Source organism: Apium graveolens, chromosome 10 (genome assembly GCF_009905375.1).
Source record: "Apium graveolens cultivar Ventura chromosome 10, ASM990537v1, whole genome shotgun sequence".
In the NCBI taxonomy this organism is placed as follows: Eukaryota; Viridiplantae; Streptophyta; class Magnoliopsida; order Apiales; family Apiaceae; genus Apium; species Apium graveolens.
The window spans coordinates 180,071,987-180,144,075 of NC_133656.1; the positions used below are offsets into that span (position 1 = coordinate 180,071,987).

General features: G+C 34.6%; 4 protein-coding genes across 6 annotated transcripts; 1 reads left to right on the forward strand and 3 right to left on the reverse strand.

The window, feature by feature from the left end:
- Positions 1-9,395: 9,395 nt before the first annotated feature.
- Positions 9,396-10,484, reverse strand: LOC141691382 (uncharacterized). Its single transcript, XM_074496125.1, has 2 exons — positions 9,924-10,484; positions 9,396-9,791 (listed from the first exon to the last, which is right to left on the reverse strand). The coding sequence occupies exons 1-2, from the start codon at positions 10,482-10,484 to the stop codon at positions 9,396-9,398; spliced, it is 957 nt and encodes a 318-aa protein (XP_074352226.1).
- A 4,878-nt stretch (positions 10,485-15,362) lies between these two features.
- LOC141689083 (E3 ubiquitin-protein ligase RSL1-like) lies at positions 15,363-16,936 on the reverse strand. The gene is made up of 2 exons (XM_074493259.1): positions 15,914-16,936; positions 15,363-15,550 (listed from the first exon to the last, which is right to left on the reverse strand). Exons 1-2 carry the CDS (start codon positions 16,840-16,842, stop codon positions 15,481-15,483), a joined length of 999 nt encoding a protein of 332 aa, XP_074349360.1. The 5' UTR covers positions 16,843-16,936; the 3' UTR covers positions 15,363-15,480.
- A 4,722-nt stretch (positions 16,937-21,658) lies between these two features.
- On the forward strand, positions 21,659-22,576 carry LOC141691383 (protein FAR1-RELATED SEQUENCE 5-like). Its single transcript, XM_074496126.1, has one exon. It carries the CDS (start codon positions 21,659-21,661, stop codon positions 22,574-22,576), a length of 918 nt encoding a protein of 305 aa, XP_074352227.1.
- Positions 22,577-30,308: 7,732 nt separating this feature from the next.
- On the reverse strand, positions 30,309-35,211 carry LOC141693097 (uncharacterized). Of its 3 annotated transcripts, none has more exons than XM_074498102.1 (5): positions 35,103-35,211; positions 33,137-34,038; positions 32,567-32,767; positions 31,695-31,890; positions 30,309-30,796 (listed from the first exon to the last, which is right to left on the reverse strand). In XM_074498102.1, exons 2-5 carry the CDS (start codon positions 33,992-33,994, stop codon positions 30,615-30,617), a joined length of 1,437 nt encoding a protein of 478 aa, XP_074354203.1. In that variant the 5' UTR covers positions 33,995-34,038; positions 35,103-35,211; the 3' UTR covers positions 30,309-30,614. The 3 variants fall into 3 exon arrangements, with proteins under 3 accessions (XP_074354203.1, XP_074354205.1, XP_074354204.1); XM_074498104.1 differs by lacking the exon at positions 35,103-35,211 and adding an exon at positions 34,743-35,062; XM_074498103.1 differs by lacking the exon at positions 35,103-35,211 and having other exon boundaries at positions 33,137-34,710.
- Positions 35,212-72,089: the final 36,878 nt, after the last annotated feature.

Below are 72,089 nucleotides of genomic sequence, written 5' to 3' on the forward strand. Positions count from 1 at the left end.
GGGTTTCTCAAAAACTACAACATGCAACACTCGAAATGATTCTTTTTGAATTAATAGAGCTCAGTCAAGCATCATAGCTCACCACCGGTTCACTGGAGTTCATCACCGGTGGAGGTGTCTTCTCGGTGGTGCCCTCATTCGAGGGTATCCAATCAAAAAACCCCCGATTTCAACGATTACCCAAAATAACTAGCATGCATATCACGATTATCATTTACTTGCAAAGAATCGAACTCAAAAATGAAATCAAAGCCAAGAACCGAGTGGTTCTCGATGAAACCCGAGCAACACACCGAAACACACACACAACACACACATGCAAGCATCTTTATGCATAAATAGAGTATAAGGAACTCAAATCTTGGGTGAAGATTGAGTTTAATGGAGGATTTTTGAATGAAACAAGAGAGGGAGAATGTTTGTATCGAGAGAGAAAAAAGCCGAAAGAGAGAGAAGAGAGAATCGGTGGGGAAGGAGGAAAAAGAAGGGAGTGGAGTGATTTTATAATTTTCAAGAAGGGCAATTGAGTAATTTGCAAATAAAAATCTGAATTTTCTTTTTTCATTTCTAATTCTCTAATGCATTAACCAATTATAATAAAATATAATTATCTTACAAAATTTGAAAATGAAACAATTCTTGTTTATGAAATAAAGAATATAAAATTAGCTTTTCACTAGTATTTTTAAATACATTTTTGAGCGAATAGATAATTTGTTATGGATTTTGCAAATAAATCCAAATAATAGAATTTAACTCCATAAAAATTATTTTAAAAATATCTAGACTACCACATAATTCCCATTTATATTTTTTAAGAAGTCCCTTGGACTATTTTAAAAGAAATAACGCAAATTTCACACCTTAATTACATTTTTATAATTTTATAAAAATATTTTAAGATCAATAAAATCCTAAAATCCCTTTTAAAAACATTTAAAAATAAAACCGATCTCGAATTTAAACATGCACACATCAAATAGTATGTAAACGCATATGATCATCACATATATTTCACATCTACAATTTTAAATATTTGCATCCCTTTTAACACGGGTTTCGTTCAACTTGACGGCCCGACGACACAGCTTAATCCCTTAGCTGACTCATCAAATTGGAACGAGTTACTTTACGCTCCCAGTTACTATTATACAACAACGACATAATCCTTTTTAAAAACATTTAAAAATAAAATCGATCTTGAATTTAAACATGCACACATCAAATAGTATGTAAACACATAGGATCATCACATATATTTCTCATTCATACTTTTAAATATTTTCATCCCTTTTAATACGGGTTTCGTTCAACTTGACGGCCCGACCCCGACGACACAGCTAATCCCTTAGCTGACTCATCAAATTGGAACGAGTTAATTTACACTCCCAGTTACTATTATACAACAACGACAATTAACCACAAAATTAATTAACCTTTTATTTATTCATATAAATTCATAATTACAACACAAAAGTACACTTTATTCACTTAATAACGTCGCGAAATTCTCAGTCACTACAATTACTCTTGTGTTAATTTATGTCGATGACTTGCTCTTTTATAGAAACTGCGATAGCTCTATAAACTCTCTCAAAGCTATGCTATCTCAAGTATTTTATATAATAGATTTAGGATATGTGACTTACTTCCTGGGATTAGAGATAAGCAGATCTGAGTTTGGTTTTTTTTGTCTCACAATGAAAGTATACTACAGACCTTCTCATTGATTACAATATACTCAATGCTGCACCTCTGAAACTGCCTCTAGATTTGCACTTGAAACTGACACCTGAGAAAAGCACTCCTCTTGAGAATTCTCAATAATATCCAAGATTGTTGGAAAGGCTCATCAACTTAACCACTACAAGATCATATATCACCTTTTCAGTTCATGTTATTGCTCAATACATGTAGTCATCCACATCAGTCCATATGCAGGCTGCTAGACGTTTTTTGAGATACCTTGCATGCAATCCTAATCATGGAATTTTATTAGCATCTTCCTCTACTGCTCAGGTCACTGCCTATTGTGACAGTGATTGGGCAAGCTGTGCAGCCTCCAGAAAATCCACATCTGGGTTTTGTATTCTTTTGGGAGCCTCTCCAATTTCCTGGAAATATAAAAATCAGTCAATTGTGGCTCGTTCAATCGCCGAAAAAAATATTGTTACATGGCTCTCACAGCGTGTGAAATAACACGGGTCTCCACTCTTCTCAAGGATCTTGATCTGTATCAGCTACCACGTATTGTTTTAAAGTGAGACAATCTAATTGCTCTATCCATTACTGCTAATCTAGTGCTTCACGAGCGCACTAAGCACCTAGAAGTAGATTATCACTTCATTCATGACAAGATCAAGTTAGGCTCCAGTATAACTCCGCATGTTCTTTCCTATGCGCGGCTGGTATACATCTTGACCAAGCCTTTGACAGTTAAACAACACAACTACCTTCTGAGCAAGCTTTGCACTTTTGTTCCCACTGACGTGCAAGGGGAGTAATGATGCACCAAATAAAAGAGCAACTGTCATTCCATTTCGTCTTATTATTTTGCACAAATAAAGTGAGGTATCACATACATTTCAAGGCATTCTAGCACATGTGTATGATCCTGTGGTCCCTGCCTTTTTCCAACATTCCTCCCTTGCTATTCTGGATCACATGGAGTGTTTATCAATATAGGGATAAATTAGTAATTTTAGGATAGTAGTTTGTTAGAAATTGGCACAGTCTTTGTACTGATATAAAGGTCTGGGACATTATCTTCTAATTTAGCAGTTTTTAATTATTATTTCCAAATCTATAAAACTTTCTTGAGCTGCTCTTGCTCTTTTTGTCATGCTTATTTAATCCTTAAAATGTATCATATTGTAATCACCTTTGTGTATTTATACCTATGAGATAATATAAAGTATAGGACAAACCCCAGCCACCACAATCATTCCTCTACCTTCTACTTTCTGTCTTATACAACTACAACTCCATCCTCTACTTTCTCCTTTCTGTTTTTCTTCTTTCCTTTCATCTCAATGGACAACACTCAGGAGCAGACTATATCCAATGTGTTTCATCCTACTTTGAATATTACAAACATTCGTAACCTTATTCGTCTAACTCTTGATGTGAATAAGGTGCAATACTTTCCCTGAGATACGCTCTTTCATAATACTGCAAAGGCATATAATGTTTTCAATCATATTGATTCTGAAGTTAAGAAGCCAAAGGACATTGATGATGATTTATGGGATCACCTCGATGCAATTTTTCTTCAATGGCTTTACGGAACCATATCTACTGAGCTTCTGTACAAAATCCTTGATAAAAAGGTTATATCTAAGGTGGCTTTGAAACACTTACGTAACCTTTTTCAAGACAATAAGGGCACTCGTGTTGTGCACCTTGAAAATCAGTTTGGTGCAACTTATTTTGAAGATTTCTCCTCTCTTGATGAATACTGCCAAGCCCTGAAAATAATATCAATCAAACTCGCAGCTATTGATCATCCTGTTTCATAAGAACGCTTAGTTTTACAACTAGTGGCTCACCTCACCGAAGAGTATGCAATGATTGCAACCATCATTCAGCAATCAGTCATCTTGCCATCCTTTGACAAGGCATGCTCCATGCTTGAGTTGGATCATACAATTCTTAGAAAAATAAGAAGGGAAATTCGGGCTCTTCACCCACAGTCCTTGTTACACTTGGGGAAGGCTATAATGTCAAACAATCAGCAAGAACGTCAGTATCAAAGAGGTGGACATTGGGGACGTGGTGGTGGCCGTTTTAACCGAGAAAAAGGGGAAACTGCGGCGGTGGTGCACGTGGGAATGGAGCTGGTCGGGCAAACCAACATCAGCAATGACTTTATGGTAATTGGACAGGCCCATAGATGCCACAGTGGGCATACCCACCTTTTCCAAATCCCACACAGCCTGCACAATGACGTGGGGTACCTTCAACTCAAAACCAGGGTCTTCCTGGACCTACTCTATGTTCAAATCAGCAGAAACATACAAAAGCATTTCTCACTATGGATACCAACCAATTGATCTTCCGACATTTTTTGAACACAATATCACTTCAACAGCCGGATGACAATTGGTATATGGACACTGGAGCATCTTTTCATGTTATGAATAATCCAGGTAGTCTTCCCTATATTGTAATTTGGCATAATTTCAATTCAAGTATATTGGTCGGCGATGGGTACTAAAATTCTTGTTATAGGATCAGGCACATCCAATTTTCCTAACATACACCATTCTCTTACTCTTAAAAATATTCTTCATGCACCCAATATCGTTAAAAATTTGATTTATGTTCGTCAATTTACTAAAGATAATCAAGTTTCTATTGAATTTGACCCTTTTGGTTTCTCTGTGAAGGATCTTCTAATGGGGGAAATATTGACGAGGTGCACTAATGTTGGTGATCTTTATCCGCTAGCCTCAAATTCTCCATCTTCCAGTCTACCATCATCCTCTCTTGTCATTACTCCTTCTACATGGCATAATCATTTGGGATATCCCGGAGAATCTATTTTAAGATTTCCTAGGACAAATAATTGTATTGAGTGTAATAAGGAGAATAACTCCACCATTTGTCATGCTTGTCAATTGGGAAAATATTGCAAATTGCCTTTCTCTGTATCTCTTTCTCGAACTATGCAGCCATTTGAAATAATTCTAATTTTCTTGTTTTTAGTCATTTCGAATCCTGTTATTATGAGTTATTTCTAGATGATTATTCTCATTATTTATGGGCTTTCCCTTTAAAAGATAAGTCAAATGCATTTCCTACTTTCTCCATTTTTCACTCTTACGTGAAAACTCAATTTGGAGTTGGTATAAAGGCTTTGCAATGTGACAATGATAGAGAGTATGATAATAAAAGTATTACCAATTTCTCAAATTAAAATGACATAATCTATCGTCACTCTTGTCCACAGACTTTTACTCAAAACAGAAAGGTTGAGCATATTACACATACAATAAATAATGGGATTTTCTATGGTGTGCTCAAGGGCACACAATAGTCACTAACTCCCATAGAAATGGGCTCTTCTTATTGGTGGTTGAATAATAAATGTTAATGGCCCCCTACATTTACATCAATTCCACCAATAAAAAGAGCCCATTTTTATTAGAGTTAGTGACTAATGTATGCCCTTGGGCACACATTAGAAAGACCGATAAATAATATTATACGTTCCCTTTTCTTTCGAGCATCACTCCCACCAACTTTCTGGGTAAAAGCTTTATATGGTTGTTTATCTCCTTAACATTCGTCCCATTGTCCTATTAAACAATATCACTCATATGTAGGGGTGAGCAAAACCGAACCGAAACCGAAAAACCGAACCGAACCGTATAATTTTGGTTTTATTTAGTTTAAATTTTTACAAAAATTTCAATTAATTCGGTTTTTCGATTTTAACCGAAATAATATTGGTTCGGTTCGGTTTATCTAAAACTAATTTGGTTTAACCGAAATCATATACATTTTTGAATTATTTTTTTTACATATATAATATAATATAAAAAATATAAACAAAAAAAACACTGTTGACTAGAATGACTATGACCTAATTACCTAATTTTAGCCATTCACGACTTATAAAAGCTTAGTTCAATGGATTCCAAATCCCCCCATTTGATTCGTTCCACTGAAGTCTAATTTACTGCTACTTAACTTTTATTTTAGTGTTGGATTTGTCTAACTGAACTGGTGAAGTCTAAACACATAAGTCATTGTCAAAATTACAGATTGCAGAGTTATAGAATGAAGAAGATGAACAAGAGAAAGAAAAGAAAGAAAGTGTATTGAGAACATTATTCTCCTGAATCCCATACAAACTATGCTTAAGGCCTATATATTGATATTTTGATCTAACTAACTCTCTAACAGAATGTGACAGCCATATGACAGGTAAGCTATACACCTGGACCTTATTTCTTCTTTGCTACTTGATTCTGTACTCCTCTGTACGACTTGATGATTAATACTAAATTGACAGGTGGCAATATCACATTGATGAACCAGACTTGCACATATATTGCTAACATCCCCCCTCAAGTAAGGAGTGGAAAACATATTTGTAACTCCTAACTTGCCCAAAAGAAACTGTAACTGAGTAGCTCCCAAAGCTTTTGTAAAAAGATCAGGAGGTTGTTCATTAGTAGACACATAGGCAGTGGAAATAACACCCTTTTGAAGCTTCTCACGCACCAAATGACAGTCAATTTCGATATGTTTGGTACGTTCATAATAGACAGGATTGGCAGCAATATATATGGCAGAAACATTATCACTAAAGAGCTTGGTAGAGGACTGTTGAGGAACAAACAAATCAGCTAATAGAGATCTTAACCAAACAATTTCACAGGTGATATCAGCCATAGAACGGTACTCAGCCTCAGAGGAGGAATGTGAAACAGTCGGCTGTTTCTTACTCTTCCAGGAAATCAACGAGTCACCAAGAGTAATACAGAAGCCAGTAACAGAACGACGAGTAATCTTGCAAATCCCCCAATCAGCATCACAATAGGCAGTGAAACACAAATTAGAGGTGGAAGACAGGAGTAAACCTTGACCACAAGTGCCTTTGATGTACTTTAAGAGTTTGAAAGCAGCATGTAAATGACTGGATTTCGGAGCAGCCATGAATTGAGCCAAGACATGCACAACATAAGCGATGTCAGGCCGAGAAATAGTGAGATAGATAAGTCTGCCAACGAGACGTCGATATAAAGAGACATCAGAAAGAGCAGGAGACTCATCAGAACTAAGCAATTGATGATTTTGTTCTATAAGAACAACAGAAGCAGAACACGAGGTCAAACCAACATCAGTGAGAAGATCTAAGGTATACTTGCATTGGTTTAAATAAATGCCAGAAGAGGAGCGAGCTAATTCCATACCAAGAAAATATTTCAATGTGCCCAAATCCTTGATTTTAAAGTGAGAGCTAAGAAACTGCTTAACACGAGTCATCAGGTCCACATTGTTCCCAGCCAAAACCATATCATCGACATATATTAATAAAGTAACAATGGAAGACTCGGTAGTATACGTGAATAAAGAATGATCACTCACAGATTGTTTGAAACCAAAACTCAGCAAAGCAGCATAAAGTTTGAGAAACCATTGGCGTGGAGCTTGTTTCAGCCCGTACAATGACTTCTTGAGCTTATAGACCAATGTCTGACCAGGGTATTTAGCCTGAATTTCTAAAGAAGGAATGTAACCCGGAGGAAGAACCATGTATACCTCATCTTCCAAATCACCATGCAAAAACGCGTTTGTAACATCTAGATGATCAATAACCCAATGTTTAGCAGCAGCTACTGAAAGTAAGGTACGAAGATACGTCATTTTGGCAACCGGGGCGAAAGTCTTAAAGTAATCAACCCCTTCTATTTGAGTAAAACCTTTTGCCACAAGGCGTGCCTTGTAACGTTCAACCTCACCTGAAGGAAGATACTTGACCTTGTAAATCCATTTGCATCCAACCAGCTTTTGATTTGCAGGCAGAGGAACTACATCCCACGTATCATTGGCCTCTAGAGTAGCCAATTCAGTAGTCATTGTTGTACACCACACTGAATGAACAGCTGCTTGTTTGTAAGTAGCAGGCTCAGATATTTTAGAAATATTTGCTAAGAAATGGGTATAGTCAGGTGTAAAAGGACTAGCAGAAGACATGAAATAGTTATGAGCTTGAGAGACAAACTGAGTAGGTAAGCCAGTGTAGTCAGAATACTTATAAGGAATAGACCGGTGTCTCACAGGACGAGAGACAGGTACAGGAGGTACAGAAACCTCAACCATAGGCTCCTCAATAGGTTCAGTAGGTATAAAGGACTCATGAGGAACATAATATATTGGTTCAGAAACAGGAACATGGATTGTAGTAATTGGACCAGAAGTGTGTAAAGGATCATCACAAACACTAGGTGAACAAACAAATAATTGGGAAGGAACAGTTACCTTGATATCTTTAAAAGGAAGAACATGTTCCACAAATTGAACATTTCTGGAAACAAACACCTTCTTAGTGTCCAAATCCAGCACTCGATACCCTTTTTGACCATATGGGTAACCCAACATGACACATTTTATCGCACGAGGACCAAATTTATCAGTATTCTTAGGAGCCACAGAGGCATAGCAAAGCGATCCAAAGACACGCAAATGAGAGTATTCTGGAGCCTGATCAAACAGTATATGATATGGTGTTTTACCATGTAGAACAGTTATTGGTAAGAGATTAATAAGGTAGGTTACGGTGAGCAAATAATCGCCCCAAAAATGAAGAGGCAAGTGAGCATATAAACGCAAGGCTCGATCAGTGTTTAAAAGATGACGATCCTTTCGTTCAACACGGCCATTCTGTTGTGGCGTATAGACACAACTGGTTTGATGTAAAACACCTAAACTGGCTAAGAGAGAAGCCAACTCTTTGTTCAAGAACTCAGTGCCATTGTCCAATCGTAAAACTTTAACAGTTGTCTTAAACTGATTTCGAACATACTGCGAAAATTGCTTGATGATAGATGGAACTTGAGACTTATTGGACAATAAAAACACCCAAGTTGTTCTTGACTTATCTTCAAGAATAGTTAAAAATTGATTATATTTATCAGTGGTGGTCCTAGCATAAGGGCCCCATAAGTCAACATGTATTAAAGCAAACAACTCAGTAGAAATAGTATCACTTGCAGGATAAGGTAAAGCAGTTTGTTTAGCAAAGTGACAAGAATCACAGTCACTAAAATCTGAAGTACATTTAATAGACAGTTGCTTTAAAATGGAAACAGGCACATGGCCTAATCTGGCATGCCAGATATACAAGAAACAGTAGTTATACTATTACACAAAGAAATAGATGGTAAAGCATTTGAAGAAGACATCAGAGAAGAGCTGAAAACATATAAGCCATCTTTGAATCTACCAATCTCTAATTCCTTCTTCCAGGTATGGTCCTGAAGAGAACATGACACATCAGAGAAAACAACCTTAATGTTAGTGCCTTGAAGCAATTTAGAGATGGATAATAAATTATGTGTAAAACCAGGTACACATAACACTTGATGCAGAACAATTCCAGAACTTAAGTGAACATTACCAACATGAGTAACCTTGGTGGTATTTCCATTAGGAAGATGTAACAAGGCATGACAGGGAATAGAATCAATCAGAATATCTAAATGAGGAGTTATATGATCAGTCGTGCCCGAGTCAATTATCCAATGACTCTCTGTAACAGACACAGAGTTTGAGAAAAGAGTACCTGCCAAATGCACAGTATTTGCAGACGGCCAAGGCGATGCTGGTGTCTCAAAACTTGAAGACTTCATGGTGTTTTGCAACAAGTGAACCAGATGATTAAACTAACTATCAGATAGACCATGAGAAGGAGATCCTGAAACATCTTGACTGTTAGTATTGAGTGAGCCAGTAGATTCAATGGAATGCATAGCTACCTGTGCAGCTGTAGATCTCTGAGGAGCAGATAAACGAGGCTTGGGTTTCGGTTTTCCAAACAATCGACGCCATGATGGATATCCGACAACACAAAAACACTTATCCTTAGTATGACCGTGCATCTGACAAAATTCACAAATTATAGGAGAGTCTGATGCATTTTTCTTCATAAAACCACCAGAATTCTGAGGATTTGTGACTCCTTTAGTACCAAAATGACCTGATACATCACTTCGAACATTCAAAGCAACATTACTAGGATTTATACCAGTCATACCTTGAACATCTCTCTGATTTTCATCCTAAAGCAACATGGCATAACACTGACTAAGAGTAGGTATAGGAGTCATGAGCAAGATCTAACCTCGAATAGTTGTAAAAATATCACTCAATCCCATCAGAAATTGTATTAGTTGAATATTCAGGTCATATACATTCAGCTTATTGTTAATTTCACAAGTACACTTGAGACAATCACATTTAGGTCTAGATGTAAGGCTTTCCAATTCATCAATCAAGGTTTTATATCTTGTATAGTGGGTTGTGATACTCATCGTACCTTGAGAAAGTTGTGTAATCTCCTTCCTCAGATTAAACAACTTAGGGAGATTACTTTGAGCATAACGAATGGCTAATTCAGTCCAAATTGAGAAGGCAGTGTTTATGTAGACTATACTATTGCGAATATCAGATGAAACAGAATTAAGCAACCAAGAGATTACCATATGATTGCAACGATTCCAATGACTCAGAAGTCGTGAATTAGATGCAGGCCTTGAAATAGATCCGTCAACAAAACCGATCTTCATCTTCGACGAAAGCGCAATCTCCATAGAGCGACTCCATTGAGAGTAATTTTGTTCCGTAAGAACGATAGTTGTGAGGCTCATGCCTGGATTATCAGATGAAGATAAGAAGAAAGGATGATTAACATCAATGATTGTAGCAGGAGCTGTACCAGCAACAGTACTTGAATATGATGCTTGAGTCGCCATTCTTGTACGGGCAGAAGGCTTGAATAGCAATCACAAACAATCTGAAGAATGACGAAATGAAAATGATAGTCTAGAACAGAGATAAACGATGCGGAAAGATCGAGCAAGGCTCTGATACCATGTCAAAAGTACAGAATGCAGAGTTATAGAATGAAGAAGATGAACAAGAGAAAGAAAAGAAAGTATATTGAGAACATTATTCTCCTGAATCCCATACAAACTATGTTTAAGGCCTATATATTGATATTTTGATCTAACTAACTCTCTAACAGAATGTGACAGCCATATGACAGCTAAACTATACACATGGACCTTATTTCTTCTTTGCTACTTGATTATGTACTCCTCTGTACGACTTGATGATTAATATTAAATTGACAGGTGGCAATATCACCTTGATGAACCAGACTAGCACATATATTGCTAACAGTCATGACTCCATGTTTTAGTTTATAATTTAAAACTTAATTGCCGTGAATCCAATTTGCATTTTTTTTTATTTTAACATTTTAATTTTTTTTCCATTTTAAATTATTTTAACAAAATTTTTAAATATTTCGGTATTCAGAAACCGAAATGAATTAAATGAAATAATTTGGTTCAGTTTTTGGTGCGGTTAGAAAAAAAAAATTATTTCAGTTTTCGGTTAATTTGGTTTGGTTTGATTTCTGACCGAATCGACCGAATACTTGGCCCTACTCCATGCACATGCAGGTCCTCTTTAATAAAATTCCTAGCTATAACCGTTTGCGCACGTTTGGTTGCTTGTGTTACCCAAATCTGTCGGAAACAGCACCACATAAGCTTAAGTCTTCGATCCACTCTTTGCATATTTTTAGGGTATGCTTCTTCTCATCTCGGCTATAGCTGTTTCGACTTGCAAACCAAAAAGGTCATAATATCACGTCATGTGACTTTTAAAGAGAGTGTTTTCCCTTTCTCTAGTCAGTACACTCCTCAAACAACTGACTATAACATTTTGACAAATGAGGATTCATCTCCTCTGTTGGTCAAGGCAACGACGGTTCCTGCTCCACATTCAAGTCCACCTTCAAGTCCAAATATCTCTCTTTCTTCTAGCTCACAGAATCATTCTCAATCTCCACCCTCATCAATAACTATGTCACCTCATATTGCATCATCTAACAATGAACTTTCTATTTCACCCACCATAACTGAAAAAACCCGAGCCTAGCAGTACCCACATTTGTATCCAACCTCGCATCTCTACTCAGACACAAAATATGGCAGCACCTTTATCATACTCACTGCACACTTGAAAAAAGTGGAAATTTAAACCTAATTCTAAATATTTATCACCACTACTTCAAAATCATCAATACTCCTCCTGCCTCGTTCCCATAGATATGCTCTTAAGGATACAAACTGGAAGAATGCTATGTTTGATGAGTATAATGCCATGATTAAGAATCATATTTGGAATTTGGTGCCTCGGCCTAAGGATGCTAATGGTATCCGTAATATGTGTATTTTTCTCCATAAAAAGAAATCAGATGGAGCTTTTGAAAGACATAAGGCTCATTGGGTTGTGAATGGAAAAAAATCAAGAGATTGGGGTGGACTATGATGGGACATTTAATCCGTAGTAAAGCCTGCCACAATTCGAACCGTTCTCAGTCTTGTTGTTTTTTGAAAGTGGTCTAATTGATTCTGAGCATCCTGATTATGTTTGTATTCTTCGAAAAGCGTTGTATAGACTTAAACAAGCTCCGCGAGCTTGGTATAAACGTTTTGTAAATTACATTCTTACACTTGGCTTTGTAAACAGCAAGAGTGATTCTTCATTGTTTATATATCGTCAAGGCACTGATATGACAGACCTATTATTGTATGTGGATGATATAGTTCTTATATTTTTTCGGATAAACTTAAAGAACGATTCATTTCACTACTTCGAACAGAGTTTGCAATCACTGATTTGGGCCCCTTGTCATATTTTCTTGGCATATCAGTAATCAGAACCTCTAGTGGTATGTTCTTATCTCAAATAACAATATGCACAAGAAATTATTGCTCGACCTGATATGTCTTCCTGCAAATCATCCCTCACTCCAGCTGACACAAAATCTAAACTTAGTGCTTCTTGTGGTCCTCCAATAAAGGAACCTACGCTTTACCGTCAACTTGCAGGTAGAGCCGGCCAAACGAGCGGTTTGGCTCAGTTCGTTCGCTATTCGACTCGTAAAAATTCGTCTAATTCGGCTCGTAAATGAACGAATAATTATTCGACTCGAACCGTATATCTTAACGAACCGAGCACGAATATAATTTTCAGAAATCGCACCGGCCCGGAACCGAACCGGCCTGAACCGGCTAATTCGTCAGTGAATTGTAACATGTGAACCGGCAAATTATTCGCGAATAATTCGTTAATTATAGTAGTTATTTGTTCAATCTGTAATCTAGTAGTCAGTAGAGTAGTAGTAGTAGTCTAATAGTAGTATGTAAATCTGTGACTGTAATCATTACATGAAATTAAATTATAAAAAATCTTGCCACTTGCTCTCCAGTTGCCGACCATTCCACATTTCCATTACCAGTATGTACGAATTCAGTATTCGCGAATTATTCGTTCCGTATTCGCCGAACCGTTATATTCGTAGTATTTGCGTGCCGTTCACGTGTTCTTCTCCCAGTTAACCGGCTCGACCCGGCGCGGACCGCCATCATTAACGGGCCATCCACGATTACACTGCGCCATGAACCGAACCGCCTATAATTCGGCCCGACCCGTACGGACCGACCGTTTGGCCAGCTCTACTTGCAGGTGCTCTTTAATATTTCACCTTCACCAGACCAGACATTTCTTATGTTGTGCAACAAGTCTGTTTGTTTATGCATGATCCACGAGAACAACATTTTCATGCACTGCGAAGTATTCTCCGATGCGTGAAAGGTACAACTGATTACGGAATGCATTTTACATCTAATCTGGCATCTGGTCTGATATATTACACGGATGCAGAGTGGAGCGGGTGCCTTGATACCCGACGCTCTACCTCGAGTTACTTTATTTTTCTTGGGGACAATTTAGTATCCTGGTCATCCGAGAAACAACCCACTTTCTCTCGCTCTAATGCAGAAGCAGGATATTCCGGGGTTGCAAATGTCGTTGCTGAGATATGCTGGTTACATAACTTACTCCTTAAACTTCATTGTCCTTTCCGAAGGGCCGCAGTGGTTTACTGTGATAATATTAGTGCAGTTTATATGTCTCATAGTCCTGTGCAACATCAACGTACTAAACACGCGGAGATGAATATACACTTTGTACGAGAAAAGGTTGATCTTGGTCATATTCGCGTCCTTCATGTGCCTTCTGCGTTCTGCCTATCAATATGTAGATACATCCTCCTCGGGTGTGTTAGTATGTATATATTTGATATCCCTGATTTATGTAATTATATCACTATAATTATGGATGTAATGTTGTAATCACCTTTGCATATATATACCTATGAGATAATACATATCTGTACAGAGAGTCATTTTTTCTCTTACAGGTTATGCAACTGAAAATGGTAATACCATCTAGCAAAAAAAATGGTAATACCATATCTTCGGTAGAGCACTATACTGTGATACTAGTTTGGACTTCGGATTACAAAATGTTTTACATTTACTCAATAATTTAGCAATTTTTTTTGACAAGAAACAACTTTTTCATAAATAAATTGTATCCAAAATACAATAATCATTGTAAGGACATATTTTTTATTGACAAAATTTATCATCTAGCCGCATGTCAAGCATAAATGACCTCGAAAACTTAAATAATAAAACCTTAATTTCAAGTGAAACACATGATCACACGTTAAACAGAACTAGTTACTGAGTTGGGAATCTACGAACTTTGATGCCTGGTGCCTGGTGCTACTTCAGTTTATAGATTGTCAAGTGCACTGAAGGTTGTTTGAACCTGAAATCTTGATCATTGACTACAGTCTGAAACTCTGAACACCAAGAGCCCTCAAGTCTAAAACTTATGCCTGAACTATATTCAAATTGAGCAAATAATGTACCGGGAAGTGTTGAACCATATAGGCATTTTGGCTATTCAAACTCATTCTATCAAGTAACTTATCAATTATAAAAAAAAATTAGTATTCCGCCTCTCAATCAATTTTTCTGCTATGAGATTTCAATCTTTTAAGAGGGAGATGAATGGACCGTGCCAACCAAAATTCTGTCAAGTATCAAACTCTAGTAAACAGTACTAACAACTAGCACGGCATCAGTAAGTTCGCTATTCATAACATTTTTAATAGACACTTTCAAGAAATGCTCATGGTTAAATCCTAACTTTACCATCACATATCTCTCCATTTCTCTTGCATTCACATCATAGAATAAAAAACCGAGCATAGAAATGATATTAAGAAAAAAACCTATGTCAACATTCAACAACACAGCGTATAACTTATAAGAGAATTGTACAAGTCTCCAACACAATTTTCACTTGGTCTACTTACACTAATATGAGTATGCATAGCATACTTGCAATGGATTCTGATCCACTAAGAGCAAGTCCAATGCTATAACTAAAATGACTATAATTATTGCTATAATTTGCGACCAAAAATTGCATTTTGGTGCAAAAATAGGACTTCAACTCCAATGGTAGTTCTATTTTACAACCAAATATTTTCAAATTTAGTAAAGTTTTGTTTCTCTCCCCTAAATTTCATTTAAAACAAACCAACATACATCTCATTTATAGTTATTCAATGATCTGCCAAGGATAGCTATAGCTATCTTTAGTCCTATATATAACCAAGTATAGCCATGCATTGGAGTGGATTAATTTCATTTTATAGCTATAAGACCAACTATAGCTATGCATTGGACTTGCTCTAATGCTTTCAAATACAAAATATCATATTGATGCTTTCATTTGAGTTAATTACTAAATACTTAGTACTTAAATCATTAGCTCTACGGAGGTATATACTATTTGCCTCCCTATACTTAATGCTCAATTACATGTAGGACAGTGGTGGCTTAGTAGAGGAGTTCCACAGTTGTAACAGAAACTAAATCCACACCTGCATCAAAAGGAAGGTAATTTATCAAAAGAAGCCAAAGGAGGTATCAAGATCGCAAAGTGGTTGATGTATTGTATTGTCATGTATTCAGTTGCATCAAACAGAAAATATGTATAATTCATATATTCCCGACTATATTACTAGTAGTTCATTTAGCCACTGTTTTGAAGTATAAACATCGTCTTACAAACACAATTAGGGTATGTTTTAAAGCATTCTTGTCCTTCAAACCACATTTAGCTAACCATTCACATAACGTACATGTAAGCTACAGAGTAGTGTGAACACTTACAATGTGAAAATGCTAAAATCACAAATACAAATGCAATGCTTGAACAAATTTCATTATGAAATAAACAATACCTGCACCGAATAAATAAGCAACCAGAAGACTTTTCGACATAGAATCTGCATCTAGGACACCTGATCCACTTATTGTTCTTCGCGAGCTGCATTAACATAACATCCTCAGCTCCCCTCTCATCCTGACTCAAATTTTGAAACTCCCTACAATCCATCCCCAAATGCCACGGAACATTACACTGCGCACAGAAATACCTCTCACAATACTGACAATTGGACAAAGCAAACGGCATCCCACCATCATTAATCAACATAGCAGAACAATCCTTATACGGACAATAAAACTTGTGCGAATCAAGGATCACCGCCTCGCACAACGCCTTCCCCCATCGATCAAACACCTCACGAGGCAAAATGGCACGACAATCCTCGGGCTCCAACAACCCCAAACAACCCGAAACAGGACAACAAATTTGTGTAATATTATCCTGAAGCTTACCCACAATGTACTTACAAATACAATCAGAACAATAAGAATGAGTGCACCCATTAATCGAAAAGGACTCTCTAAACAACTTCTCATCAATACAAATCTCACAAACAAAACTACCTGATTGCGCATTCGAAGACTCCCCAAGCTCAAAATTGGAGTTCAAAGCCCTTTTACGACGAGAATTTCCGTTCTTAATTGTAAATGAGTCAAGTACCTGTATATCATCATCTGGGGTGTCTTCAATTTCCCTCGAAAGATCAATAAAGACACGTTTCTTGGGGTTTCTAGAAGATTTGGGAAAAATTGAAGACATAATTGCAAGAGCAAAGTCTCTGTTTTCCATAGACTGGCAGTAGCTTTCAACTGGAATAGCATCATCTTTGTTACCTCCAACCGCCGGTTTTTTTGACGGGTCTCCAGGAACAGAGACGGGGATGTGATCATCGTCGTCATCGGGAATTTCAACAATCTCGATCGGCTTGGCATGAGTAGCCATTTGAGAGTATATGTAAGAAATGATGAAAGAAAGGGGGTTTGATTTATTTTACGAATGAGGAATGAAATGTGTTTTATAGTGGAGGAGTGTGGAGTGGACCCTTTTTTAGTTTGTGTTTAAGGAATTGTTTGCCTGGGGCCATTATTATATACAAACAAAATCTACGCTGCATATACTATGGAGATTATATACGGATTATATATAATCTCAGCGACACAGCGATTGAGGCTGCATTTTTTTTTATTTTTTAAAATATTGATGTATTTAATTTGGATTATAATTTTTTTTTTATAATCTGATATGAAAACTTATTTTAAAATATTGAATTATACAATTTCGATTTGAAAAAGGTATATTAAAAAGAAATGTTAAAATTTCAAAAATCGTCGGTTCTAAATGATGAGTTATTATCATGTTTTTTGAATTTTTACACATAAATAAATGCAATCCTTGTATATTAATATGGATCTCTCAAATAAAAAGATGACACATAACATTTTGGGAACATTTTTAAAAAATATGATAATTCAATTTAAAATTTAAACATTAATATATTACACCACATTAAAATATTAAACCACTTAAAGTTGAGGATCACTACTGACAAGTTAAGAATTCCTTAAGATTGTGTGACCATGGGCTTAAAAAATACTCTAATTTTTGGAGAATTATCCCGTATAAATTAGAAAATTTTACATAGTAATATTCATGGTACACACAATGTGTCAAATATTTTACATGATATAATGTGAAACACTGGGGCCAAGCCATTGTATAGTCCTACCGCAGAATCCATATCATAACTCACGGGGGGAAATGAATAGGTGGAAGAATGACGAGAGCAAAGAGGAGGGAGAAAGTATATTACTATGAATATGAGGTAATAGAAACATACTAGTGGCCCACTAGTAGTGGGAGATGAGCCGTGAATGCATGATTAAACAAAATGGAGTCACTGAATTTTTGGCTCAAACACGAATTACTTATTATTATTATTGTTGACCGGTAAGTTCAATTTATTATTCTTATTTTTGGCTCAAACACGAATTACTTATTACTTATTGTTGAATTTATTAATATTATTTTAGTACAACTAAGGATAAATGGATAATAGTCAATTGATGACAGCATGCACCTGGCAGTGAAACCTTTTTCTTTCAAGATATAGCTTTTGCTTTATCTTAAAAGATGATGCTTTGTCCATTTCTTTCTTCTTTTTAACTCCCATAATCAATTGTAAAAATATTGACATTTCGGTTTGCCGTTGATTATATTTGTTGATTATTTAGTTGCGTTAAATCAATTTATGGAATAAACATTTAATCCGTTGAACATATACAGTCGTACAATAATTATATTTCATTTTGAAACGTTGATTTACATATTTATTCGATACGATACCACAATGTAATCAATAAATTGACAATATGTACTTGAAACAACATCACGTACGACTTCACTTGAGGTCCATGGGACTATCCCTCAACGTGGCTATCATATGTGATCTTTTGTAGTTGTACGGCAAACTCAAACGTGATCTAGAAATTTAAATTTGGGATAAATTATCTTAAATTTTTCTTCAATAATGAACTTGATCTAAATTTAGTCGAACAAGCTATTTATGTTTCCTCTGAGATAATCAAAATATTGTCATGGACCGCTTTAGAAAAAGAAAAAATAAAAAATAACATATTGCACTTAAAAATGCATTAATTGAGCATTTGTGGGAAGAATATACTAATTCGGGAAATTAGTGTGTATCAATAATATTTTGTATGTTAATTATTGTAATGAATGTTTTTTCGTGAATTAAGTGCACAATTTTAATATTTTTATGTGTATTATTTTTTTTGATTTAATTAATTTATGAAATGTTATATGAATTGTTAATAATGATTAAACGATAAATTTAATATAAAATTTCTTAATATGATATTTATATATTATTATATGTAAAAAGTAATTTGCATCAAATATTTGGATCATACTGTTGGAACTGATCAGAAATTTGGATCAGTTGTTGATCCAAATTTAAATTTTTAAATAACAATTATTGGAGATGACCTTATTATTTTAAGGATGTATACAAATGTAATTCATAAATTCTTATTTCTGCGGTAACAACAATTGACCTTTTGATATTTAGGCACTGTTTTTTTTTTGACAAATGCAGAAAGTTCTCATTAAATTGAATATAGTACAGTCGGGATAAACCCCCAATTGTCGATACAACCAGGTGGTAAAACAAATAACATACTAAAAACAATTAGATGATTTGTTTCCTGATCGTTTAAAACATAGAATTTAAAAATTCTTAAAATTAAAAACGAAATCAAAGACATCCCAAGCGATCCAAATTGCAGCAGCATCTCTTAAAATAGCAACATCGCAATTGATCATATCACATAAAAACTATGGTTAGCCCAGTGTTCAGAAACAACAATCGCATAAAATGAGATTGGAGAAGCGGCACCCCAGCTATCTACATGCCGGACACCAGCTATAGACATGCCGAAAGCACCCCAGCTATTTACATGCCGGATACCAGCTATAGACATGCCGAAAGTATAAACCCATGAAAGATGAACAATCTTTAGTTGTGAAAGGTGAGCTCTTGCAATAATCACCACCGTCCCAGATCCGATGCAGGCTTTGCAGATCACCAAAAATATCAATAAATTCGTCCTCAACAGATCCATCACCAGATAAACCCAAATATGACTAAATAAAAACATAACAAACACTCCAAAAGGAGAGACAAAACACACACTCCAAGAGGAGAGACACACAAACACCCAAAAAATTAGGTATTATTGAAAGGAAATAAACGAGAATAATAGAGAATGAAGGGGTTGGGGCTTTCCACCGTAGAAAACCAGTGGAAGCCCCTCGATTTACTTGAAAATAGACAAACCCTAACAGAGAGGATGAAAGAAGGGAGGCGGCTGAGAGGGATGTGTTTAGGTCATAATATGTATTTTACTCTGGTCTCTCCCCTGAATACTGTTACATGTGCCATTATTAGATTCTGAAATACTCCCTCCTCCTCGGGATGTTTATATTTGGGTTGAGCATAAAATTTAAAAAAATGATAAAATATTAGAAAAAAGTTAAAAAAAAGTGAGTAATGGAACTGATTAATATTATATATATAAAGTGGGTATAGTGAAGAGAATTAGTTGATGTGTTTACTTTTTATATTATAAAATATTTACTATTTTTGAATTTTTTTGAAATGTAAACAATTAGAAGGGACATCCCAAAAATAAATCATAAATAAATGTGAGGGACAAAGGGAGTATAACTAGCTCGAATAAAAATAATAAAATTTTAGAATATAACATTTTTCAAAGGGGAAAATATTTTTTTAAATGAATATTAATCATTATTTTTTATAAGTTTTTTACAATAATAGAATAACATAAACTTTTTCCCTAAAAATCATTTTTCCATAAAGAAATTTTTCATAAAATATATTCCTAATTCGAATTTATTCCAACAATCAAATGGAAGCTTACTAAACATCTAAACGACTGCCGACAATGTTTGAATAGGACCATTTGATAGACAACATGCACGCATAATGCATACATATATGTGTTAGTACTCATATTCAAGAACACATTTTGTTTAACTTCGAAATTTTATTCGATATATACTTACAAAACGAACATGGTTTCTTTACAAAATGAGTATGATCCATGTACTACAGCCTTGAACTGAATATAAAGCGGGTTGGTGAATAATTTAGATAATTTTCGCTTTCAGCCCCTAAGCCTATTCAGTAAAGTATAAAAAGTACCATCAAACTTTTAAGGGTCCTGTTCCCTGACAATCATGTGTCAGGGAACAGTTAACCAACACACTATCTCCTGGCCGTTGGATTCACAGCCGTTGGATCGTGAATCCAACGGTCAGGATTAAAAAAAACAATCGTCGGTCCGCATTTTTTTCCACGGAATGCTACCCTTTCCGCGCATTTTTTCCGCGGAACATATTTCCCTTCCGCGGATAATATTAGCGGAACATCTGTACTTGCAGTTTATAACCCTAAAACGATCACACTTACCTTTTTGTGCAGCATTTGTCAAATTGGAGAGCAAATTTGGGGCAATTGTTGGTTTTGTTCATCCTTATTCACTAATTACATTTGGTAAACTCAATTTCTTGCTTTTTTCTTATTGTAGTTATGGATAAGATGTTTGTTCGGTTTCAAGGTAGAAAAGCTTTGAGAAAAAATGATAATGTTGTAAATAGTGAGGTTGTTGATATTAGTGGTAGTTGCCTACGTAATGATAATGTAAATTATGTTAACATTGTTGATGATTGTGATGAAGATGTTTATGTTAGTGAACATAGATTTGAAAATGAAGATTTACATGAAAATAGTGAGTTTGCGCATGAGAGTAGTGAGAGTAGGGATAAGAGTGCTGTTAGGGAAGAAAATATTGTAATTTCTTTTTTGAGTCAAAATTTCCCTAATTTGGTAGCCGCCGAAAATATAATTAGGACCTATGCTTTGAAAAATGGGTTTGCAATTAAAATCCAAAATACACAAAGGCGTGTGGACAAAACAATATATGCCCGTACTCATGTTTGTAATTTAGCGGGAGAAAACCGCGATAAAGAACCCGTAGAGGATGAAGAAGTTTTGATAAGAAGTGTCGGTAGTGAGAAAAAGAAAAGGCGTAGAGATAAACTTCCTAGAAGTGGATGTAAGTTTAGGATTTATGTGATTAATAGGCGAAATACAAGGCATTGAGAGATAACATCGTTGGAGTTAAATTACAATCACGATGTTGTGTCGCCTTCTAAGATGAATTTGATTAAAAGGGAGCGACATGTAACCGCCGCCCAAAATAATTTAGTTAAGAGTTTACATGTTTCATGTATTGCACCTAGACAACAAATGAATATATTTGGAAAAATACATGAAGGAGAGGAGCAAGTAGGGTTTCATGCCCAACATTTGAGAAATGTCATGCGAGATTTTAGAAAAGATAATTTAGGTGTGAATGATGCGCAAGCGGGATTGGATTTGTTACATAGGTTAGAAGAGGAAAGTGGAGGAAATTTTTTTATTCGGACTCTAATTGATGAAGAAGGAAGATTGAAGTGTCTTTTATGGGTTGACCCTCGGTCGTTGTTGGCCTACAAAAATTTTGGTGATGTGGTTGTATTTGATACAACCTATCGAACAAATAGGTATGCTATACCGTTTGTGCCGTTCACCGGGGTGAATCATCACTATCAATTGGTTCTCTTTGGTTTTGCACTAATGCGTGATGAATTGAAGACTACATTTGAGTGGGTTTTGGGTACTTGGTTAGAGGCCGTTGAAGGAAAAGCACATTTGGCTATTATCATTGATCAAGATCAAGCGATGGTGGGGGCAATTCAATCTCAACTACCGAACACGACACATTTGTTGTGTTCGTGGCACATTAGTAACAAATTTCCGGAAAAGCTCTCAACCTACTATGCAAAGGAGAAATTTAAAGGTGACTTCAATAATTGCATATATCACTCGTTGACTGAAGAAATTTTTAAGGATAGGTGGAAAGCATTGATGTTGAAGTACAAGTTAGAGGATAATACATGGTTTCAAGGCTTGTATAAATTGAAGCATAAGTGGATTGATACTTATACACGTAACATTTTTTTCCGCGGGTCAAAAAACAACTTCAAGAAGCGAAGGAATGAATGCCTTTTTTTATGCTTAAGTGGATTATAATACACGTTATACAATTCATTGCATGCGCCTGAACACCGCCTTGGAGCAACATGCCGCTTCCATTTATACGAAAGAGATGTTCAAAAAATTTCAAGAGCAATTGGTTGAGGTCGCAAAGTACTTTGTGGAGAAGGATAGAGACCGTTCCTTAGAAGATGTGGAGGATACGTACTACAAATGTTATCGACCATTAATGGTTGAGTATAAGAGAACCACCTATCTCGTTACCTTCAACAAGTTGTCATTTTGGGGTTCTTGCATATGTAGAATGTTTGAGCATTCGGGCATGCCATGTCGTCATATTATTGCCGTGTTGACAAAGAGGTGTGTTGCTGAATTACCCGAACATTTTGTGAAACGGAGGTGGACTAGGGATGCCAATAGAGTTGATGGTGTGTTGTCATATCACATGCCCGGAGATGATGCCTCATCCCATAATTTGACTCCAACGGAAAGATTTAATCACATGACTTTACTTACTATGGGGTTTAGTCATAGTTGCATGACGTCGAAGGAACGTTATGAGTATGCCGTGAGAGTTATTAATCGAGAGACCGAAATTATTGATAAAATGCCCGTTCATGGGGTCGAAGGTGTTGGAAGTGAATTTGATACCAAAATTTCTCAAGAAAGTGGAGAGAAGTTAAATGAAACTATTCTTGACCCCGTTGTTTCGAAAACCAAAGGACGCAAAAAAGAGCACCGAATTAAAAGTCCCGTTGAGGAACTTGCAAAGTAAAAAAGGAAATGCGGACATTGCAACATTGAGGGACATGATGCTAGAAAATGTTTAGTGAAATTGGAAGAATTGAGAAAAAGTCAAAGTGGCCAATTGTAATTCAAATTTTATATAACAATCTCTTATATATTATTTTGTCATCCTTTACACTTATATTGATTTTAGTAGTTCCACCTCATTTTGGTAACATGCATTTGTTCTTGTTATATGTAGGTGAAATGACCAATACTTCAGATGACGAGTCGGTGTCTCACGTTAGCAACACATTCTCGGACTCGGACTCCGAATTCGAGGATTGTATGTCACCAACATTTAGCGAGTTGGATGTAATCGCTCATGAATGGAGCAAGGAACTAGCACGGTTAAACGAAGGACCTCCCCTAGTGGAGGAAGAAGACCCGGAGTTGCACCCTCCAGAAGAAGAGGCATACCGTTCAAGGGTTTGGGCCGAAGCATGCCACTGGTTAACCCTTCCTTGCATGTTTGTAAGAGTTTGGAGCAATGAGTTGCCTTACTTTCTCCCATTTTTGAACTTGGGTAAGGACTCCTCCGATGGCCCTTGGAGACTGTCCGAATGGGATGGCGGTAAAATTGTGAATTATGATAGGATCGCAAATATACGTAAGTTGAAGCCTCGTGAGGGTGCCACCCGGGACCAAGTACGCATTGATCACGTCAAGGGTTGGGTGTCCCACTTACGTGGTGATGATACCACCGCATGGGCTTGGAGGCGTGCACCATGGTGCAAATTCACTCTCTACGACGGGTCAAGCACCATTCCCGTCACAATATGGAATGATCACGAGACCCATAGAGAAGTCACTGAAGGTGTGCTCCGCGAAGGATGTGTTGTTGTGCTCTATTGGGTTACATGCATTGTTAGGGCCGACCCCCCCCCCCCCCGGGGTCTCAACGCACCGACTATCGGGCGGCTTCTCTAACTTTTTAGAGATATTTAGTTAGTTAGGGTAGCTCGTACGAGAATTCCCTTTATTTAAGTATTTTTTTTGTATTTCGATGTAATTTTGTCAAACTAGACAAGTTAAACACATATTTGGATTTGAATTGCGATAATTATGTAATTTCTAATTTGTCATTGATCCATTACTTGAAAACTTATTATGTCGAAACACAACTCTTTTAATGTGATATGAAATAGAATGCAACTTTATTTTATAATATTTGTGCTTGTCATGCATGGGAATTTACATGCAAAGTTGGCAAAATGACAATATGCTAGTCATTATAGTCAAGTAATTCTTAAATTTTGGAAGTCATAATAAACGATATTCTAATCAATATTTTATTGCATAATCCAGTTCATATAGTTGAAATACATCATTATTTTACAGATTTCACATAAAATAGGGGATAAAATTTCCAGAATCTTTCTGTCCTTTCCGCGTAAAATAACCGCGGAAGGCATTAACCCTTCCGCGCTTATTTTCCGCGGAAAGAGCAGAAAGTTTTTTTGAAATGTTCCTTCTGGAAAGGCACATCCCACCTGTTTTACAGGATACCAACCAAACAAGCAACAGTCTATGCACAGTCAAACAACAACAACCTGTAAAATATAAAAAAAAAAATCGCCAAATTTAAGCACCCCTCCAAATATGCCCAAATCGCCAAAATTTTTACAAAACCTCAAATTTTGAAATTTCTCCAAACCTTTTAAAATTTGCACACAAGTGTATGGGGGCCATTATATATATAAATCAATAAAAAATATAAACAAAAAACTAAAAAGGGGACGGGAAAGGACACGGTCGATAAACGAACGATATAAACGAAACAAATGTCAATTGTCATTAAACCCAATAAAGGGGACGCGATGATGTTCAAATGTAACGAAACAAGTTCAATTACACTACACAAGCATAAGATTACACAACTAGACGAATGACCTAACTACTACTCTTCTCGGCTACCCTCTCCATCATTTGCCTCATGCGATGTGTTGGTATGGATTTAGCCATCCCTCTTTGAAGCTCCTTCGCAATCCTATAACGAAAGATCTCCACGTCCGAGGCATCCCAACGCACTTTAGCCAGGTCATATCCCTGCAAGGTGTAGTCCATATATTTGCACACGTACATACCGCAATCTGGATAGTATTCTTGTTTAGGCATTGCATCCCAAACATGAACTAAAAGCTCTCCATCTGGGACATTTCTATTCTTGCCAACATACCGAAGCATTCCTCCAACAACTCCAACCTAACACACAACAAAAAACAACATTAGTTCATGTAAGCAATAAGAAAAGATTTAGAAATTACAATATAAGGTATCGTCGAGGAACTATTACCACGCACTCTTTCTCTTCGGGATATTGAGCGTTGAAGTTCATAGGATCAAGTACCATCACGCCCCATTCCTTCACAGAAAATACCATGAGAATCCAATGGTTTTTGTTCGCGTTCATGGGAAGAAATATGTAGTCCGCCTGATTAATTGGTGGACCTACCCCACAACTCGCCCAATTAACAAAGAAATGCATGGTCCTCGCAGAATAGGGACGTGAGTAGTCCACTTTTTTCGCCAACTTCATAAAAAGTGGATCCATGAAGTAGTATGAAGGCATCCTCGGATACACCCCGCGGCAGCTATGGCCTCCTCACGATCACGCAACAACCACTGCAAGAAACATGTTATACGATAAATGAAATAAAAAGAAAAACATAAATAAAAGAAGGTCAAAGATTATACCATGTAGGCATATATGATCCTATCATCTAGCCATCCTTTGGGTTCCAAACTCTGCATAACACTTGTGTCCAAGGTCCACTTAAGATCGTGTTTAATAGGACCACTCCCGGGAAAACCACTCCATCCCCAATCCCTCCTAATAGCATCCATCCTCTCCCACTCCAGTCTCTTATTTATATCCCATTTCTCTTCCACAGGGCGGCGGATATACATCTTCTCAGCCCTGGAAGACGAGCCTGCTGCAAATACAGATGCCTGTGTCGGGGCCTGTGACACCTGCTGAGACGGCTGTGTCATGTCAATTACATCGGCCTCTCGAGTCTCTCCAACTTTAGGCCTCATCGCCTCGGGAGAAAGATAAACATGCTGGAACACTGGAGCCATATATGCCGGACCTCTAACATCCTGCATGAATCGACAGTACGGCTCAAGAAACATAGGGGCAATCCTCCCAAACTCCTTCTCATACTCAGGGGGAATGCTACTATCCATAGCTTGCAGACATGCCAACCCCTTCTATATCTGTAAAATACATTTGTGGCATATAATCAGATGTTACTATAATGCAAAGGAGGAAACAATTCTACAAAATATCGGGGAAACAATTATTAACAAACTTACAAGGTCAAATGCCTGCGAGTTGTTAAACAACTCCCGGGTGCTATACTGTGGCTCTGGCAATGGCTGTGGCTTCCCAACACGCATCCGTGCAATGCCAGAGTACCACTGCATGTAGCCTGTGTCATCCACTGCGTCTGGCTGATGAGCAACTACAACCTCGGGGTGCTGACTAAAACGGGTCCACTCACCAATCTCAGCAAACCATATACCTCGCCAGTCATAGGGATTAAACGGAATCATAGGCTTCCTATACTCTGTCATGTTAACAGGTGACGGTGGGATACCCTGTCTGAACCCGAACTGTCTCATCACCCTGTCTGAATGTTGATACTCTACAACATCATATCATATCACTGGAATCCTGGCAAGACCAAAGTAATGAGCCTCCCAATCCTCAGCCGATATGTCATGATCCCCATCTGAATCCTCCTTCACCTCGTGAAAGTGGGCATATGGCGTCCAAGACACAATATCAGCTGCTACTCCATCAAACTCGCCTCTATAATGTGGCAAACTATGATGAGGCGCCAATCTACTATCACGCCTACCTATAGCCCGTTTTCTCTTAACAACAATCCCAGTCCCAGGAACATCCTCATCCATAGGATCATCAGGAACAACATCAGCCTGCACTTTACCATTCCCTCCCCTTCCTCTACCCTTACCCCTAACCTCCTTCACCTCCGTCACCGTCTTCCCCCTAACCTTCTTCCCATGTTTCCCTTTCACCTCCTTCCCCTTAGGCTCCTCCTCCGCCTCCTCCTCCGCCTCCGCCTCCTCCTCCTCCTCCTCAGCTACCACCTCATCTACCGGCCTAGCCCAGAACTTAGCTACTGGATATGAATCCCTGATAGGATCAGGAAGAGGTCTCCCAATCAAGAACCGTTTATATGCCCACAACTGCAACAACCACATACAACAGGCAATCCTCTTGGCCCCTTTCTGTGCTGCATGCTCGAGCCCCCTATATAGATATGAAAGAACCGCAGAACCCTAAGACCAAATCTACACACACGTAAGATAGCGGAGGTGTCCAATGTACTTCGGGTGCACCACATTCCTACTACTGGTAGGAAATAGAACATAACCAACGATCATGAGCAGGTATGCCTGTGTGTGGATAGAATTCCTCCTCGGATCAGGACCCGGATCAGCCTTCCCATATCTCCGATACAACCAAATATACTTTATGCCGGCTCTGGCCCATCCCGCCTTCACCTCCTCCTTATCCAACGGCTCAAACCACTGTCTCAAAAAAATATGCCAAACCACTGTCCAGACCGTCTCCAACTAACGCATGACCTGCAACCGGTAAACCCAAAATATAGCCAACATTCTCCAAAGTCACTGTCATTTCCCCCTGTCTCATGAAGAAGGTGTTGGTCTCGGGACGCCACATCTCCACAAGTGCCGTGACAAGCCTCACATCATTCTGCAAAACCACACCCGAATTTGCAAACACACCAAAACCAATGCTATGCAACAAGTCCTTCTGCGCATCAGATAAAACCCACCTACGCATGTTCCTGTTCCCACAATAACACTCCAAAGGACCCCGCTCATGTCCCTCCCAAACATCCGAACTCACATGATAGGAGTTATCAAAGATAATGTCATGACTAATTGGACCCGATAATATGTTATCCATCCTGAAACAATAAACATACAATTTAACGTTAGTTACTTCCACATTTAAAATTGACCGTATAATGTACAAGAACCAGAATGTAACAAAATTTAGGCCTTGTTAATTCAAATCTCAACCAACACATATCAATCAATCAACAACATTACAGAATTAAGACATTCTCACAAATACGACACAACCACAATCAACAACATTGAACAAAACGCAACCAAGACATTCTCACGTTACATATTCCTACACAACCACAACCATCAACATTCGACAAAACGCAACCATTACGATTAACTAATCATGATCAAGTGGAAACAATCATCACCATTAACCTAGAATACGCACAAATCAGAATACGCACAAATTAGAATACGCACAAAAACTGGAACAAATCACGATCAACCCAATCACGATCAACTATTACATCGCACAACTCATAATACGCACAAAACGAATCAGAATACACACAAACGGATTAATTATATGATTACGCGCAAACAAATCAGAATACGCACAAACGAATCAGAATACACACACTACTAGACTAGTAACTTAGAAATCAAAATAAGACAAGTACAAAGCAACATGTCTAGGATCACAGAAATACTTCCTGATGAACTACCTTACATATACATAATCATAATCCTATAATCAACAATCGGGTTTAACAAAAACACAATCGGCTATATCTGTACTAGGCCTATATTCATCGATCATAAGCTTAAGTCACTTAGACACCCACCCCACTTGTATTGCAACTTTTATGTGTCTTATGATTTTTGGTCAACATCATTTATTTGATTGTTTTGTGTGAGAATCTGCAGTCCATGATTATAGGGATGGATTTCAGTATTGTCAAATTCAAATTCTGAATTCAAGTTGGTTGTGGCATATGGGGTCAAATTACATATACACACATACTTACATATACATACAGAATTATAACCCAATCAATTCGAAGTAAACGTAGAACAAAGAACAATCAATTCAATTTCAAAACCCTAACCCTAAGAACAGACTAATACAAAGAACAATCGAGAGAATCGAACCTTTGGGTAGAAAACGGTTGTTGGTTGGTTGTTGTTTCGGTTGAAATCGCCGAAAAATCGCCAGAGAAGGAGGAAGTATATGATTTTAGTGTTTGTGTTTGTGTATATAACTGATAGAGAAGAAAGTCGGGCTATTATTAGTTTCTGCACGTTCCGCTAATATTATCCGCGGAAGGGAAATATGTTTCGCGGAAAAAAAAGCGCGGAAAGGATAGCATTCCGCGGAAAAAAAAGCGCGAACCAGCGATTTTTTTTTAATCCTAGCCGTTGGATTCATGATCCAACGGCCAGGAAATAGTGTGTTGGTTAACTGTTCCCTGATACACGATTGTGATTGTCAGAGAACAAGACCCAACTCTTAATAGTTTGCTATACTTCGTTACTTGCGATTTTTTTTTTAATCCTAGCCGTTGGATTCATGATCCAACGGCCAGGAAATAGTGTGTTGGTTAACTGTTCCCTGATACACGAATGTGATTGTCAGAGAACAAGACCCAACTCTTAATAGTTTGCTATACTTCGTTACTTTTAATAGGTTGATGTACCTTGTATTTTTTGTATGTGTTATTTTGGAAAAGGACCTTTAATCAATTGTCTATTTCTTCATTCAGTACAGTAAGATTGTGATAGAGACGTTAAGATTTTATTAACAAAACTTACCAAAAATCCAATTCTTTATATTTCAAAACTTACCAAAAATAATCAATGTATCCCACCACTTTCTCATTTTTCCTTCATTTTTACACTACTTTTATTCCACTATCTCGCACACATTAGAAAACCCGTTTATATATTAAAAATCAATTGACTCCACCACTTCACCCACTTTTCTTTCTCATTCACTACTTTATACACATTTCTTAACCTACATGCCTAAATCAAATGTAAAGAATTGGCCGGGATGACGAGAGTATAATATTATACTACTAACAAACAACGACCTTATTCCACACTCAGTTCAGACTATAAACATCAGTAAAGAGTTGAAGCACCGGCCGAGTTCAATTCTACTAGAAACACCTCAAGGCATGAAAACAAACTGGAATCTGTACATGATATCCTAGCCAATAGCTTATATACATACTAGACAAATTATTCAAGACACAAATCAACATATGGTAGGAAGTCATAGTTTTATTAACAACCACTTCCGTCTTCCGCCTATAAAGGAACCTTTAACTTGATGGTGCACTTCAGTCGTCACGGAAAATAATTACAGGCTCCTACGAAATGCTTTAAGATAACAGGAGATAGTAAACTTATTTATCCTAAACCAGGCCTATCACCCAAATTTAGAATAAACGTCTTCAAGTGCGGAATACAAGGGTTCAGCAGCTTTTGGTCTGTCAACCGACCCGAGAAGAATGTCGGCTGTGGTGAGGTAAGGGTCACCATAGAAGTGTAGATTGGTGTCCAGCCTCGTTGCAACAATGTTCCCTTCCAGTGAGACACCCACAAATGCACCTAAAACACATACATATTAGCGCCATATGAGCGATGCAGTATTATGTTACTTACATGGATATTGGAAACACACGTGCATATAGCCACTTCAAAGTAAATAGGAACTAAAAACACAGAAGATATCTTTGTCAAAAAAATTTGCAAGTAAAAATTAAATGCGAGAAACTATTTACTTTCATGTAATACTGGGACCTAGTTTACTAACCAGTTGCTTCATGTGAATTCATTTAAAAGTGTATTTGTTAGCTTTAAGTCTGTGTTTATATTATTATTTTAGTGACAAGGCATTCTTTTAAAATGTTGTTTTTGGGCTCTACAAGTTACTCTTCTGAAGTTCCAAGTCAGGTTTGATATCTTTTAAACAGATGACAAAACCACACTTGAGCTTCTGGCAAGACCACCTTACATGTGCAATATGTACAGAAAAGATCAGATGCCGGTTTTTCGGAAAAGATAACTAAAACTATAGACAATTAAAGACCACATCCAAACCAAAAAATCGTACATGAAGGCCACCGTTATCCTCTTAGATCAAGTAGTTTATCTGTCTAAAGATATATAATTAAAAAATTCTCAATATGAATCTTTCATCCAGTTTCTCCTCTATTAAGTTAGACATCAGACAGTGGACAGAACAAAAATACTGTTTTATTCCGTGTAACTCCTGCAAAGTAAATATTTTTGCATCAAGCAAACTCTCAAACTGTCTTTCCAAAATGATGTTAGAAAGAAATTATCATCCGAGTGGAACATAATGATCTACAAGACAAGTACCACATTATTTTTCTACAGGCGCAAAATCAGGATCCTTATGAAGATTAAAGAAATCAGAAAAATGAATAAAGACGTGATGTAACCAATTCAAACAAGAGACGGAGAAGTTGCCTAAAATAATTACCTTTGCTGCAACTATAAGTATAGCACATGCCAGAACCGTTTTCGCTAGTTCGTAAGTCCGCTTCCAGCACCCTCCCAACAGGTCCTGCTGCAGCACTACAGCCAGCTCCAAGAGAAAAATGCATGCGGCTACAAAATGTTTTAACTGCTTTGTAATTATGAAGCACAATTATGAAGTCCATGAGCTCACCTCCAACCTATAATTAGTAGTAAAAACATATCATCAATTCCTTCACAAAATAGAGATAGAATAGAACTCGATACCAAATAATTTAGTATTCTATATAAAAGAACGAGCATTTAAACTACAACAAAACCCTGAATCCTTGTGCGACTCCAAGCAGGGTATCAACTACCAACTTCTTTTGTTTACCTATAATCACGTAACAGATGATAATGATACACCAGGTATTTTAAAAATCACCTACTTGGAACACAAGCAACTTTTTATATCTGATCCATAAGGAAAATATAAGGCTAATGGCATACTTAGAACAGACATGTGATGCTTTAAAAATTGTCTCTCACAATAGTGTCATGTCATTCACTATTATTATTATTTTAAGCATGAACATGAAGTTATTATCGTAATCAATACAATACATTCTACTATTTACAGAAATATCAAAGATTTTCCACATTTCCACCGTCTCAAATCAGTACAACAAAAACAAAACCTGTCGAAGAAACATGTAGATAAAAGTCACAATAAAGATTCAAGTACCAAAAAAATAGCTTTAGTAATATGTCTAAAATATCAGTATATTAGAGAGCATCAAGATGTACTATCAATCTATGAATCTAAAATTAATATGCTATCCCGGTAACAGCTATTATATTATCAAAGTCCTTTCAGCCAGAGAAAAGTTGTACCTGAGCACCCCATCCTAACCCAACAGAACCTATAGCAGATGGTGCAGACCAAGATCCATCTGATCGTCGAGCAACAACCAAGCCAGTCCCGAGTTTGTATGTAAGCAAAGCTCCTACTTTAGCAACAGTTAAAATTGCCAGACCTTTGGCTCCTCTTAGAACCGCCGATGGTATAGACTTCTCTGGGTTCAATCTTTGAACCTATTGAGCGCATATAACAACATGTTCAGAAAGGGGATCATTTTGACAAACTGAAAGTCATTAGTAACCCACAACGAAAAACAGACATCCAAAAGAGAAAAGAGTGGAGAAGAAAAGAGGAAAAAAGCCCTATCCAGATCAGTAGTTACGGACAGCTGTTAAACTGGAGCACTATTGAGCAAGTAAACATCAGAGTTTTCTTCTGGTGTGGGTATTTGGTAGGTTAATAGACTTTTACTCATAAACTGGGGTCAGACACCTCAATACTGCTTGGGTAGTCCAAGTTTGCAATCACAATAATAGACTTTACAAACAACAACAGCAGTATAAAACGACTAAAAATGAGCTCTAATCAAACATGAGTAGCACCTGGATGTAACTCCTTAATGTGCTTGAAGACTTGTATATTTCGTGCTCCATGGACAATCCCACCGGAAGGTTTAACCACCCTCTTGTACAAGTCCAGTCCACAACATCATGCTTAAAAACTTGCGCAGCATTACTAATCGTATTTATTAGTACAACTTGTAATGGATCTAGGTGATCATAGCACGTGTCACACACCCTCTGTGGATTTCTCTCCCTAAATTTAACAGGCATTAAACACCTACCTTTTGAACATGCCCTGCAAAAGATCCCTCCACAAAATCGACAATGATGTCGTCCTCGGGTAAGGGCTGTGAAGGGATTATTGCACTGCATACAAGATGTTGAAGAACTGTCAGGAAGCCACTCAGGAGGTTCGGCTTGTAGTACCTTTCGGTAAGCAATATAGTTGATTCCATTAGGCTCCAGGAGTGGTGGCGCGCTAGGTATGTAAACTGAAGACTGCAATAAGGTATCTCCATTCTTTTCAGACCGAAGAAATAAAACATCTGAACTGGAAAATTGCTGATCTTTATAGCCGCTCGAATCTTTATTACGACCAGTCACAATAGCAGCTATCCCACTCAATACATTTTTTAAATTCACCTCAGGAGCACTATGTTGCACACAATTATAATCTTGACTTAAGTCACATCCATCGTCAAGAAAATCCTCTGAACCACTAGGAAATTCGTAAGTAAAATCTTTTTTGAAGGATCTAGAGTCCGAGGTGCATGCATTTTGGCTGTCCGGTTCATCCCAGACAGGACCATTGTAGTCATTTGTTAAGTTAAATTTATTGTTTTCTTTTTCTAAACTGGATAGTGAAGAATACGAAATTCTTCTCTCTAATGTTGCCATAAATTAGACAGCATGCAGATGATAGATAAAATCAATAGGTCGCTCTGCATTTCAAAAAGAAACAAAAATCATTTTCAGAAAATAGACAAAGACAGAATCATCAGACATATGCTGTAAAAGAGCAATCATAGAAACTAGAAATATAACCAGGTATTTAATAGACGTAAGACTACTTCAGTTCATAAAAAGGTATTCTAGATTTAAGTCCAGCCGTAATGGATGTCCAGTTCCTATTCTGCTGACATCCTTCCACAAGATACTATCATAAAAATTTCGCACTCGTTCATTTTTCTTCACTATTCCCTATTTCATCCTTCCTTTCCATCTTTAATTTTCTTATCAATCACTCCGTTCCTACCTAATCTCAATTCTTCAAACAGAGGTGTGTAATTGTACTCAACTCAAGATCCATCCAATTCCTAAAGACCTAAACACATTAATCAATAATTCCTATGCCAACAAATAAGCCCTCCAAGTACTTTACATAATTTCTAGCTTCTTCTTCATAGAGCTTGATATTCATTAGTTATCCTGAAACAGGAAAAATCCTACTCCCCCCTCTGCAAACAATCTGGATACATAAAAATCAATTACCATAAACTATTAACTGAACACCAATCTACATACATCCAACAACAACAACAAAAACATAAAACAACATTTTCTCCGACAATTATATAAAAACATAAAAAATCCAAACTTTACACGAAAACCTGCACAATAAATATAAACCCAGATAACAACCAACCTTTATGATTAAACCAATCATCTCATTCAAATACTGCCACTAAACAAGATCATATCATCTCACAATCACATAAAAACCCAATCTTTGCTCAATATAGCAAATGAAAAAGTGATCTTTAAGTCAAATTAGCAAACTTTACAGATAATACAATTCAATACATTCATAGAATCATAATCTCAGCCAAATTAAACACTTTGAGCAATTAGGGTTTTGAAGCTTTAATTCTCAAACAGGTTGTATATATAACAATTAACACGTGAATAACATTTATACAACAAGAAAAATAGTATTTACACACACATGTAATTTTATATCAATCAAATAACATGGGTGTTTTTGTTTTTTAACAAAGAATCTGACCTTGATTTTTTGGTTTCAATGGAGTTTTAAGCGTGGTTGAAACGTCTGTGAACACTACGAGAATACATATATACTTTCCGATATTATTTAATGTTTGTGTATATTATTTTTGTTTACGTAATTTTGGTAAGATAACTTGATAAAAATTAAAAATGACTACGTTACGTAGTGTTGCACGAAATGTATACTTACCAAGATTCTTTTTACTTGACCCTTAATTTTTGTTAATTTAATTAATTTAACTTCTTATTAATTATTTAGTTTATATATTTATTTTATAATAATGTCCTTTTTTGCTAATTCATAACGGACCGTGATAATCGAATGCACGCATAACTAATCTACGATGATCTTCGTAAACATGCGTTGATATATTGATAAATGTTATTATTATTATGCCGAGCATCATGACTTGAGGCCTTTTTTACATTCACGTTTCTTAGAAAGACTCGTTAAATGATCGAACCAGACAAGCGCAGGTAGCTGGACCCGCTTGTGATCAAACTTCTCATGACCTTGACATATGACAATATGTCAAGGGTATAAGAGTTTACCCATTAAACCAACATTTTATTGACTATTTTATAATAATGTCTTGATGATCTCGATAATTTTAAACACGACACGATTTACACGACATAAAAATTTAATGTTTGTATTTGTATCTTTAGTACATGACACGAAAGTACACAGTCGAGATTTAATGTCGGTTTGTGTGTTTTTCCTTTAGATACACAACACAACACGACATAAATAAATAAATATTATAATTAAATATCAATATTTATAATAATATATGTATATTTATAATAAACATATACATATTTATTTTAAAATAATACTTGATTTTATAATATTATATATAAATGTGGTCTAAATATATATGTTTTATATATTTTGTAAAAGGTTTCACCAAAAATTCTTATATTTTTATTTATTTAAATAAATAATTAAATTTATATTATTTTTCAATTTTACACGAAAAATGACACGAAATGACACGAACACGACATTACGCGAATCCTAAACGAGTTAATTTTGGGTTTGACATCCAAGTAAACGAAATACCAAAATACACGACACGAAAATAAAAGAAACGAATAATTTGCCTAGTCTAATGATATATATGTTAAATTTATATTAGCTTTCGTAAAGTAATAATTAACTAGTGTAAATGCATGTGCGAGTCACGGGCCTTATATATACCGAAATAATTTATCGAATAAATTTATATATATATATATATATAATTTATAACTGAAAAATGTTAAAAAAATATTTTTTTTATTCATTTAATATTTTTACAGTAATTTTGTAATATCGGATTTAGTTCTCATTAACCAAAATTTTTTATTAGATTATATTTAATAAAATTTGAATAATTGTCTATATGATAAAATGCATTTAATAATTTCAAATTTGTAAAAATATTTTGATACATTTTACGGTTTGATAAATAATTTTTTTTTTTTGCAAATTTATGAGTTAGCCCTCTTATATTTGTTATAATCTTGGATCAGAATGAACTCTAGTATATATTATATATATTGGGTTCATCGTATTTTGATTCAAGAATATTTTGTAACTAACTCAAAAATTATATATTATTGAAGATCAAAATTTTAAATTATTTTACTCAAATTTATTACATTCAATGTTCTTTTATAAATTTATGTATTTTATTTAATTATGTAATTAAAAAAGTAATAATCTTTGAACAACAAATTATTGAAAAATAATATGCATTATAATTTTTATAAATATCTCTAAATTGTCCACATATTTAGTATTTCATTTAGCATATTGATTGATATAACTTTATGTTCCAGTTAATATCTTATAAAATCTTATTATGCACACACATTGTTTTTATTCTAATTAAATTGTTTAATGCATTTTTAAATTTACAAAAGTAGTGTAGAATATTTAATCGATGAAAATATATTTTGCATTTGCCAAACTTATTTTTTAAATTCTCACCATAATTATTAACATCTAGGATGTATATGTACAATTGGATATACCAAAGTTAATAAAAGAAAATATGTCGTTTTAGTTAGTATAACTATGAGAAATATTAATAAGAAATAAATATGATGAATACACATATAATGTAAACAATAGTTATTGTATATTTTGATAATAAATTTTATTCACAATTTTCTTAATTTAGAAATAAATAACTTATAAAATAATATTACATACTACATGATGTTATTTTTATTAAATCGGATTTTAATATTATATTATCAATCATTAATTTTGAAATTTGTTGCAAAATATCCGGTGTCTCTAATTATATACTCCCTCTGTCCCTTTCAATTGTTTACATTTTTTAGAGAGTATCCGACACGCATTTTAAGGTGCATATAAAGTATAATTCTATAATTTTTTTTTACAATTTTGTTTTTTTGAATAAAAATTAAAACATTCAAATTTTATTCAGAAAAAGAAAATTGTAAAAATAAGTTACATAACTATACTTTTTATGCACCTTAAAATGCGTGTCGGACACTTCCCCAGAAATGTAAACAATTGGAAGGGACTGAGGGAGTATATTTTAATAATACGATACATGTCCCATCAAAAATTAAATTTATAAAAAAAGAATTTGATAAAAAGAGAGAATTTGGTTCACGTGGTTTGCAGGTTATTGCGTGAGCCCGTAGGGTTTACCCAGTGCACACCCGAAGGGTAGCGGCTGCGGGTTATCTACGATAAAAAAAAATATTATGTAACACATATGATAAAAACATAAAATTGATAAGTAGGAGGTAAGAGGTTCGATTATTAGTGGATGCACTAATTCTACTTATTTTTAACTAAAATTGTGTAAGGATGACATTTTTATAATTTTTTAGCATAAAAGCATAAAATTGTAATTTCACAGAAATTAAAATGGCTCAATTTAACCCTAATTCTCTTTTAATATCCAGAAGAGATTTTTATTGCAAATTGAATTTCTTTTACAATTATTTGAAACAAACTTCACTACTGTAAATGGAGATATTGAGTAAAATTGGGCTTCATTAATCAAAGGCCTTATTCTACATGGAAAACGAAACCAAATCTTGTGCAGTTGTCCTTGGTAAAGATCTAATGAGCCTATTTAGCACTCAACCCTTCCCAAGTAGAAAGTGGATCACTAGAGAAAATTAAACCCATCTTTACAATCTTGTGCGTCTCTTTTGACCGTCTCAAATCAGATGTAAAAACTTTTTTCCAACCAAACTCAGAAATTATACTATTTTCATGTCACACCTGAAGTACACTAAATTTCGTGTCACAAATAAATTTTTAGTATTTTTATATTTTCTCATGTTATTTTTTACTCGCTTACTAAAATAAATTTGTTTCATAAAATTTATTATTGAGAATATAATATTTATATTATTTTGCTGTAAAAATTATATCAAAATAAGGTAAATGGATTGTATATGGTCACGCCAGGGAATATTAAGCATATCGCACAACAATATTTGGTCATGCTACTTGTGTCCCATAAATGAACAAATGAAGGTGGGTTGCTAATTTGGGTAAAAGAATGTAATGTCGTTCTACAGTGAATTTTTTTTCTACCATAAATTATATATGTAATTTTTGAGATTCGGACATTCAGCTTCTTTTACCATAAAAAGTTTAGAATTGCAAAATAATAAACAAATATAATTCAATTTTCTAAGAATTCATTCAGCTCAATTATCTAAGTTGATTGAGGTCTGGACCTTGGGGATTACCATTCAAAATCTTGAGTTTGATTTTAAATAGACGCTTAATGGGAATGCGATTAAGTATTACAAAGTAACGACTACTTGGTGGAGGGACATGTCCAAGTAGTTTGATTGCAAAATAATAAACAAATACAATTCAATTTACTAAAAATTCATTCAGGTCAGTTATCTAAGTTGATTGAGGTCTGGATCTTGGGACTTACCATTCAAAATCTTGAGTTTGATTTTAAATAGACGCTTAGTGAGGGTGCGATTAAGTATTACAAAGTAACTGCTACTTGGTGTTGATGGAGGGACATATAACATGTCCGAGTAATATTTTACTTGCATAGCCTTTCATTTGATCCTCACTAAAAACAAACTCGTAAGGGGGTGAACAATATTAAGGTGTAATATAGGTAGAGGACATTGACATTATGTAATAGCTATTCAGTATTCACTTTGCAAGAACATGCACTTGTATTTTACAAACAGCAGCCAGGAGTAAACATGTAATTTGTTGTAACAATCTATCCACATAGGGAGTGTTTGGATAAGATGCGATGCGATGCGATGCGATGCGATGCGATGCTCCGAGTGGAAATTACTATTGACAATAACATGGTGTGTAAACATCAATCCAAAATATTACCCACACACAAGTCTTCCAACAACTTAGTCATGTATAAAAGCAGAACAGAGCCATGTGAAGCTAGAAGGAAACCCTATACATCTATACTGCCCTCTTTCTGTGTTACTGTAACAAGTTTAATGGCGCTTTTTGGACTCTTCGAACATGTTATCGACTTGTGTCATTGTGTGTGAATATAAATAATTTATTTTATCCTTTCAATGCGTATGGTGTACTAATTTGTGGTTTTAAACACTCTTCGGAACATCGTCTTGGCGGATTATATGCACTATATTTAATAAGTGGTATCGGAAAACATGTGTTCTTGATTAAATAGAACCAAATCTAGTAACGAGTATCGGAGGATGGGTGTTAATTCATCCGTCGAATTTTGCATATTTTATTGAAACAATGTTTTATCAATAAATCGAAAATAAATGATCAACGAATGAGACACATTTTGTAGAAAAAACACTTTTATCTTGGGGCAGGTGCAGAAAACACAATTTGTTTGTTGCATTTTGAATAATTTAAAAGCTAAAGAATCAATGAATTAATATTTTTTAGTAAAATGACATAGAACTATTCAGGTAACATTAGGATTCTGACATCTTGTTCATGCAAAACTGCAGGTAAATCACGACCAAATATGTACATTAATGAAATCAGCATTGCATACTTCCGACAAAAACAAAGAAAGAAACATGCTAAACAAATTAAAATAGATTTAAATACATCATGTAGCTTCTAGTAATACAAATTTCTACAGACATAATCATCCTCCTGTTTGTCTATTAGCAGCTGGAAATTGATGCGAAATGTAAATCAACTCTGATAAATATATTTTGTTCCCCTAAGATATACTACTGACATTATTCAGATTTTAATTATAATGTTTCTCAACAACCTCATGCATGTACAAATATCACATGACAACGAAACCCTTAATTACAGTGTTAATCAGTCTACTCATACATATGTCTGTCATGTATAGATACATGCTCTGATTGTCTGAACCACATGCTTAAACAGGGGCTATTTTGGAGCACTGAGCTCAATATTTCAAAAGAGGACAAAATTAGAGTGCGTGATTAATTAGCACTGATCAGCTGCATAATCCATATTTGATTTGATTGTGCTCCCAGAGAAGAGAACAGTCATATCTTATCATCAGCACTTAAACTAAGAGATATCAACTCTAAATATGTTTTTATAAACCCGGGATACAAGTGTATGTAAATTAAATTATAATTTTCTACTGAAGCTCGTAGAAATTCGACCACAATTGCAGTTTAAAATCAACATTGGATCCAAGTTACAGTATAGACAAATTTAACGTATCTTTATCATGAATCTTGATAATGACCATGAGATCTTATAGATATACGTGTTTTGTTTGGAGGATTTACTAAACTTTCCATCGGCTTAAATTTTTATCGTACTTGTAGTTCTATCATTTCATGTCGAGTTTATTCTCTAATAGAGAAAAAGCTAGCTAGCAGTCCGCTCATAAATTTGGGTCACGGATAGTAAAATGTATTCTGAGAAAGTAAAATGTGCTCAGAGGCTACATTACATATAGAAGGTCATTTTGCTTGCAAATGAAGACCCTGAATCAAATATCATCAACTTGAGAAGATCAACTATTAGGCACATGGAAGTGGTATGGGCATTATAACATGGAGTAATAAAAAGGGGATTGTAATTTCTGGTCAAACATGCATGCTGACGTGGATGACATGCAGCAGCCATGTGCCCACATGTGACATGCCCTCACTCATTTCTTGCCATTTGTCATTTGTATCAATCAAGGATTCGTATACCACAAATAAAAACTAACCAAATATACGACAATTTTGTACACAACATAACTTGCATGATACCAAACAACACTAAAATTTAGTATTTGTGTTTGCCCTTTTAGTTTGTCAATGGTAAAAAAATTATGTTAGCCCAAATAATATATATTACTTTATTTTATATGATCTAATTATCATAAATTAATTGTATAATTTTAAGCCCTATTCATCTTGATTTATTTTAGTTCTATGCCATTACACGACTATTTTCATTTTATTATTAAAATAGTATGTATATTATAGAAAATAAATAAAACCCGTAATTGTGTAAACCCAAATATTGTACATACAAATCAACTATCAAACTTTCGTATTTTGACTATTAGAATCGGATCCTAATTATCACAGTATTCTAAGACTACACTGAATTAGTTAGTTTTAAATTTTATTTTAATTCGGACCAATAATATAAGAGTTATTTTTAGTTTAAATTCAATATAGATTTTAGAGTAGATGAGTAATATACATTATTTTTTTTAGCTCCAGACCCATTATATCTACCACATCTATCTAATTACATTTAGTTTGTTTTTAAATTTAATTTTAGCTCTAGTACAATATTATTTTATTTTAAATCAAATAAATGATATAATTTATTTTATTTTAACATAATGTCATTATATCAATCAACGATTTACCTTTTAAATTTTAATTTTGTTTTATCACAGTTCAATAATATATTTTATTAGACAAATCGGTAGTATTTATTATTTTGTTTTAGCATGAGGGGCATCAAATCTTTATTTTTACTTCATATCAACCAAATCCGGCTAATTATAATTATTTATTTATTTATTTTTATTTTAGCCCGGTGTGAATATTATTTGTTTTTGACCGAATGGATAGTATATATTATTTTGTTTTTCTGATGACATTATATCGACCAAAACGATTTTCCTTTCAACTATTTATTTTATTTGAGCATGTTTCAATAATATAATATTTTTAGGGAGATCAATAATCTTCAATATTTTGTTTTTGCCCGAGCCTACAAATCCAATTAACTATATGTAGCTTATTTTATTTTTTTATTTAAAATTGGACCAATAGCATTATTTTGTTTAGCCCGGCCGAAGTGAATTTTATATATTATTTTGTTTAAACCAAAATCTTTAGGCATATCTTAATTTTACTATGGATATTTATCTATTTATGAGAGTGTTTTATTTTAAATAATATTACTATAATTGCGGTGACCAGACCGACTACCAACCAAACTTTCATCATTTTGTCTTTAATATAATAGTATATATAATAGGGTGAACAAGATGATAAAATTAGTGAGATTTTTTTATTATGAGTGAAATAACTAACTTACCCATGTATTTTAAATTAATATAAAAAAATGGTTGCGGAACTTAAACCAGAGTCTTTACATTCACATGCACATCTCTTTACCACTACACCACATTGTTACTTAGATTTTTTAGCGTACACGTAATATGTGATTGTCGTAAACAACGATATTTTATTTAACTTTAAACATAATTACTAAAATATTTGTAGAGTTAATTTTAAACAATTGAATTTGAGATATAAAGTTAAGTATAGTACATAAATGAATCATTATCTTATTTATTATACAATTTTTAATTTAAAAATAAGTTGTACATATAATTTTTTTTTTATATGTTGAAAGTAGATACACTTATATAAATAATAAATATGTGTACTACATATTTAGATTAGTTAGATCATAAATATTAGTGTATTTCGGTTTATATCGAATTCGAAATTAGATTTTTACCCATTTTCAAAAAATACTCGAAATATGACTATATAATGTAACGACTGGGATTTACGCGAATTATATTAAGTGGATAAAATATAAATTATGTGAATTATGTGCAAATTATGTGAATTAGTGAAGGAATATTAAAAAATATATTAATCCAGATTGACGAGTTAGTGCATAAATTAAAGGTAAGAAATGCGATTAATAATCGAGTTGAAATGTTAGTCAGGCCGCCAGCTGAGACGCGACCCGTATTAGCTGATTAGATGGAAAACAGAATTGATAATATGATCGAGAAAATATTTAAGTAGAGTATGTGGAAAATATGTGATATAAAGATGTTTTATAGGTTCATATGATTATTTGATTAAAAATGTTTTAAGCTATATTATTAATTGAATTATTGGTTGCTCGGTAAATGCGGAAAGTAATTATAAACAAGGTTTAAATGAGAAAATTTGCAGATATAAGATTTGATTGACTAAGATACGTGAATATATGTTATTTGACCCTTAAATGATTGATGATGTGATTATATGATTTTTTTAAATATTTTTAAATGATTTATTATGTGAAAAATGAGGTTTATTTGACCTCTAATATATTTTTTTTTTAAAATCATGAGAGTACGTTTATATGATAAAAATTATTTTATTATCTCTGAAATAGTTTTATAGACTTTTTAAAAATAAGGGTTGAAATTATTTTAGGGTTTTGATTTTTTAAAATGATTTTAAAAGTATTATTTCTATTTCGTACGCTACCTTGCAAAATTCATATAAAATAATCCGTACACTCAAAGATTATTTTAAAAATATGGGGAGATGTATAATTTCATTCTTTACATTTTAAAAATAATTTTTTTAGTGAGCTGTTAAATTCCAGTTTTATATTTTGCAAACTCATTTTTCAGTATTTTTAAGAAATTAGAATAATTTAAAAAGCCAAATCACCCTTTTTCCATTAAGTAAACAGATATATATACACTCTCTCCTCCTTCCTCTTTCCCCGGGTCTCTCTTCTCTCTCGAACTCTCTCTCTCTAATCTCTCAATCTCGACTCTCTCTCTCCCCCTCTCTCTGCGATTACTCGGTTCTTCACCAAATTTCAGTCTGAGACCATGTACGTGTTCCGTTTTGCCTCCTCTTTATAACTCTTTGTGTTTGTATGTGTGGTTTTTTGAGTTTGATTCGAAATCCTAATTCGGGGTTGGTTCAGTTTTTCCGAAGTTTGATCGGATGGTGTGGTTCTGTGACTGACTTGTAATGTTAAGCATGTTTACACTAGTGATTAATCAAAATGGTGGTTTTTAAGGGCTGGACACGCCGGTTGGGGCACCGCCGGAAAACCTCCGCCACTAGTGTTTAACTCCGGTGAACCGGTGGTGGGCTGTGATGTTATTACTGAGCCATATATTTCCTAAATTCGAGAATTGATGCTTGCATGTCGTGATTCGAGAATTTTCAGATTTCGTTTATTTAAATTTAGTTCAATTTTTGTGATTAATTGATGAGTATGAGTTTGAAAATTTATTTATGAGTAATCATTGAGTTGCATGTGTGATTATTAGATTTTTTTTAGATTTGTTTTAAGTTAGATTTCCTGAATTTGGAATCTAATTTTGGTTTATATTTTGGTAATTTAGTGCATATATATAAGTGGCAGGGATAAATCGGTTTACATGTCGTAATTGTAAATTTTTAGATTTTATCGAGTTAAAATTTGGTATTTTCATTTGGTTTTGGGAAGATGATTTTGGTTTATGATTAAATTACTAGACGATTAATTATAGTGTATGTCAAAGGTGTTATAAATAATTAAAAAATGTGATATTTGATTGTTATTGATTGATTTGGTTATGAGTACTTCGTGCCGATTTTACTCTAGAAAAACAATGTTAGTAAATAATCTATAATCGACAGTAATGATTGCTTAAATGAATGACATGTATTAGGATACCAGAAGTATATTGATTAGGATTACGTGACTTATATGTAAGTAAATGATGATATATGTTATGTATACACGAGATGCACTATATGATTACTTAGGTTATGGTAAAGTTAACAAAAGTTTGAGTATCAATAAATAAAGGTATGAATTAGTTATAAAAATGAAGGTGATTGTGCGTTATATGACTTCGTGTTATCTGATTATAAGTATATGTGTAAGTTGGTTAGTAAAGCAAAAATGGCAGTCTAGTTGGACGATCAAAGGATCCTCAGTCGTGTGATTTATCCCTTAATTATGGTTTGTTTTTGTTTTTAGATTTGGAAAATGCGAAAGTGCAAATTAGGAAAGAAAATGAGGTTCTAAGTAACAATAACCCGATATAGATAAAAAGGGAAAGTATTTGAGGTAAGTAACTCTGTCCCACTTATAGTGATAAAGATTGTGATTTTGATAAAGGAGGATGCTTTAAATGGCAATGTGATCCTTGTTAATGTTACACCTTTATTTAACCTGATACATTCTAAAAACTCATAACCTCTTATTGTAACCTTAGACGTAACCCATTGATAACACTTGTATTTTGTTGAAAATCTTACCCTGTTAATACTTACTTTTCATTAATAACCTTGCATTGATAGTACTATGTTTGATTGATACCCTTATGTTGATAACCCTTGCTTGATTATACCTTGTGTTGTTAATGTCTAACTTAAACCTTTAATCAAAACCCAGTTTTCGATTCACCATATTATCCTTGTTTTATTATTGCACCCCGAAATGAAACTAAGAATGATTTTTGACTTGAAAGAGTCTGAATGATTTCAATGGCCGGTAAAGGTTTTTAAATTAAGTTAAGTTTTAAAAGTACAATATTTTTCCAATATAAAGGCTTTCATTGAAATCCTAAAGATTAGAGGCGTAAGCGGCTATATAACAGTGGTCCAGCCAAGTGTATAGAGCCGAAGATTGACTGGTGAGACACTGAATCCGGAGATGGACGGGGATATATATATATAGCGCCTTAGGTACCTTTAATGACCAGATGGAGGTCAGTACGAGCTGATCACCCGTATTATTTAATTATGTACTGATATACACTCCAATCGAAAGTTACTGGATTTCTTTTAAGGAGAGATATTTGTGCAATAGCACCGTTTTACCAAGGAACGGAGTGGATTTTTAATTTTTAAATGGTGAGAAATGAAAAATGTTTTGAAAAGAAAAGATATTTAGAAATGAGTCATCAAACCTTGTTTATTACCCTCTTCATAACCCTCAGATCAAACCCTAAACCACATTAAACCTTAATTGAGATGGTTAAATAGAATTTTGCTGCCAATATTAATTGATATTATTATTATTATAGTTACTTATTAAACCCTGTTGCTCATTTATTTTCTATTGATATAACTTTGGTAGTTAAGCAAGAAGATGGCAATCCTTAGGTGCACAACACGTTAGAGAGTTTATAGTGGTCCCTTGCAAACTGTTAGGTTTGCTGTTCCAGCGCAGGTAAATGGCAAGTGGGAGGATCACTTTAGTTTTTCTTATGTAAACTTTTTGGTTCCATATACATATGGGTTATCTGGAAATTCCAAATCGGAATTTTAAACTTTTAAAATTTTTAAGTTGGTTATGTAATTTTAAACTCTTGGTTGGTAGTTGTGATCTTGTTTCATACCTTATCTTGCATAGACCATGTTAAGGTCTCGAGGTTAATTATTGTAATAATTATGTAGTTTAATATGTGTCGTGAACCCCAAATCAGGACCCCGAGTTTGAGGGCGTCACAAGTTGGTATCAGAGCTACAGGATTTAGTCCCTGAATAAGTTAGGAAAGTCAGTTAAATAAATAAGCAAGCGAGAGTGTTCAACTCACATATAGTTGAGTTCAGATTATCGGCGATAGTCTTGAGGGATTAAGTACTCTTAAAATTAGAGTAGAAGTATGTTAACCCTAACCTGTTTTATGGTTTCGTGTTTTGTGATTGTATCTTATCTCAGAACCCTGATAGCAGTTGCGATGATAGTGACATTGAGATGACTCTCTTGTTACTTGTTAGCCATCCTGGCTCCCCTGTTGATGCCTTCCCACCTCATTTTGAGGAGCCCATTTATATTAGTTTTGATGCTGATAAGGATCCTTCCGAGGACACTGATACCCCATTGCCTATTTCCCTTATGGTATCCCACTCTGAGCATATTCCTGTTACGACTGGTTTCCCCATTCCTGATGTTGAGCTCCCAGTACCTGTTAGAGCTGATCCAGTGGTTGAGATGGACGCTCTTTGTAATAACCCCAATTTTCGATTTTTTTTAAAACCTTGATGAATAGTAAATTTTTGACGATTGTGCTGATTAAGGATAATTATTAGACCATACTATATAGGAGTACTATTATGAAATTCTGAGATTGTATTAGTATTCCATAAAGTAAATGAGTGTATGTAAAGGTCGTCAGAATTCGAATTCGGACACTTTGATTTTTTCCAAAAATCCACCAGATACCGAAAGAATTAAGTCTAAGGGAACATGATTAAAATGATTTCAATTCAAGGATTATAAGAAATGATCATTAAAGATAATATAAAATATTAAGAAAGGCTTAGGGAAGCCCAAGTAATAAGATCCCGAATATGATCCCTCAAACAAACAACGAGAACGAGAGTTAAGCGAACCGTAAAATAAATAAGAGACCATGAATCAAGCTTGTACAAGAAGCAAGGGAATCAAACAAGTGGATAAGAACAAGTGACATCATCAAACCACAAGGAATTGACACATGGAAAGAAAGTGATGCATGATGGATGATGTCATCAAATGAGTAGATATTTTTGCAAGAATCATTTATAGCCAAGTGTTTTAACCTTGGTTAAACTTAGGTTAAGGTTAACCAAGGCCAGAATCACCACACAAATCTTAAAACACAAAACAAAAAGCATTTCTCCCATTTTTCATCAAAAAGCTCTCGACTTCTTTAAGGAATACAATGAAGAAAAATTCAAAGGAAAGCTCCACCCCTTGATAATTTGCAAGGTAATTATCTAAGCATCCTCATGATTAGTTAGACACTTCCTATAAGTGTGATCCCTTGATTCCATGCCAATATTTTCTAAGAAATCATTAAAAGTGACGATGAATAGTGTTTTTCAAGAACTCATTTTCTTGATCTTGTTTTCTTGGATAGATTAAGCAATATTAAGGCTATACAAGAATCATTCAAAACTTATTAGCCACTCTTACACAACAAGGAAGGTAAAATCTTCAAAACCCTGTCTTTTACTTTGAGTTCAATGAGTTTTATGGTTGGATTAGTGAATGAGAAGCATGATCCATGTTTGTTAGTTAATTTTGTTTGATTCACAATGATTATGGTTAATAGATCTATGATTATAGTTGAATGAATTGATAATTTTGAGAGTGTGAACTGAGTTAGTGTTGTTTAAGTGAAAGGTTGATGTGTTGGTGATGGTTGAAGAATTGGTGAGGTTTTGGTGTAGTGAAAATTTGGAAAACTCGTAAATATAGCCGTCGTAATGCCCATTTTCTTTTAATCTGTTTGTGATTTAAATTTGGAGTAGAAAACTCACTGTAAACACTATACCTTTGCCATTTTTAGTTAAACCGTTTTGTAAGCTTCATTTTGGTATGTGGTTCTCTTAAATTCGATTTACGGTTTAGGAGAAACGACCGTTTTAAGTAACGGCGTTTCGCGAACGAACCCTTACCCCTCGCATAACTTTGAAACCTTGTTTAAGTCCCTTAAAGACTAATTGGATTACAAAAAAATTATGTAAGGTTGATTAGTCAGTTGGTTGAGTACACGCAAAAGTGTTTTCTTAAAACGTTTAACAGTTAATTTTATAAAAATGGTGGAGCCGAGGCTGCTCGAGCAACTTATGTAAATCGTTAATCGTGAAAGCCAACGTTAGGGTCTAAATGGATAAAGTCTAGCTTCTTAAGCGACTGTGGAATGATTCCGACTTATATGTTGTTTATAGGTTACCAGACTCACACTAGACCTATTACCACCCCCGATCGCTCAGGTAAGTTTTCTGCCCATATACTGTTGTTGTGATGATTATATATATATATGCACTATCTAGAGATAAATGCATGATTGTTATTAGAAAATCTGGCGATATATTGAAGCATGTTGAAATGATATTTATATATATGCATGTTTCGGAAATCTTGATATCTCATTGTCGATTCAATTGTTTATAAACTGCATAATACTTATGCTAGAGATAGGCATTATTTGCGTATACACTTAGTATAGGGGAACCGAAGTTGAACACTTTCTTAAAACCGGGAGGCGAGGTTCCCGAGTATATTTTATATAGTTTTCAATAACTATTAATCAAATAAGGATATTTGATAGTTTTAAAAAATAATCAAACATTATTTTCGATTATTCAAATAAAGATCTTACTTTCGTATAAGTATATCTTTTGATTATTATTCATTTCAAGTATGAGTTTCAAAACTCCTACTTCATTTATTCTCATAAAAACTATTTTTAAGAATATTATTTAAATAATAATATTCAGAGATTTTCAAATACATCGGAATTACTTTAGTTTATTAAATCATTCTTACTCCATACGTTTTCAAAAAAATATTTTCAAACCTTCAGAATGATTTTAAAATTTAGAGCATATCCCAAAACTCATTTTTAATTTAAACTTTCCTTTCGAGGAGAGATTTAAATACTCACTCAAAATCTAAGGGATCCGGCTCTGTGCTGTATTTTTGGCGTAACAAAATTGCTAATTTAATAAAAGAGTTTGATTACTTGCCCAACATTCGGGAAGTAAGCCCAATCAAAATGCGTCGGCATAGGCGACATGGGTTGGGTGGAAGTCCATCAAAGTGCATGTGGCTGGGTGGCAGTCCATCAACGCATAAGAGGCTGGGTGGCGGTTCAGCACAAGGTCCCAATGCGGCCAGGATGATGACCGGCGATGAATTCATCCATCTACTAGTAGAAAGGGTGACTTGATTGATATCTTTACCTAATCAGCAAGATATCAGGTTTATGCCAAAGTTTCTTCTTTCCAAATTCATTGGGTATTACAACTCTGTTTATACTTTTCATAACAGAGGTTTTCAAGGGGCGTATGAGAGAGATATATATAGGTGTATATATGTATCGGGAATTAGTGAAGTATCTCGTAACTTCATTTTTTTAAAATGATATTTCAAAAATTGATTCCATACAAGTTTTATCTTGTAGCTCCTTCTATATGACGAGCTTTTGAAAACTTATTATACTTTAAACAGTGGTAGTTCAAGTAGTTTTTCTAAAGGGTATAAGTATATTGGAGTATTTTGTAACTTTATCTTTTTAAGCTTATATTCAGTAAGTAACTATCTTACACTTAATAAAGATTTTCAGTAAGTTATCGATTCAGATACTTGCATTATTGATTAAACTATATATTATCTTATGAGTTGTAATACCCAGTCCTGCTTCATCTCTTCATCACACAACAACAGCTAGGAAAGATGAACATCACCAAGCTCCCAATTCACGAACAAATTGGAAATGTTCCGCAGCTTCTTGTAGGCGTTGATGCCGCTATAGTGGAGGTAGTAACTACCAATAGGCTTGACTTTTAACTTTGATGTACCAAACATATGTATATCTATGAATTGTTGTAATGGAAAAGAACATGTAAACTTATTCGAAAACTGTTTTGAGGTGTAATAACTTATGATTTATGAATAATATGATTTGTACTACTTTCAGATGTCATCTCTGAGATTATAATGTGTTGTGGAGTGAGTATTATTGTGGGATCACAGTATGCAGTTGTTTATTGGAAATAAGGACTGTGAAAACCCGGATCCCCGACCCCGGATTTGGGGGTGTCACACTCAGGAGCCCGAATGACGTGTTAAGGTTGGTATGATAGAGCAGATTGCCCGCAGATGTTTGGATGAGGATCCGTCTACTAGCGATGCTCAGGCTGAGGCATGTAGAGTTCATAAGCTGATCAAGTGGATGTTGTATGTGCTGAGAGAGCTCTTGGATCGAGATGATTACACCAAGGATGTTAGTTGGTTGTAGACGGGACAGTTTGTGGAGCCCGTAGTATGTTATTGTTGTTATTTTCAACGTCAATAGGCTTAGGATGACTTGGTCAGATGTCGGGTGTCCCGTTTTGTTTCAGTTGTTTTTAGCATGATCTTGGTGAAAGTAGAATTAGGGGATAGTTAGAAGTTGGGGGTAGATATGGGTGTGTTTTCCAGTTTTTTTTCACTTGTTTAACCCTACTCCTATTATTGTACTTTATTTCCCGAACTTGTTGTTGTATTTTAAACTTCTGGAACTATCTATCTATGTGACTTTGTGTATTCGTATTGTTCTTTAATAATTCTCAACTGTACACAATTTGCTTACCTAGTAATTATGTATAATACCTCTGTTTAATATCGTTTGCAAAAAATACCCTAATATCTTGTCATGTGAGAACCCTATTCGATGAGCGAATTAAAAATTGAAAAAGATTGTTTCATAAATCACTAATTTCAAGGGTTTAATGTATTATATAAATGCCACGCTATATAATAGACTTTTGAATTTTAATTAAGATGGTTAAATAGACTTTTGTTGCCAAGATTAATTGATATAATTGTTATTATAGTTACTTGCTGAGCCTTGTTGCTCATTTATTTTGTTTTGATCTAACCTTGGCAGTTAAGCAAGAAGATGGAAATCCTTAGGCGCATAGCACGTAAGAGCGTTTATAGTGGCTCCTTGCAGACTGTTAGGTTTGTTGTTCCAGCGCAGGTAGACTTCACTGACATAATATGCGTGCTTTAGTAGGGGGCAAGTAGGAGGATTGCTTTAGTTTTGCTTATGTAAACTTTTTGGTTCCATATATATATATGGGTTATCTGGTAATTTCAAATTGGAATTGTAAATTTTTAAAATTATTAAGTTAGTTATGTAATTTTAAACTCTAGTTGGTAGTTGCGATCAGTGTTACAGAAATCGGAAATCGGGGAAGATCGATCACGTGACCTTTTAAGGATTAATCGGTGAATCGGGGATTTATCGGAGCAAAAATCGAAGCAAAAATCGGATATATATTTTATTAAATTTAATATATACAAATAATTTATAAATATAAAATCAGTCTATTATTAAACATATTGACAGTGGGGGCACACCACATAAAATAATGAGTCATGTCTATGGATTCGTGCAGCACAACCTCCTCCTTTGTACACATCTGTATGGTAACAAGCTTATACTTTCTCTCCTCCTCCCTCTTCCCACCATTCCCCGGCTTATCGGTCTCAATCTCATCCGAAAATCACTTCCTTCTCGGCGATTAAATGTACAAAAATGTAAAAATATTATTCACACATATATTTGTATAAGTTGCGGTCTGAATATAGATATTAGATTATTTCTTAAAGCTTCGCCGGAAAAAATGTCTGGCCGCCCATATCTTCATCAATTATTCCGATTTTGTACAGATGAACCCCGATTTTATCCTATTTTAACCGAATTTGGACCGATCTATACAAAACCGTTTTATTCACCGATTCAGGCAGATAATATCGGAAGCTCTCCGATTTCCGATATCTCGGCCGATTAATCGCCGATTTCAGCGATTTCTATAACACTGGTTGCGATTTTGTTTCTCACCTTATCCTGTATAGATCCTGTTAAAGTTTCGGGGTTAATTATTGTATTAATTATGTTGTTTAATATGTGTCGTGAGCCCTAAATCAGGACTCTATCACTATCTAGGTTTAATTTAAATTACGAGTTCGACGAGAAAATCTTACCAATAAGGGGAAGTTTGGTAACACCCCCAAATCCGGGGTCAGAGGATTTGGTCGTCACTATGAAACCTGAATCCAAAATAACCTGTTAATTCAATAAATAAATGTGATATTTTATGTTGATAAAATTAATATCTTTGAGGTCTTTATAGGATCAAGTCGACTGATAATATATATCGAAATTATTAGCTTCGAAATTAGAACTTTACCCATATTGAAAAAATACTCGAAATTTGACTACACGACCCGGCCGAAAATACATCATCACTATCTAGGTTTAATAAATTTAAATAACGAACTCGACGAAAATATCTTACCAATAAGGATAAATTTTTTAATATTTTATATTAATAAAACTTAATATTTTAAGGTCTTTATACAATCATTTCAATTGACATTATATATCAAAATTACTAACTGACTGGTTGTACATTATTATTTCTGGAACTTGACCCAATATTTAAATATATTCAAAATTTGACATGAGATGTCACAAGATCCATTAAAACTATAAAGATTACTAAATCGATTTATTTATTAATGTCTCACTTTATAAAAAAAGAATTAGGTTGATAATATTATTCAATAATGGTGAATTTCTAAGAGGTGATCCAAAGTCCTATATTTTTCATTTTCTTTAAAAAAAAATTAGACTACAACTATAAAGTAAAATTTAGAATTTTTATTAACATGTTATTCGAAAAATGGTAAGATATTTGATGTTTTTTCATAAACAAATATAGTTTATTTATTACATTATTTAATTAAAAATACATTTATATTCAAATATTTGTGAAACAAATCTTAAATTTAAATTATTCAATTTGATATGGTTATCATAAGTAATCATATAAATAAAGCCCTTATTTTTTTAGTCCCGGAGTCCACAATCCTAATGGTACAAATTTTATGTTTCTAATAATCTAAAAACTTAAATAATAAACTACATGATATAAACGTGTATTATGGTGTTATATCATTAATATTCAACAAATTGAAAATTAACGTGTTCTACAACGTGAACATGTATATACTGCAAAACTAATCATGTTCTGTAAAATCATATGTTCTGCAATGTTCAACTTGTCAAATGTATGATATTTGCAAGATTTTTATGAAAATAGTGATGTTTGTAGAATATGATTCACATTATAATACGTTTTACAAAAAAAATATTTTTTGATTTACAGAACATATATGGACTCCCATATTCAATAAAAAACAAGGACTCAATAGAACTTAACTCACACGTATATATACGAAACTTGAAAAATTTATAGAACTCTATAATTTAAAAAAATGAGCAATAATAAATTTACGAAAAAAATATTTAGTGGTGGAAAATATCGTACAACTATTTTGAATTATTTGAAACAATATTAAAACTATAATGTACTGTACCATTTGACTTAATCCATGTTATGCTATCTAAATTAAAAAATTAATTATAGTCGATAATTTGAAATGATTAACAAGTTGACTAATATTTTAAAAAAAAATCATCAAATAGCAAAGTATTTAATTTTAGAAAAATAATATACAATGTTATCAAGTTATTATAAAAGAAATATAAGAATCATGAATAAAAGAAACTTTAAAATGATTTGAATGATGATATTAGTACAAATTTATCTTCAGATTCTTGAAAAAAAGCTTCTCAATATCAGTAGTTAGTCTCTACGATATATGAATTATTTTTATTCTGCATGTATGATTGCTGCTTTGTTGAGTAATAATAGATATTGATTAGTTGTCAGTGCTACTATGACTACGATATATAAATAACTGTAATTTATTTATTAGATAATTATAATTTTTGAATAATTATAAATACATGTTATTTGAGTAATTTAATGGATAACATTAGACATATACATAACCAAGATATCTGACATATAAATAAACGAGACCAACATAATTTACTCGAAAATATAACAAATAATAATTTACATACATACACACACACATGATTTATCTTTACTAATTTTAAATGATTCGGTGTTAATGGTGTATTCAGAGTTATTGATATATATACTAGAATAGAATAACAAAAGTCATTTATGTTGTGAAAATAAGAATGATCAATTAAATTTAATATTTTTTTCAATGTGTTAAAAACTAGATAGAGTATGTCAATTTTAATTTATGAATTATGACATTGACAATTATCTGACATTTTATAAAGTAACTTTGTTCAATAGAGTAGATTAAAAACTAAGGACAAGGTCGGGGTCAACTTTAGTACTCCCTCCGTCCCTTTCAATTGTTTACATTTTTTAGAAAGTGTCTGACACGCATTTTAAGGTGCATATAAAGTATAATCTGTAATTTTTTTTACAATTTTGTTTTTCTGAATAAAAATTAAAACATTCAACTTTTATTCAGAAAAAGAAAATTGTAAAAATAAGTTACATAACTATACTTTTTATGCACCTTAAAATGCGTGCCAGACACTTCCTCAGAAATGTAAACAATTGAAAGGGACTGAGGGAGTAATAAATTAAGACATTAGCTTTATATTAAATCAACATAAACATTGAATTAAAAAAAATAATATTTTTCATAAAAAAGTAAAATTATAATAACGGTAGTGTAAATTCTACTCTGTTGAATATTACGATTGCAGGTCTTGACGACTTTAATTATGCATTACTAATCCTTTTAAATTAAGCAAGGGAGTTGTAAATTAATAATGGCTTTAGTAATAAAGTAGTTTGTTAGGTCACACAACACTATAGAAGGGGGTTGAATATAGTGTTTATACAATCAAATCGATTTCAACACAAGTATGTAACAAAGATGAAGTATATTCAAATAGACTCTGTTACAATAGAACCTGTTGTTCTCTCTCAGTGATGAACAATATCACTAAGAGCTGCTAGGTTCCAATGTATAATCTTTCTCGATAATGATAACACGTATAGTGTAAACCCTAAGCTGTGTTTATATAGTACACAGTTACAAGATATCTTCTAATTGATATGAAATATAATTCTGTCTCCTAAAATATATCAATCAGATATTTTCTACAAGTCTTCTAGTCCTCTAACTCTTCATGCATATCTTATTTTATTTTAGTCCAGATCTTCTCCTGTAAATCAGCCGCATTCCTTATCTGAAGTCTTCCCGCACTTAAGTCCTGATATATATCTTCTGACACCTTAAGTTCTGATATTAAGTTCTGACTTCAGTAAGTTCTGATTTCAGTAAGTCCTGATAAATCTTGTTGTTAAGTTCTGAAAACTAAACACAAATCAGATTAGACATGACATCTCAAATAAATCTAACAATCTCCCCCAACTTGTAAATTATGCAAAATATATAAGTTAATAGATTTGATGATGTCAAAAATATTTTAAGTACAAATACAATGAGAGTTTAATAAGACAACTAACTACAACTTACAGTCCTTATAGCTTTAACCAAACTTACTGAGTCAATCTGAATCCAAATTGATTCTTGACAAAGTTTGATATCAGCTTTTCTTCTTTACTCCTCAGGACTTGAGCCATTGTAGCTTTGACTTGCTTCAATTCTTCACCCTGACTTCCAATCTGGTAGATTGCAGTCCTTAGTGTTGAGATATGATTTCTTTCTAAACCATCACCAAGTCTGATCACCCTTGGATGAGAAGAGTCTTCATTGTAGCACAAACATTTCTCTTTCAGAATCACTTCAAGTTTAGCAGAATCCTTCTTCATTGGAATTTCACTTCCATCATCTTCAACTATATTTGGAATGAATTCTGTAACCCTTGAACCAGAAATTCTTGCTTTATCTCTTATGGTCTTCATTATAAAATTTGACCATCTCCTGGTAATCTCAGAATTTATCTCTAAAAGATAATGAAAGAATTGAAGTTCTTTCAGAGATTTGTTTAGCACATCTGATTCTGACATTTGATATGTTCTTCCATCTTCAAGAAATAGAATCAGATTTTCTTTGACATTATGTTTATCATGAGCATCCAGTACCACTTGAACATATATAACCTTATCAAGGTGTTTCTGTGTAACATCTTCAAGAGGTTTGTCAGTCAATAGAAATGGATCTCTTGTAAGCACTTCAACTCCTGTCTTGATTTTTGCTTCTTCAGAACCTAGTCCAGCTCTGTCTCTTGCTTCTTTGGCTTTCAATCCAACAGTCATGAAATTAGATAGCAGCTGGCTTTTCTTAGGATCTGATGGATTAACATTCTTCCATAGGATCCAGACTTTATTTCTTTCAAATTCATTTAACTCTTCCTGCATTGCTTGCACCCAATCAGCATCTTGAAGAACTTCTTCCACTTTCTTTGGTTCAGTCTGAGATAGAAAGGAATGATAGAGACATTCATTTGATGTTACAGTTCTAGTTCTGACACCTGCTTCAGGATCTCCAATTATTAAGTCAGGTGTATGTGCTTTAGTCCACTTCCTTGCAGATGGAAGTTGTTCTCTAGAACTGGATCCTCCCCCATGATCCATGCTATCTCCATAAGCATTTTCTGATGCTCCCCCTGTAGTTATGCTCCCCGAGACTTCAGAATTTGAGTTGGATCCTTCAGGATTTGAAGAATCAGAGTTTCCAGAATTATCAGAATTTGGCTCATCAGAACTTGATGAATCAGAACTTGAAGGCCAGTGACAGGTTTTGATGCTTCTTGAGAGTCTTGAGGTGTGGTAGGATCTTCAGCTTGCTCCCCCTGAACAGGTGCATTTTCCCTTGGAGTAGTTACCACAGTTTCAATGACATCAGAATTTAACCCGTCAGAACTTACAGGATCAGGATTTAAGCCATCAGAATTTACAGAATCATAATTTAAATCTTCATTTTCAAATCTTAGATGATCATGATCATTGAAATCATCAAGTCCAGTAATCTTTTTATCATCAAAAGATACATTGATAGATTCCATGATAACCCTTGTTCTTTAATTGTAGACTCTGAAGGCTTTTGTGGAAAGTGGATATCCAACAAAAATTCCTTCATCAGCTTTTAGATCAAATTTTGACAGTTGTTCAGGATGAGTCTTAAGAACAAAACACTTGCATCCAAATACATGAAAATATTTCAGATTTGGTTTCTTTTTCTTCACCATCTCATATGGTGTTTTTCCATGCTTGTTTATGAGTGTAGCATTCTGTGTAAAACAAGCAGTCTGCACAGCTTCAGCCCAAAAGTAGGTTGACAGCTTTGCTTCATCAAGCATAGTTCGTGCAGCTTCAATGAGAGTCCTGTTCTTTTTTTCTACAACTCCATTTTGCTGTGGAGTTCCAGGTGCAGAAAATTCCTGCTTAATTCAATGCTCTTTGCAGAACTCTTCCATGATTGAATTCTTGAACTCAGTGCCATTATCACTTCTTATTATTTTGACAGAATCTTTGACCAATTTATCCATCTGTCTGACATGATCAGTTAGAGTAGATGCAGTTTCATTCTTCTTGTGCAAGAAATACACCCAAGTGTATCTTGTGAACTCATCCACTATAACCATAGCATATTTCTTCTTTGCAATAGCCATGACATTGACTGGACCAAATAGATCAACATGCAGTAGGTAATAAGGCTCAAGAATTGAGGATTCAGTTTTGCTCTTGAATGAAGATTTTCTTTGTTTTGCTTTTTGACATGAATCACAAAGTCCATCGGGAGCAAATACTGATTTTGGCAGTCCTCTCACAAGATCTTTCTTTACTAGCTCATTTGTAATAACCCCAATTTTTGGAATTTTTTTGAAACCCTTATGAATAGTGCTTTTGCTGATTATGCTGAATAAGAAAAAACAACTTTTCATGCCACACTATGTAGGGGTTCTTTTATTGTTATTCTGAGATCTTATTAGTACTCTATATGATATATAAGTGTATGTAAAGATCGTCAGAATTTAAATCCGAACACTTTGATTTTTCCCGAAAATCCACCAAATACCGAAAGAATTGAGTATAAGGTAACATGATTAAAAGGATTTAAATTCAAGGATTATAAGAGAGGATCATAAAAGGAATATAATGTATTGAGAAAGGTTTAGGGGAACCCAAGTAATAAGATCTCGGATATGATCCCTCAAACGACGAACGAAAATAAAAGATAAATGAACCGTATAACAGATCACCGGTCATTAGCCAAGTAATTAAGGGATTAATCAAAAAGGTAGTGGATGATGATGTCATCACATGACACAAGCTTGCTTGCATAAGCATGACAAAGGAGTTTTGTTTGTTGGGTGATTTTGGGCCATACAAAATTAACCATGGTAAAAAGGTTAAAACAAATTTCAAGACAAAAAGAAGAATCAACCAAGCAAATAACATAAATCAAAAAGAGAAGAGTTGACTTTGCAAGAAGAAGCTCTCGGCCAAAATAAACACAGCAACTTCAAACTGCCATATCTCCTTCAATACTCACTCAAATGTTGTGTTCTATAGCTCGTTGGAAAGGTATTGAGATGACCTACAACTCTTGTTCACAAGTATCGTTCAAATAAGTATGGTAAGACCCTAATTTTTACATTTCTTTCAATCAGACTTTTAGAAACTTTAAAGCCTAACTTTGTGTTCTTGATTTATTTGGAAAGATCAAGCTTGTAGGAGGCCCCATAAGGCTTCCTAGTAGCTTTCCACCCTCCAAAAAAGGTATAAATCTTCATACCCTTTAGTAATAAGTTTGAATGTTGAAGTTTGGAGATGGTTTGGATGGATGAGTAGTAATTTGAATGATAAGCATGATTCGAGCTTAATTGTTAAGTAGTTTAGTTGAATTTGGAGATGTTATAATATATGATTGGATTGAGATTCTTGAGCTTATTATGACTGAAATCAGTAGCATTGATGTGTATCTTGAGTTGTTGTTGATTGGTAGTTGGATTGATATGATTTGGAATGGTAAAAATTTGGGAAATCGTGTAAATATAGCCGTCGTAATGTCCGATTTACTTTAGACTGTTTTGCTCTTAACATCAGGACCCGAGAACTCCCTGTTAGGTTTTGACCATTGCCATGATTAGATATTTCATGTTACGAGCTTCGTTTTGATATGTGGTTCGTTTGAATCCGATGTACGGTTTAGGAGAAACGACCGTTTTAAGTAATGGCGTTTCGCGAACGAACCATTACCATCGCCTTACTTTGAAACCTTGGTTAAGGACTTTAAATGACTAATTGGGATATGAAACAATTATGTTAAGTGGATTAGGCAGTTGGTAAGGTACTCGTGAAAAAATCGCCTTAAAACTATTAAGGGTTAATTTATTAAAAATGGTGGAGCCGAGGGTACTCGAGCGACTTAAGTGAATCGTTAAGCGCGAAAGCGAACATTAGGGCTCTAAATGGTTAAAGTCTAGTTTCTTAAGAGACCGTGGTTTAATTCCGGCTTATGTTGTTGTTCATAGGTTACCGGACCCACTCTAAGCTTAAGTCTACCCCGGAACACTCATGCAAGTTTTCTACCCGTTATACTGTTGTTGTGATGTATACATATGTATATACATTATCTTGTGATAGATGCATGGTGGTTAATTAGCAAATCTTGCGATATATTGGAGCATGTGATATGGTATATATGCATGTCTGTTTCGTAATCTTGATATATATAGTTGATTCAGTTGCTTATAAGTTGCATAATACCTATGCTAGAGATAAGCAGTAGTTGCGTATACCCTTAGTATAGGGGACCCAAAGGTGAACATTTTCTAAAACCGGGAGTCGATGTTCCTGAGTATATTGTATATATTTATATATATATATATAGATATAGTTTTTAAAACTATGAATCGAATAAGGTTTATTCGATAACTTTATTTTTATTAATGAATATTATTTTGAATGTTCATTCGAGGGCTTATGACTCCGTTTATTTTATTAATGAATATTATTTTGAATATTCATTCGATGACATATGACTCCATTTATTTTATTTAATGAATATTATTATTTGAATATTCATTCGAGGACTTATGACTCCGATTATTTACTAATTATTATTCTTAATTTTATTAAAGAATAATGTGTCGATAATCAAACTCACTTTTGATTATTCAAATAAAGATAGTACTTTCGTATAAGTATATCTTTGGTTATTTAATATTCATTTCAAGTATAAGTTTTAAAATTTCTACTTCAATTATTTTTATAAAGATTATTCTTTATGGGAATATTATTTAAATAATAATATTCAGATATTTTCTAATATATTGGGACTGATTTATTTTATTAAATCAGCATCACTCCAAACACTCTTAAACATATTTTCGAGTCTTCAAAATGATTTTAAAGGTTAGGGCGGATCCCAAAGCTCATTTTTATATTTAAGATCCTCCTTTCGAAGGGGATTTATACTCGCTCAAAACCTGAGGGATCCGGCTCTGTGGTGTATTTTATATTCGCAACAAGGTTGCTACTCTGATAAAAGAATGTTTGATTACTTACCCAACACTCGGGAAGTAAAATTCTTGGAACAAGTTAATCCATTAACAGGCATCGCCTGGGAAATATCGGTGAGTTTTCCTTTCCAACTAGATACGACTTCTTGGTGGAGCCGTATCAACAAGTTTCTACTTGGGGAAAGTGGGGACGAGCTTTACGTTTCAGAGTCATGGATTTCATCTGAACTAGGAGTGGCGTAAGTGGTCGAGTGGCACCGGCCCAGCCTAATTATATTGGCCCAAATGGCCTGGAAGTTCCGCTAAGACGGTCCATTCCTTAAGAGTCCAGTGTTCGGTTGACAAATAAATCCGACAGGTTCTCCTCTACATGTAGAAAATGGTGGGGTTGTACTACTACGACTGATCATCGTAAGTGGTCTTCCTGGCGCGGCAAACTCCCGTAATGAGTTTTTCATCCAATTGGATATTTCTGCAACACTACCCAGAGCACTTCGATAGAAAGGCTACGGTTGGGCGATTGTTGAGTGTTGGCAGGGTCGAGTTTTCAAAATGATGTTTGCATCAAATGAAGTATCTCGTAATTTCATTTTATTTTGATGATATTTTAAAGATTGATTCTGTACAAGTTTTGTCTTGTAGCTTAATATATGGGATGAACTATTTATACATTGAACGGTGGTAGTTCAAGTAGTATTCGGAAAAGATATAAGTATATTGGAGTATCTTGTAACTTCATCTTTTAAACTTATATCTAGTTAATGACTGTCTTATGAATGAAAAAGGTTTCAGAAAAACGTTGAGACAAGGTTAGATATATTAGATCACCTTGCAATGATATTTTTATATAGTTATAAAATGGAACTCTGGGTATATTATATATGTCAGAGGATTTCAAAGATTGTGAAAAATATATATGTATATATATACTGAATATTTTACGACTTGGTCGCGTTAAGATAACAAACTTGGTTCATTTCTTTTTGGACCAAGACTTTCATGAGTACTATGAGAATGCTCATATATTGTTAATCATTATACATATTATTTTGGTGGGCTTGTTGCTCACCCTTGCTTCTTCTTTCATCACACAACAACAGATAAAAAAGATGAACATGACCAAGCTCCCGATTCGCAAGCGGTTAGGAAACGTTCCGCAGTTTCCTGTAGGCGTTGATGCCGTTGTAGCCGAGGTAGGATCTACCAATAGGCTAGGCTTTCAACTTTTGATGTACCAGACTTATGTATATTTATGAATTGTAATAATGGCAAAGAAATGTAAAATTATTCAGAAACCCTTTTAAGGTGTAACAGTTTATAATTGTGGAATATAAGGACTTGTGTTATTTTTGGGTATTCATCTCTGAGACTATAACTTGTGGTGTGTGTGTGTGTATATTGTGGGGTCACAGTACAGAGTAGTTGATTGTTTATTAATATTGGGTGTTATTAAGGGAAATGGAACTCGTGACAACCCGGATCCCCGACCCCGGATTTGGGGGTGTTACAGAAATGGTATCAGAGTTAAGCGTTATAAACCTCAGAGATGATGTGACGTTAAGATAATAAGTTCACTAAGATAATAAGAACTCTTGCCAAGTTCATAGTCGGGCTACCTAACGTAGTACTGACAGTTAAAACCCATACGGGAACCTTATAAATATCGTGATAGAAACATAGTTCGTTCTCGTATAGGGCAGCGGGGCACCGAACCCTGAGGTTCAGGAGTATCAGCATGAGGATGTTTTATTACATGTTGGAGATCAAATTGTGAATCCGATAGAGTACCCTAACGAGGGACCGGATGAGATTCATATTGAGAATGTTGTGGTTGGGGATGTTATCCCAGAAGGGATTGTTGCTGAGGAGGATCTCGTGGAGGATCCTGACGGGAATGAAGAGAGGACCGCTGAGGAATTGATGACCGTAGTCAGGGCGACTACAAGAGCTAGAATGGCCTCGAGGGTGGCACTAGAGGATGAAGAGTTACCAAGGGCACCGAGGATAATGAGGGCAGAAGGGGTGGGACCTTCCACAGCATCAATTATACCAGTATCAGCCCCTCTTCCAGAGGTTCCTGATGACATCCATGAGGTTCCACTAATTCCTGTTCCCTCCCCTGTACAGAGCCCAGCACCTACTGAGGAAATGCCACCTTTATCTCCTGCACCATTGTCACCTGATACCGTGCTAGGTTATCCATTTGGATCTCCTGGGTCTGCACCACCTGCACCCCATGGACTGCTAGATGCTACCACTCAGGCTTCTCTTATCGCCGATTATTATATGACTTTGGGTGGCCTGTCTAAGGCTCGTAATGTTAGGAGTGATCTGTTGGATCGACTTACTGCACCAAGAATCGAGGGCGGGGTACTTTCGGCGAGATTAGCTCATAGCATGGACATGATTGAGGCTACCACCCGAATTACAGCTAGAGGCCATCTTAAGGGTCAGGTTGATCCAGCTCTACTTGCGACTATCTTAGACCTCATCACCTCTGTGATGTAGCAGGTTAGGGATGTCATGCGTGCCCGCATTTCTTGATCCATGACAGTGTGCAGAGCCAGAGCAATCAGACAAGGGTTTTATGTAGCACCGCTTTTGGAGGATTAACCTAAGTTATGAATAATTAGTTTTGATGACTAGATGATTATCTATGGTAGTACTTTTGGGATATAAGCGATCAGATCAAATGATGTAATTCTCTTTAATGTGTTTAGTTGTTGTACCCTCGAACAAATGGTTAAGTATATAATCGTTAATTTCAGTTCAGATCAGTTTATTTGTGATAAGTTCATATTGTTAATTGCGCTGTTAACACTTAAGAGAGTGTCATGAAGTTTATAGAACTTGAGAATTCATAATTTGCAATCATGCAAGGACTGAACGAGGGAAAGATTTAAGCAAAGTAAGTAAGACAAATATCCAGAGATTCTCAAAATTTTTCCAAGCATCATGCCCCCACGAGGAATAAGATTAGGGGCAAACCTTGAATGTGATAATCAGGGAGGTCGTAATTAAGATATAAGGAACCCAGAATATAATGAAGTGGAAAATGAGGATTTTAAATTAAAAGATGACCCCAATTATGGGGAGTAGGAAGAAATATTTAGACTGAGAAAACAAAAGTCGAGCAAGATAGGAAGAACCATGATGGTACTCCTATTGGGCAATCCATGGACCTGCCTAAACAGAACTTAGACTATTATCCCCAACCACCACCCTGAGGAAACAATGCGGCGAGAAATTCTTTCAGGACCTTTAAGTCGCTAAGCCCTTAGAGTTCCAAGGAACAAGCTGACCCAATCGAGGCAAGAGCCTGGCTAAAGGAAATATAGAAATCATTTGAGATTCTAAATGATGGACGAATCACAAAAGACTATTTTTGTCACTTACCCTCCTAAGAGAAGGGCCGCCACTGGTGAAAGACCAAGAAAAGCACGGAGCCAGAGGTTAGAATAAACTGATTAAAGTTCAGTCAATTATTTTCGGGAAAGTAATTCCCAAGGTTATGGAGATACTGTAAAAGCTTTAGAGCCAGAACAAAGGCGGACGAGTATGATGAAATATGAAGCTAAGTTGTAAAAGTTGTCAAGATTCGTTCTGATGACAAGAATCCCAGAACGATGTGATGCTTGAAGTCAATTATTAGTGGGTTCATGAAATAATGATAAGAGAAAGGAAAATAAAAAGAAACTGAAGTGGAAAGGAATATAAAGGCAATAGAGTTTGAGGAATGATAAGGGAGTTGGGTATGAGGAAACCCTAAAGACTCGTAGCAATAGAAATAGAAAAGTATGTAATCGTCAGGATGAGGGTGATTCACCATGAGTTAAAGTTGATGATTGAAGGAATAAGAGATACATATATTTTATCCCCTGTAAGTTGGGAGGATTCGAGGAAACCTTGAGATAGTTCGAAGGATAAATAATGAGACGCGGATAGACTGAGGAGACAAGAAAGTAAGAAATTAAGAAAATTGGATGAAGGAAGTGACCTTCAAGAATGTGAAGTGTAAGACCGGTGGCATGATACCCAGAAAGGGATACGTCAGGTATGAAAGATATCCCAACATTGAGATGACTGTTGAGATAAACAACAAAAGAAAATGAGGATTTATTAAGAAGATGTTCACGTTGAACATGACCAATATCTTCCATAACATCCATGTTATCATTACCAAATCAGGAAAGAAAAGCGGATGACCATTGTTATCTTTTGGAGGCCATATGGATTGACCTCAATTTGAATAAGGATGCTATTATGAAATTAGGTATAGACTATCGAGGTGGGAATGATGAATAAGATAATCTATCAAGGATATATGACTTGATTTATCAATGGAAGGATGCAAGTACCTTTTTAAAGGTGGGATTAAGGATATAACTTCGATAACTTGAGACGAATCCTAGGGGAATGCATAAAGGTTGGCATTTCACCCTTAAATAGGGACAACATGAGTTTTGACAGTATAAATTGGAAAGGATCAAGGTAGCAACAACCTTTAAAGATCAGTAAAGAAATTTTTCAGAAGTACATAGACAATGGTTCTAGTATTAGTAAATGGTATTTTGACATGCCATGTACCTAGGGTGTACATGATGAAGGATTTAAGGATAACCTTCAAGGTTTTACAAGGAGAAAGGTAATATTCAAAGTTCTCAACAATAGAAATTTTGATAAAGGAAATGTGACGTAATTATAATGATGCCAAGTGGGGCACGTATTAAACCACGAGAAAGTATGGATCGAACCAGTAAAGGTCGAAATGGTTCAGGGCAATTAGGACCTAAGATAAAAGATGTTCTAAGTATGATTGAAAGTCAGTCGTGACAGTGATTAACCTCTAAAGATTGAGGCAATAACTTATGGAAAAATGGTGATATTTTACTATCAGGAAAGGCCAAAGAGGTGGCCGACACCTTAAAGGTAAGAGGATAATTATAGGCGCTTGTGCCAGAGGAATACAGTAATAAGGGTTAAATCCGTGAAGGTTGTATTATGGTTTGGAAGATTGACATTCCTTCTGATGACTGTGCAATACCCAACCGTAATAGTAGTTTGGTAAAGGTTTAATTCATATAATCGCCATGAGCGGGCTATCTATCTTAGAAGGTACTATCTTGAGATAAGCCAGGACCATGTTACGGAATGACTAAATGAACCTTTGAGATGCATGTCTCCCAATAAAGACATATGATTAAGAATGGTATTAACCTGCTATCGTTGCCATCATTGAAACTCTTCTGCAAATTTATCCGCTTCATGTCATATGTACGTCAAGTTCAGGAGTGTTCTTCATGAATCATGAATGGTGATCATGTTACCTCCTTAGAAGAATTATATACGAGATGTATGGACTCCGTATGGTTAGCTATTAAGACTTCATAGAAAATGAATGACTACAATAGGTCAACGGTGGACCCTGGTAGTGCAGGAATGATTCTGCGGGTAATGAGCCGATTAATTACAATCGTGAGAGTTGTATTGGAATGGATGTTGAGAATAAGTACCACTAATCGGGTTGTGATGATGTATAAGTTATCATTGATAGACTAATTAAGTCGATTATCTACCTATCGAATACTTATTCCTTCTTATCAATAGAAAGTCGTATTACTATACGAGGAAGGTTGCAGTGCAAGCATAAAATTCTAGTAACGATGATGTCTAGAATGAGATCCCAGATTCAATTTTCGATGTCGAGGGAGTTTCAAAGGTGATTGTGTATAAGCTCGAGGAAGAGCATGGGTCCATAGAATGATGGACGGAATAGCAAAAATATTTAGGCATGTGAAATACGATGCTATAATACTTGATGTTGATATATATACCTATATGTTTTGTTCTCCTATGAAAAACCTCTATAGTTCAGAGGTAGATTCCAAGCCAGATATTTACGGCAATAAAGTTTTTTACGTATATACAATTCTCTTCAGTTCGCTCTTTTCTCTTCTTTTCATTTTGTATAAGCAGAGAAGAACAACCCTTCCAGAAGGGGAGGTATTGCCGAATGACTATCTATCTGTGTGATAGAAGCCTAGTAGGATACCACATGTTATTTAATTGCTTCTCAAGTACTAAAGGCTGGCCACCTTCTGTACTAACTATGCAATAGAACAAGTGTTCATGATCATAGTGATCTCTCAACAAATTCCTTTACTTCTATATGATTGATTAAACTTTGGAAAATAGAAACAGGTGAAAAAGGAGTAGTAAAGTTGTGGTGGTATTCGGAATGGAAACACATTCGTGATACTAAGGTTGACGTGGTTATTAAAAGGTTATAGAACGCTAACGAGCAAAAGTATAACCAGTATAATATTAGGAACGAAAGGTAGTAGCGATTACGAACTGGAAAAGAATGGGTATTGAGAAGCAAAAGCTCTAATGCTAAAAGCTATAATGAGAGTCTGTGCAATAGACTTGAAAGAATTTGGAATGATCACTTAACGCGGATTGAGTTTTCTCACGATAATAGATCGTATGTCAAGTATCGAGATGTCATCTTATGAGATCTTTGAGGGAAGACAATGTCGATCCCCCTTATGTTAGGATGAAGTTGTAGAGCGCAAGATGCTCGGACCAGCAGTTGTGGCGCCCTCCAAACCCGGGTCAGAAGTTTAGGGTCCACACACACACCTTAATTATAACCTGCTTATAACAATAATAAAGATAATAATAATATATGCAGTGACCCTACTTACCAACCACCACGGACCACAACAGGTTAAAGTATGCACACAAGCCAAACACACTAATATATTACAAACCGTTCAAATCCCAACTATTTCAAACTCAAACTGAGTATTAAATATTATTACAAACTTTTACAAACTTAAATTATCCCAAAAGAAGCCTACTAGCTCAGCTTTCTCAATCTGAACCCCTAGCTCTCGCGCTGGACTGGGGACAATCACTACCAACTGATTCCTTTTTAACTGGAAAGAGTATAAACAACATCGCACAAATGAGCAAACTAGCTCAACAAGTCACAATGACAAAACTGAGAATAATGATCATCAGGTGAATATGATTATGATATCAAGTGAACATTGGATTATGATTTAGAATTGGATATTATACTTTTAATTTAAAAACCAAGGTTAGGCTGCTGATCAGTCACGCACTAACCCCGAGCAAGGCACACAGCATTGCTCTAACTACTGGATCCAAGGCACACATTGGCCTAACTTGACCATTATTTGGTCTGACCACGAATATGGTCCAAAATTTTATAAAAACAATCCAATTCTAACATAATAACAGAATATGCAATAATAAACAATAACCGAAATCATTAACAACAATAAATGTTTAACAATGAAAGGGTTTCAATCCTTGTAAGGATCAATAAGGCAATTTAAAAGCTTGGATGCTGGGTAATGAAAGAATTGGATAACAAAGGAATCAACATTTCAGGGTTTTAAAGATTTGGGCTTTCAATGTATGGGATACAATGATTGAATGTACAAGTAATTCAGTTCAGTGTTTGGGATTTTGTTTGCATGTATTTGTGGAGTAGTATCGCATACTTGAGGTTCGTGTTTGGGTATGCAACAATCAATGGTCTTGAAAGAATAAGGTTCATGGCTCAAGAACAATAACTGGAATCAGGGTTTAGGTTTCAGTGCTTCAAAGCACTTGCAATATCAACAAGACTATCACGTATTACAATATTTCGAGAAAGTTCGGAATACTTGCCTGATATTAGCTTACTACACTGCACTCGCTTCCAATCACAAGCGTCTTACTCCTCAACTATCTGTTTCCCTTTCCTACGTCTTGCCTCTTCTGCTCACATATCATAAGCATCTATCAATAATTTACTCATGGAATTCTATTCAACACATACTTCTATCTACCCTTCGTTTTACCCAAATCCGATTAACGTATTGAAAGTTATGCAATAATCAAGTAAACACAGAATATATAGACCGATAGTCAATTAACAAGTCACATATAACATATAATACATCACGTAATCAATGATATATCATTTATAAAGAAGTCTCGGGTCATAAATAGGCTTTCTGGTATTTAAAATGATTTTTAAAACATTTTTCAGAATTAAAACGGGTCGTTGGATCAATTTCGGGTTAATAAACAGGGTTCGGTTGGCCAATTCTGGCTCTGAAATAATTTTAGAATAATTATCTAGCCTTGGAAATAATTTAGAATAATATTTTAAAGCTCGAAACTATTTTTCAGAATTTTTAAATCATTTTTAAATAATTAAATCTAATTAAATAAATAATTAAAATCAATTAATAATTAATTAAATCAATTAATCAATTAATTTTCGAATTAATTGACCAATTAATCAATTAGAAATTAACTGAAATTAATTAACTAATTAATTTAGATTTATTTGTGAATTAAAAATAATTTTCATAATTAAAATAATAATTTTTAGAATTTTCAGAAATTAAAAACGAATTTTTATAATAAAAATAAATAGGAAATATGATTTTTAAACATTTTTAAAACAGAAATCCAATTTTTGCAAAGTCTGGAAACTACAGGGACCAAACTGCATTGTTTTCAAAACTATAGGTATTAAACTGTAATTTTCCAGGGGGTCGCCGAAAAACAGTCGGGGATGGCCGGAGAACACGTTCCAGGGATGCTCAGGCCACCATCACCTCCAGATCACATCTGCACAACACCAGGAACACAACCATGCAATCAATTCATCCTAACAATCCCTGAGTTGGCCGGAATTTGGCCGTGAAATTTTCCAGTTTCCGGCGAACATCGGAAAACTTCAAAACACAACTCCCTTCTCTACAGACCTTGTTGGTTCATGAAACTTATACGACTAGATTGCAAATTTCATAGAGAACACAACCCACTATAACACAACATCAATCTATCACAGAATAAGAAACCCCCAAATTTCAATTAAGAACATTCATACGGGTTATAAACCCTAATTTTAAAATTCGAAAATCAAACTCAAGTTTGAACATGTTATTGAACTCCAAATCAGACGTATGACATATGAAAATCATCAGGAAAACAAGCTCTACAACATGCAATCATCAAATCATACAAACAATCATCCGAACAAAAATTCATATTTTTAATAAAATAAATTCGAAAATAAATAAATTTTTAGAAAAATAACCTTGATTTCTGCAGGTGTATGGATTACAGAATCTGGTAGAGCTCTTCAAGACCTTCAGATTGGTTACTCGAGCTTTCCAAACCGAATTCAATAACACCTCCAAATGCTTGTTTGATTCTTAGAACAGTTTTCGGAAATTAGGGTTTTTCTCTGAAAATTATATAATTATCTGTCTGCAAATGATTTTGATACGAAATAAATTACGGTAAAAGGCTATTTATAATTACGGAAAATTAGTATCCCGTTGGATCATTCCGGATATAAAACGGTACGTTTATTTGTAAAAACTGATCCAAACGGTATCGGTTTTCGGGATAATTATCCAAATCAGTACAATTTGTACTGCGGTCTTGGTCTCAGCGCCTGGTTACACGTATTACGAAGTGATAATTATGATAGTTTAATAAAAAGCTCCCGTTTATCGAAAATACGGGTTTTATTGATTTACCGAAACGAATATTGTATCGAAAATGTTGCGCCGGGATCCGCGCAGGACAAACCGTACGCCGGATCGAAAAAGTCGAAACATGGAAAATGCTCGGAATATTACAATTAGGTTAGGAAGGAGTTCTCGAAAGAGTTTCGGGTTCCAAAAATGTAACAACGGTTGACGTCGGTTGGTTCCCGTTTTTATAAAATTGATTTTAATTACCCGGAAAAAGATTTTAGAAATTTCAGATGATTCTTATAAATCCATAAACCAACATAAAAATAATTAGGAAGATATGACAATTATCTATATTTTATTTTGGACATATAAAAATTAAAATACTCAATTAATATTATTTTTGAATAACCAAGTACAGATAACACTTTAACGATTAACTCACAGAATAGATACTGAACACACATAATAATTATATAATAGCAAAAATAATTACACGATATATCCCGGATATTACAGCAGTGGTCCAAAGGACCAAGATATAATAAATTTAATCAGAGGACGGCTGATAGTAGCCCAAGATGGGAACACGAAGTATGTTGATTTGACACGAAAGGACAAGGAATAGGAAGTAGGGGACCTAGTGTTGTTATAGGTATTCCCTTGGAAAGGAAGGATGAGGTTCGGAAAGAAAGGGAAGCTAAGCCCACGAATTGTTGGACCCTTTGAGGTATTAAGACATATTGGGAAGTTAGCATATGAGCTAACCCTACCCCTGAACATGTAGCAAGTTCATAACGTGTTCCACGTATCAATGTTAAGGAAGTATAATTCGGATGCCAGACAAATAGGGGCATATGAGCTCATAGGCATGCAACCAGACGTAACCTATATGGAGCAACCAGAAAGGGTTATAGATCGAAAAAGAACAAGTGCTTAGGAGAAGGGTTATTAAACTAGGCAGAATTTGGTGGTAGAACCACAATGTGGGAAAATTTACTTGAGACTTAGAAAGTGCAATGCTAAGAGAGCATCCCTATTCATTTTCTATCTGATTCCGGGACGGAATCCTTTTAAGGAGGGGAGACTGTAATAACCCCAATTTTTGGAATTTTTTTGAAACCCTTATGAATAGTGCTTTTGCTGATTATGCTGAATAAGAAAAAAAAACTTTTCATGTCAAACTATGTAGGGGTTCTTTTATTGTTATTCTGAGATCTTATTAGTACTCTATATGATATATAAGTGTATGTATAGATCGTCAGAATCCAAATCCGAACACTTTGATTTTTCCCGAAAATCCACCAAATACCGAAAGAATTGAGTATAAGGTAACATGATTAAAAGGATTTAAATTCAAGGATTATAAGAGAGGATCATAAAAGGAATATAATGTATTGAGAAAGGTTTAGGGGAACC

What these genes read in the sequence shown, in the direction of transcription:
- LOC141691382 (XM_074496125.1), bottom strand. Translation starts at nt 10,484, where the DNA reads ATGGCGACTCAAGCATCATATTCAAGTACTGTTGCTGGTACAGCTCCT. An exon ending in AAATTAACAATAAGCTGAAT is followed by an intron (nt 9,792 to 9,923) that starts GTATATGACCTG and finishes ATGTTGCTTTAG; the next exon opens with GATGAAAATCAGAGAGATGT.
- LOC141689083 (XM_074493259.1), bottom strand. Translation starts at nt 16,842, where the DNA reads ATGGCTACTCATGCCAAGCCGATCGAGATTGTTGAAATTCCCGATGAC. An exon ending in TGCTTATTTATTCGGTGCAG is followed by an intron (nt 15,551 to 15,913) that starts GTATTGTTTATT and finishes CTTTTGATGCAG; the next exon opens with GTGTGGATTTAGTTTCTGTT.
- LOC141691383 (XM_074496126.1), top strand. Translation starts at nt 21,659, where the DNA reads ATGAATTTGATTAAAAGGGAGCGACATGTAACCGCCGCCCAAAATAAT.
- LOC141693097 (XM_074498102.1), bottom strand. Translation starts at nt 33,994, where the DNA reads ATGGCAACATTAGAGAGAAGAATTTCGTATTCTTCACTATCCAGTTTA. An exon ending in CATTAAGGAGTTACATCCAG is followed by an intron (nt 32,768 to 33,136) that starts GTGCTACTCATG and finishes TGCGCTCAATAG; the next exon opens with GTTCAAAGATTGAACCCAGA. An exon ending in GGTTAGGATGGGGTGCTCAG is followed by an intron (nt 31,891 to 32,566) that starts GTACAACTTTTC and finishes TACTAATTATAG; the next exon opens with GTTGGAGGTGAGCTCATGGA.